General features: G+C 39.1%; 6 protein-coding genes and 1 non-coding gene across 7 annotated transcripts in view; 4 read left to right on the forward strand and 3 right to left on the reverse strand.

Moving 5' to 3' along the window:
* Positions 1-16,252: 16,252 nt before the first annotated feature.
* Positions 16,253-16,361, reverse strand: LOC112087637. The gene has a single exon (XR_002900184.1). It is a non-coding gene; the product is annotated as a small nucleolar RNA R71 (small nucleolar RNA).
* An 11,439-nt stretch (positions 16,362-27,800) lies between these two features.
* On the forward strand, positions 27,801-29,069 carry LOC112087504. Its single transcript, XM_024157417.1, has one exon. The coding sequence runs from the start codon at positions 27,801-27,803 to the stop codon at positions 29,067-29,069; it is 1,269 nt and encodes a 422-aa protein (XP_024013185.1).
* A 3,693-nt stretch (positions 29,070-32,762) lies between these two features.
* On the forward strand, positions 32,763-36,249 carry LOC18020561 (COP9 signalosome complex subunit 4). Its single transcript, XM_006403255.2, has 14 exons — positions 32,763-33,020; positions 33,140-33,291; positions 33,560-33,663; positions 33,783-33,843; positions 34,263-34,355; positions 34,438-34,538; positions 34,728-34,836; positions 34,921-34,965; positions 35,185-35,253; positions 35,346-35,437; positions 35,538-35,580; positions 35,664-35,723; positions 35,841-35,900; positions 35,991-36,249. The coding sequence occupies exons 1-14, from the start codon at positions 32,891-32,893 to the stop codon at positions 36,063-36,065; spliced, it is 1,194 nt and encodes a 397-aa protein (XP_006403318.1). The 5' UTR covers positions 32,763-32,890; the 3' UTR covers positions 36,066-36,249.
* A 276-nt stretch (positions 36,250-36,525) lies between these two features.
* Positions 36,526-38,041, reverse strand: LOC18020562 (outer envelope pore protein 24B, chloroplastic). The gene is made up of 3 exons (XM_006403257.2): positions 37,782-38,041; positions 37,073-37,432; positions 36,526-36,695 (listed from the first exon to the last, which is right to left on the reverse strand). The coding sequence occupies exons 1-3, from the start codon at positions 37,977-37,979 to the stop codon at positions 36,615-36,617; spliced, it is 639 nt and encodes a 212-aa protein (XP_006403320.1). The 5' UTR covers positions 37,980-38,041; the 3' UTR covers positions 36,526-36,614.
* A 547-nt stretch (positions 38,042-38,588) lies between these two features.
* Positions 38,589-39,366, forward strand: LOC18020563 (agamous-like MADS-box protein AGL61). Its single transcript, XM_006403258.2, has one exon. It carries the CDS (start codon positions 38,731-38,733, stop codon positions 39,364-39,366), a length of 636 nt encoding a protein of 211 aa, XP_006403321.1. The 5' UTR covers positions 38,589-38,730.
* Positions 39,367-40,383: 1,017 nt separating this feature from the next.
* Positions 40,384-47,559, reverse strand: LOC18020564. The gene is made up of 10 exons (XM_006403259.2): positions 47,396-47,559; positions 46,617-46,705; positions 45,645-46,529; positions 45,434-45,554; positions 45,253-45,348; positions 44,281-45,051; positions 41,697-44,169; positions 41,335-41,519; positions 41,193-41,252; positions 40,384-41,019 (listed from the first exon to the last, which is right to left on the reverse strand). Exons 1-10 carry the CDS (start codon positions 47,475-47,477, stop codon positions 40,658-40,660), a joined length of 5,124 nt encoding a protein of 1,707 aa, XP_006403322.1. The 5' UTR covers positions 47,478-47,559; the 3' UTR covers positions 40,384-40,657.
* Positions 47,560-68,633: 21,074 nt separating this feature from the next.
* LOC18020565 (probable E3 ubiquitin-protein ligase RHG1A) overlaps positions 68,634-70,980 on the forward strand; it is a 4,147-nt gene continuing 1,800 nt past the window's right edge. The window contains exons 1-2 of the mRNA XM_006403260.2: positions 68,634-68,746; positions 69,936-70,980. The exon at positions 69,936-70,980 is cut by the window's right edge and continues 584 nt beyond it. Of these exons, the coding sequence (XP_006403323.1) occupies positions 70,023-70,980 (958 nt within the window). The 5' untranslated portion in view covers positions 68,634-68,746; positions 69,936-70,022. The remainder of the gene's footprint in view (positions 68,747-69,935) is intronic.

Raw genomic sequence — 70,980 nt, forward strand, 5'->3', positions numbered from 1 at the left:
AGTTCGAAAAGTTTAAGCTAAGATCTTATCAAATTTACTCTCTAGCAATGTTTTGAATCGTTCATACCCCTGAGAAAACTTCCCTGAACCCCAGCGTTTTCTTTCCTATAGATTTACACAGATTTTTATTCAAGTTTTAGTATAGTATTTTCATTCTCCCAATCGATTTTTATTAAAGCAATTAGGTTTAGCCGTTTTTCCGTTTTTACTCGTTTTCGTTAAGTTTAGTTATTAGGTCATTCTAAACACACCACCAAAACTCTCACAAAACTCGCCTTGTTCTAGACTTCCTTACTTTATATTTCTTTCGAAGGCTTTTGCAGGAAATATCGTCCTTCCCTGTGGATTCGATCCCTAAGTAGTACAATCAATCAGCTGTGCACTTGCGGCTATTGATTTCATTTAGGGTAAAACTTGACAACCCTCACGCAGCAGACATATCAGTGCTTTCCCCAGCAACGGCGCCAAAAACTTGATGTGGTTTCGCAGTGAGGGTGCTAAGTTTTACCTTTATAAAATTAATAAGTCACAAGTGCACAGCAGATCGATTGTAGTACTTAGGGATCATATCCACATGGAATAAGAATCTTTTCCTGAAAAAGCATTTGAAAGAAATATGAAGTAAGGAAGTCTAGAACTGGTCAAAATTTAAAGGGGTTTTGGGATATCACTAAAACATAAATCCTAAACTAAACGAAAAAAGGAAAATTACTAAAGAAAATCGGCTGGAAAAACTAAAGAAAACCTAATCTAAAACAAAATCGGCTGAGAATGAAAAATAACCTAATAACAAAAAAATTGAATGAAAATTGATGTAAGAAAATAAAAACGAGATGCTAAGTTTTCAAGAAAATTATCTCTGAGGTATAAACGATTCAAAACATTGATAAAAAATAATTTAAAAGATTCTAGCTAAAACTTTTAGAACTTGAGTCACAAAGGTATGATTGCATCACTCTCGTGATCATAACCAAGTATCTCTCACAACCCTAACCAGTAGGTTTCCACTCTGGCCCTGGAAAGGAAAAAATTGCAACCTTGCATAAGACTCATCAACATTCACAGCTCAACCATAGGTAGGTTTCTACTCCTATGGCAGAATTGCTCTTCTCAAACTAGATCTGGCCTTTAGTAAAAGCTTTCGCAACACTAGGAACTTAAATCAGATTATAGTTCATGACGCTACTATCATGCGTTAAAAATAAGTTTAGAAGAAACAGTTCTAGGATTCGGCTTTAATAGCTAATGGAATCCTCATCGAACATATATAGTCCCCATCAAAAAATCCCTTAAACTCCACAATAGAACTACTCAGACATGATTAAAGAAAGCAAAAACATTGTATTGAAAATCTGAATTGGAATTGATATTGAAAAGAAATAAAAAAGGGTTCAAGAGATAGATCTCTATCTCCTTAAACCTTAAACAACTCTAAAGAATGAAAAGTACAAAAAACTTAATAGGTATTCATAAACATAAAAGAGCATATGATTTAGGGTTCCTAAAACATGTATTTATACTGCTCAAGTCATTTCTAGACGCCACTTAGAGTTTTTATAAATGAGGGAATCGATTTGGGCTTTGAAATGGGCTTAGCCGAACAGACCATTCTCCGTGGTCAGAGAATACGTGACAGGTGTAAAATGGATGCTGGCTGCGGTCAGGAATGCTTGTCGGCTCATTGACAGGACATCTTGCTATTTGTGTAACTTTTGATTGAACTATTGCATTTTCTTGGTGTCAAGTGTGCTGGAAATCTGATTGTTCCATCTTTAAGGTCTCCAAATTTGAGTTGGATCAGATGGTGAGAATGTCTTCATTTGAGGGTGAACTTCTGACGGTTTGACTCCGAGCTGAAAATCTGGTCTTCTATCCATTTTGCAAAGCTTTTTCCTAAGTTTCCTGAAAAGAGTCTTGATACTACAAATACTAGAAAAACATAATAAAAACACTTAAAAGAAATAACAAGCATTGAAAAAATATTGAAAAACGATCCATAAACATGGTCAAAATACGGTGTTATCATCATTCATTTTGGATTTCATTTTATCATTCAAAACAACTCAGAGGATTTGAGCATGGATTATCAGGATGCTAAAGATGTTTAGGTGTTGGACTCTGGGTGTACGTTCCATAGGACGTAAAGTAGAGACTGGTTTGTTGATTTGAAAGACAATGGAGGTACTACGATTCTGTTGGGTTATGATCACACGGTGAAATCACAGGGACAAGGATCTATCAGAGTTAATACTAATGGTGGAACTGTCAAGGTGGTGCTGCAGAACATTAGATATGTTCCAAATCTGAGAAGGAATTTGATCTCCACAGGTACTTTAGACAAGCTTGGCTTTAAGTATGAAGGCCAGATACGAACAACAAGACTGCTCTCCGAGGAAAGCTCTCAAACGGTCTCTATATGTTCGATGGGAAAACAGTCTTTCTGAGAACTGCAATGTTGAGAAACAGTTGGATAAGACCTCTCTCTGGCATAGCAGAATGGGTCATATCAGTGTTAACAACCTGAAGATATGGGACTGATAGACAAGGAAGAGATAAAAGGATCTTCAGTTCTGCGAACACTGTGTTATGGGAAAGTCAAAGAAGCTGAGATTCAATGTGGCTATATACATGGAGACTTGTGGGGTTCTCCAAATGTGACTCCATCGTTGTCAAGAAAACAATATTTTCTATCATGATGATAAAACTCGCAAGTTTTGGTTGATGTTCCAGACCAAAGATGAGACGTTTAACAAGTTTTGTGAATAGAAGGATTTAGTCGAGAATCAAATGAACAAGAAGGTGAAGGTATTGAGAACAGATAACGGTCTACAGTTCTGCAACTTGAAGTTTGATTAGTATCGCAGATCTCAAGGGATAGAAAGACATCGCACATGTACTTATACCCCACAACAAAATGGTGTTGCTGAAAGAATGAACTGAACCATTATGGAGAAGGTGAGATGTTTGCTTAATGAATCAGGACTTGGTGAAGGGTTTTGGGATGAAGCAGCATCTACAGATACTTATTTGATTCATCGGTCTCCATGTTCCGCGATAGATCAGAATGTACCAGAGGAGTTATGGCTCAACAGGAAACTAGGCTACAAGCATCTCATGAGATTCGGCTCAGTAGCTTATGTTCACCATGACCAAGGAAAATTGAAACCAAGAGCTTTAAAGGGAATCTTCTTGAGCTATCCACAAGGAAGTAAAGACTACAAAATCTGGTTATTGGATGCAGAGAAAAGTATTAATAGCCGTAATGTTATGTTTCATGAGGATCAGGTGTTCAAAGATTTGAGAAACCGAGAAGGTCTGGAATCAGGAAGAGTTCAAGAAGCTGGAGAATCAAGTAGAGGTGCAGTGGTTAAGCTTCCTAATGAGTTAAGCCCAGAGAAATCTCAAGATTCTGAAAATAATGGGAATAATTCTCAAGATGGATTTTTGTCAGAAAGCTCAAGTGAATCTGATACAGAGGTTGTAGAGTATCAAGATATGCATCAAGAAGATGAAGACAGAGACTTAGCTAGTTATCAACTAGCTAGAGATAGAACAAGAAGAGTTACTATTCCACCTGCAAAATATTCAGATTTCAGCTTTGTTTCATTTGCACAATTGGCCGCAGAAGACATAGATACAGAGGAGCCTCAATGTTATCATGATGCAAAAAGATCATCAGATTGGGTTGAATGGGATCGTGGAATGCACGATGAGATGAGTTCATTGAAGAAAAATGGTACATTTGATGTGGTGGATCGGCCTGCAGACAAAAAAGTTATCAGTTGCAGATGGTTATAAGTGAAAAAACCGGGTGTTCCATGAGTTGAACCAGAACGTTATAAGGCAAGACTCATGGCTAAGGGGTTCTCACACAGAGAGGGTATTGATTATGAAGAAGTTTTTGCTCCAATGGTTAATTATGTATCTATCAGAATCATAATTTCAACGGTCGTGAATCAAGACTTGGAGCTTGAACAGATGGATGTGAAAACAGCTTTTCTTGCATGGAGACTTAGACAAAGAACTATATATGGAGCAGCTCGAAGGTTTTGAAACAAGCAAAGGAAAGAATCATGTCTGGTTCTTAAAGAAATTTCTCTACGGTCTTAAGCAATCACCAAGACAGTGGAACAGAAAATTGGATAAGTTCATAGCTGGTCAAGATTTCAAGCAAAGCGAGCATGATTCATGTGTTTATGTGAAGAAGATTGATCAAGGTAATATATAATTACTGTTATATGTTGATGACATTTTATTGGCTTCAGTAAGACACAAGACAGAATGTGTTGACACAGAGAAGATTCCATAATCAAATGTTGTGGGGAGTTTGATGTATGCAATGGTTGGTACAAGACCAGATATCACATTTGTTGTGGGTTTAGTAAGCAGATTCATGAGTAAACCAGGGATTATGTATTTGGAAGCAGCTAAATGATTATTAAGATACATCAAGGGATCATTGGATCTGAGGCTAGTCTATACAGACGATAAACGTTTCAGAGTTCAAGGCTTTTGTGATTTGGATTAACTGCAGACATTGACAGAAGACTATCAACGAGTGGTTATGTGTTCTTTGTAGAAGGAAATACCATCAGTTGTAGGTCAGTTTTGCAACCAGTGGTGGCATTAACTACTACAGAGGCTGAGTACATTGCACTTCATGAAGCTGCAAAATAAGCTATTTGGATCAAAGGTTTGCTGCAGGATATGGGATTTAAGCGTAAGAAGGAAGTGATTTGGTGTGATTCACAGTAAGTGATTTGCTTGTCTAAGAACAACATGTATCATGAGAGAACAAAGCATGTGGCCGTGAAGTAAAACTACATCAGAGAAGTGTCTGAATCAAGAGAGGTTGAGGTTCTGAAGATTCACACTTCAAAGAATCCTACGGATAGTCTAACAAAGTCTATCCCGGTTGTTATGTTCAGATCAGCATTAGACCTTCTAAAGTTGATCGGCTGAAAGATGATATTCATTTATTGCCAGAGGTTAAACTCAAAGTAAGGACAGTTCACTACTGAGAGGGAGGAGGAAGAAACTTGAATCAAGGTGGAGATTATTTAGGAAAGCTTTAGGATTCAAATTTCTGGTATGATATAGGTCTGATGTTGAACAGGAGGTGATTGAAGCTGATTCTGTGGTTTGCAGAGGTTTATCAAGAAATGAAGATAAGGAGGTCAAAGACTCTAACCAAAATGGAGTGTATACAAGCAAGCTCTCTGCTACTTCTTCTTTCTTGGCCGAAAGTGTATTCTTTTTGTTCATCTTGAACTTGTACATGTGCTCATTGTTTTAAGCTGTAATATCTTTCTGAGATAGTGGATTATCAGAGTTGATATGGCCCTAGACGTAGGTCTAATCACACCGATTAGATTGAACCGGGTTAACAACTTGTGCCATTTATTTGCTTTGTTTCTTTTATTTCCGTGACAAACGAGAGTTTATCAACCAATTAAATCCTATAACTCTATATAAATCCAACTTCCTACGTCTCTTATTAAATGCATGCTCTCCCACTTCGTTCAAGGTAAATTTTCTCCTCTTTTTTTTTAACCTTTTAGTTTTCTGGTTCAATGAAATGCTTCATTGCTTAGCACATGAGGTTCCGATATCTAATTTTGCTTGACATCCACACATTTCTCTCTTGAAATTGTTAAAGTCTCCTTTACTTTTTCAAAAGTTCTTTTCAATGGATCATTCAGATGTTAATATAAAACTAATAGTCTCCTCCGGGGATTTTGGCACTCTTCACCAGATTTATGAGGTCTGAAACAATGTTTATTTTTCTCTCCCTCGAGATGGAGAGACGCCAACTTTGAACAGGATATTGTGCGGCCTATATGCCGTACTTTGAGAGCTGTGGGCTATATTTCTCAATCTCGTAATATCTCTTATGGCTGCTGGCGGAGCTCGGAATTGCGTTTTTTTATATGAACCCTGATTTCATCCGCCATGCAATTACTCTCACAGTTCGAGCTCACAAAGTCAGGGTTCCCTATGGGTTAGAGGAACTCCACAAAATGTGCTCCATCAAGTATAATTGCTCATTTCCAAGGATCGTTTACCTATCTCAGCATAGTCACCAAAGCGTTTCGAAGGGATTCCCGTAAAGGATAATCGTTGGAAAGAAAACAAAATTTCTCTTTGAGATAGATTGTGTGTCCGTTGGAAACTTCAAGTTCGAAAAGATACCGAAGATCTCTACTCCCAGCATAAGTTAGATAGTGATTCTTGGGGATCGCACTAGCTTATCTAAATTTTTAGTTAATTGATTTTTTCGGAAATTCTAATCCGATTCTTATTTTCCATCATTGTTCAGTTACTCCTTAGCAGGATTATTGAAGATGATAACCTTCAACAACTTGTGGAGAAGTTATGCCAGGGGAGGATCCAGTTGTTCTCGTTTACGAGACCAAAAATTAAGGCGGCCCTTTAGACTACTCATCCACTCAGGTTGGCTGTGATCGCTTTTGAATTTTAATTATTAAGGACTGTGTTTGATATTATGCTTTAACTTTCCAGCATATCAACAAGCCCGAGACATTCCTGATGCTAGTTCGTCTGCTAGTTTTTCACTCCAATTAATTTCACTAAAAAGAAAAACATGCAAGAAAATCTTCAGATTGGAGATTCGAGAAAGCAAAAAAGGGCCAAGGTTCTAGTCGGGAGCTCTGGATCCATTCGTGCTGATGACCTTAAGCAAGCTCTAGATGAAGCGATGGAGTATCCTCTTGACACTGTCGTGATAGGGACTCCCACTATTGGGGTAGCAACTCGGTCTGCTCCCAATATTGAGGAACTTGGAGTGATCCGTCCTGTCTGAGTTGTGAATTTAAGATCGGTATCTTGTGATTCGGGCAAAATGGCTGACCTCTGCTTTGGTGGATAAACAGGCAACCGTTTTCTGCTTCTTTGACGATCAAGCAACAGGATGAGACCCAAGCTAGATAATGTAAGAATCTGTGAAGATGTAGTCATCACGGTCTCCAGACCAATCAGCATAAGAGAAGGCGTAAAGGGCTATTTGATTGTCACGGTGAAAGATACCTCTATCCGAATACCAGCTAGATAGCGGAGAACTATTTTCACAGCCATCCATTAAACGTCGCTTGGACAACTTATGAGTTGAGACAACGTTTTGACTTCAAATGCTATGTCCGGTCCAGTGAAGTGTAAGTATTGCAAACTTCCAACAACTTGATGATCATTCGCCATCATCGGTGATGAAACTGGTTTCGTAGAGGACATATTGGTTTGATGTAGGAGATCGTTGATATATTTCTGCTGATTGAGCAACAGACCAGACTTCGTACAGAGAGTTTCTATACCCAGAAAGTAGCTGAGTTCATCAAGCTCTTTTAAGGACGTTTGCTTAACAAATCAATGAACTCCTGAACTCATTTCTTGTGACAATAATGTCATCAACATCGAAAAGTGTATAGATGAGAGTAGAGCCCGAGTGAAACACAAAGAAGGAGGCATCCGCCAGTGGGTTTACAAAACCCGAGTGAATGAGAAAATTTTGAAGCTCTAAATACCAAGCACATAGAGCCTGTTTCAGGCCGTAGAGTGCTCATCTTAGTATGCAGACATGATTCGGCCTATCTTTCTCCACAAAATTCACAGGCTATTTCATATACACATCCTCTGTCAAATGCCCTTGCAATAAGGTTGTGTTCACATCGAGTTGTTCTATATGCCAATCGCGTGTAACACCAACACCAAGAGTGATAAGGATTGTTTCTTGTTTGGCCAGTGGACTGAAAGTCTCCTGAAAATCAATACCAGGATGCTGGTGAAACCTCTTTGCGACAAAATGATATTTAAACTTTTCAACAGATCCATCGGGTTGACATTTAGTGTGAAAATTTATTTGTTGCCAATTAAATTATACTCAGGAGATGGTGGAACAAGATTCTATGTGTGTAGCTGGATCTGAGAATTAAACTCGTCATGCATCAAATTTCTCCACCGATCATCTTTCAGAGCCTGCGTTACCGTTGTCGGTTTATCATCAGAGTGTGGCTGAGTAATAGCCACCATCAATATTTTTTTAAGAGGCTTGCGAATGTTGTTTTTCCCACGTGTTTGTATCAGGTGATCATTTATGATGGGAGCAGCTACAAGTGGTGCAGGATTTGAAGCAAGAGTCGGAGCAACATCTGTTGGAAAATAAGATGTTTCCATCGGCTGAACCTGCAAAGTCTTAGAATCCGCAAGCAAAGTAGGTGAAGTAGAAAGATTTGCATCTGTGAATAAAAGATCTGAACCTGGGGGCGCAATTAATGACGGAGAGGTGAGTGGCACCATTAAGATTAGGGTGACTGGCGGTCACCACAATAGAAAGAAGGGAGTGATTTTTGGGGGTGGAGATGAAAGAGATTTGAATGGCAATTGGGTTCCAACAAAACGGACATGACGAGACACAAATACTCTTGATGAAGTTGGCTCAAGGGAGAGAAAGACATTTTGACTGAGTGAACAACCGAAGAAGATGCAAGGTTGAGAGCGTGACTCAAGCTTGTGATGTGTATATGGCTTGAGCTAAGGGAAATAGAGGCAGCCAAAGACTCACAGCTTTAAATAGTTTGGTGCAATTTGAAATAACTTTGCATACGGCAAAGAAATAGACAGCATTGGGGTTGGTAGACACTTGATAAAATAAACTGCAGCCGCCAGTCCATACGTCCAATAACTCATTGGAATGGAGGCATGAGAAAGAAGAGCAAGGCCTGTCTCCACGATGTGCCAGTGTCGACGCTCAGCGAACCCATTGTGTTCAGGTGTGTGAGGCAAAAAAGTGAGGTGTGAGATACCTTTTGTTGCAAGGAAGTTCGCCAGCACCACATATTCACCTCCATTGTCAGAATAAAATGTGATCAACTTGTTTTCTACAGGTGTCTTCCATCGAATAAATGTTTCCTGAACATCTGGTTTTCTGAAAAAAGGGTATAGTCAAACATAATGTGTGAAGTGATCAACAAAAAATAACATAGTATTTATACCCATCAATTGAGATTATGGTGAAGTCCAAACATCTGAATAGACAAGTTCAAGAGATTTTGTTGAAACAAGAGATGAGGAGGTAGCAAAAATAATTTTGTGGCTTTTATTAATGAAACAATCGGTGCAATTTTGAGAATCAAAAATCAATGAAGGGGAAATAACAGATTTTAAAATGGAAATTTCTGGGTGCCCTAATCGTGTATGCCAGATGAATAGTGGATATTTTACATGCAGAATAAGCAAAAGACTTGGATAAATCTCGATGCGGCCACTCATATCCTCCGTCTTTAGTTCCCCATGTTACCATTGGCGCCCGCGTGTTGAGATCCTTCACCTGAAACAATTCGAGGAAAATTTTCAGAGAAACACAGTTGTCAGTGCATAGTTGTTTTACTGAGACCAAATTCCTCGCAATGCTTAGAACATGAAGAACATTATTCAAAGCAAAGGAACGCGTGGGTGAGGGAATAAGAGAGTAACCAGTGTTTGTCATCTCATTTCCCATTCCATTTTTGATTTGCACATCTTCACCACCTGTGTAAAGAGAATGGAACGAGAAATTTGCCAGATCAGAGGTGAGATAATGTGAGGCACCCGAGTCCATCAGCCAAGATGGGGTGTCAGTTTGTTGCATCGTGGCGTTGTACGCTTGAGGAGATGCCTGAGAGAAACTCCTGTTTGGAGATGGTGGTTGTTGAGCGATAACCCGAAACAGAAGACATCTTTTCACGCATGCCCTTGACTGCCACAAGCTTGACATTTTTCAAGACAAGGACGAGAGACTTGCTGGTCATTACCTTGATTATGAGAGAAAGATTGATTGTCGGACTTGCATTTGTTGTTATTGTGGTGCCAGTTCTGTGGTTCTGTGGAATATGATTTGCCGTGATGGGGAAATGTTGAGGAGGCAGAGTGAGTGCAGTGAGAGTGAGTTCCTGATTGATGAGTTTCTCATGCAGTTCGGAGAACAAGATCGGGGATTCACGGCTATTCACTGCTCAATGAGAGACTTATAATCATCACCAAGACCTGCAAGGATGATGTCAATTAGGTCTTCATGATCCATCAGAATGCCGAGCAAAACCAGAGCATCGGCCTTTTTCTTGATTTGTTGCATATAGAAATCAATGGTGTTGGTTCCTTTGACACATTTTCGTAGCTGCGTGGTGATTATTTGATATGTCCTCGTGTTGGGTTAGCATAAGATGGGAGAGAGTAGTCCACGCTTCAAGCAAAGTTTTTGTCGTGGTGATGAAAAGGAGACTATCTTGACAGTGCTAGACAGTGTACTCAGGATTTGGTTTTTCTTTGCCGGAATTGGTGTTTATCTTCGGCGGCATGGTATTGGTGGAGTAAATGTATTTGATCCACGGAGGAGAGATCTGATCTGGGCACTCCAAGTGATGAAATTGGTTGATGATAGTTTGTCATGTTAACCATGCTAACTGAGACAAGAGAGCTTTGTGACGCACCAGAAATGATGACATCAGTATTTGACATGGTGATGATGTAGGACTTTTTCAAGGATCTAAACCAATTATCAAAGTCCATTCATGTCATTGTAGAACTTTAGGTATCAATCCAATTGGGATGGTTAAGCCACTAGAAATGCATAGAACTTATTAAGTTAAGCTAGCAAGATGAGGGGTTATGCAATGATCTTCTAACAACCTAAGCAAATGAAAACAAAACCATTAAGAAAACATGCAACTAAGAAAATCCGAAGACTAAAGAAATGCAAATAAGTGGATCCTTGGGTGAGAATCATTTACTTTGGCTGATTCTAGATTTGATAAATGGTGTTAAAACAATGAGACACTTGAAACCTTTAGTCTAGACTTCTAAATTAGACTAATCCTTTCTCAAGGCATTAATATCTATGATAACTATCTAATCAAAACTAATTTTCATTAAGTGAAAAGGCAATAGTCAAACATGATAACCAATATCTAAAATGACCAAACAGCCTCTTTGTGCATCAGGTTAATGAGCTAAGAAAGACTAAATCTTACACAGAAAGGATATATCAAGCATCACACAATCTTTACTCCCTTTTAGCTTAGAACTCTTATACAAGATTAATCACTCTTATGGCACTAATCACATTCCAAATCATCATTCAAACCTAACTCTTATTAGTGTAATAATGATCAGTAGCATAAAGATTCAGTTCTAACATGCTATTTTACTCCTTAAACATCAATTCTCATAGGCTAAGATGAGAAAAAATTCTTCATTTGGTTCTTTGGGGCATTTCAACAAACACCTTATGGGTGGAAAATGCCCTAAGGACTTTGAATAACTGTCTCTAGTCTAATCAAGCATTAAACATACCACATGAAGAAAGGAAAAAGAACTAGGTCTTAAACAACATAGATCAACCCAGAAATCTTCTAATATATCACACCCATGAATCCAAAAAGAGATAACTTACTAAACATGCTCAACCCAAAAATCTAAGAAGATAAGAGTGAAAGACATGTTTAATGATGATAAAAGAAGATATATTAAAGATAAAAAAAAGATACTAGATGCATTCAAAACTTTTTAAAGAAAACTATGTACAATGATCTTGTCTTCCCAAAGGAGAAAGTGATTCTAAGAGAAAACAAGATATCTAGGGTTTTTCCCCAAAAATTATTTATAAAAGGAGGTCTGGACCGGGTCAGCCCAAAAAAACCTAGGTACTGACCCTGCCTTAATGGGTCAGAGAGTGTTTACACCGAGCTACATTTGGCCGATGTATATATTGGTGTGAAAATATGCTCTTAAGATGGAGTTTACACCGAGCTTCATTTCGCCGATGTGCATCTTGGTGTAAGACCGTCAGCTTCTACCTCGAGGAACACATCCTCAAGATGCTACTCAGTGTGGAGAATTTCTTTGAAGGTCAATTTGCATGGTGTACATCTCCGTGTAGGCGCGCAAGGAACTGCATGGAGGATCACACCGAGATAAACTTGCTCGGTGTGAAATCGGTATATGAGTTAGCTCACACCAACCAGAAATACCTCGAGGTAAATCTCGGTCTGATGCCTGAAGTGAGAAATCCCCAAAATTTAGCTCACTCCGGCCAGCATTCTTCCGGGGTTTATCTCAGTGTGGAAATTGACTGATCTGCACTCTAAGCTACATAACTTCTTGCTCCGTGATTCGGTACTTGATTTTCCAACTCCAATCATATGCACTCTAAGCGGCATCAATTGGATAACTCAATCATATCCAATTTTGATGAAGGATCCAACTCCAACCGAGGTTAGCAAGGCTTCCGGTACACCGGTTCTTTGAGGCGTATCTGATTGGTCCAGAACGGCTCCGAGACATGTTTATTTCCCACTTGCGGTATCTCCCATCTCACTGCTCCAAATCGGGTGACTTCAAGTCTTATGTAAACATGAATCAATCCTATTGATTCTTGATGAAGACACCAGAGACTGAATCGTCGTGGAACCACTTCTGGTACGGTGATCTTTGAAGGGTATTGCCAACTTCAAGAGAATCTTCCAAGATCATGCATCAAGGTGAGGGTATTTCCTTGGTCTTAGCTCCAAAAGGTTCCCAAATAACTCCAAAATACCCGAAAACACTCCAAATATGCAAGACTCGTTGGAGCTTAATGCATTTCTAACAAAAGCTAAAACAAAGACTAAAACCTAAGAAAACTACATAATATGCATGCATGAGACTCTATTCTTGGACTAAAATGCATCCTAAATATGCAATGGTATGAATATATCAGGTGAGGAAAAGGGGATCAAGGTAAAAGAAGGAAAAGAGAATTTTTTATGGAGGTCCTTTGGAAATGAGAGCTCTAATACCATATAGAGGAAGATGATTGTATTTCCTTGATAAATATGATACATCGTACAACAATTTATATAAGCTAAAGAAGAGGATCTCTAATAGCTGTACAAAATATTAACAAGAGATATTCTAACTATAATTGATATGGTGAGATATTATAATATCTCTGACACTAAGTTCCATTTCTCCTTTTGACAAACAGAACTAAGAAATAGAAGAAAATAAATTTGAGGGTAATTTTTGTGATTCGTTTTGATAAAACTGAATTGTGACAAAAGAATGCAAGGAACAGATAGACTAGAGAAAACAAGTATATGAAGGAATCAAAATATCAAACTGAGTTATGATTAGGTTAAATGACTTAGAAAAAATATTTATTGGTGGTTTGCTCCGTAATCTGGTTTAGCCTGGTATAGACCGAGATTGGCCCAATTAAATCCGAATAACGATAGTCTATTCCGAAATTTGCCCGGCTTGATCTGACGGTCCATCGGAGATGAGGCCCAATAACGAGAGTTGGTGGGATAAGAAAGAGAAAACCCTAGGATACATAATCATTAATGTACTATAAATAGGGGGTCCTGTTATTGTTCAAGGCGCTGGACACTTCCCCGAGGAATAGAGAGCTAGAAAAATCTTGTATGTTTTCAGTTCATCGAAAGACCTTCGAACTCGAGCACTTGTAACCAGAACTCAATATATTAATAAAAAAAACTCATTCCAAGCTTGAATTACCGAATTGACCCCTTAAATTGAAAACCACAATCAACAATTGGCGCCCACCGTAGAGCCGATTCGGTAATTGACCTTCAAGCAATGATGACAGACGAAGCACAACCGACCTCTACCCAAGTCGGGAGCCACGTCATCTTATGTGATAACGACCCGAGCCAGGTCCCACTGCAGGTCGGCGAACCTCTAGGCAACAGCAAACATAGCTGGCCCGACCTCAAGTCAATACCTCGAGAGACAATGCGGGACCAAGTTTGGTAGGAGCTCCGACCGGCACCAAGGTGCGTCATGCAATGGTAGCTGCCTTCAATCCAACCGCGCTCAATAACGCCTTCGCCGCTCAGATGCAGGAACTAGTCAGAAGCAACGATGCCAAGTTTGCAACCCTCACTGCACAGATCACCAGCTTGTGATAACACTGTATTTTGACCACTTTTATGGATCATAATTGTATCTTATGCAGGTGTTTTAACTCTGTTTTCAAAGGTTTTTAAAGTGTTTTCAACGTTTTAGAGTTTCAAAATACTTTACATGAAACTTGGGCAAAAGATATGCAATTTGGAACAAATGAGCAATTTTGGATAAATGCAGACCGTCAGAAGTATGACAAGCGATGAAGACCTTCTCACCGTCTGATCACCCCCAAAATTTGAGACAACATAGAGGATCCAACCAGATTTCTAATGCACTTGGTTTGCAGACAATCCAACGGTTAGATCTTCAGATACTCCCGATGCAAGAATGACAGAAAATGCAGTTCCGGAAGAGAGCAGGTGCCGAGACAGCGGCCAACACCCATTTTCCCGCGGGTAGAGCCACCGCGACCGCGGACTTTGGTCGTTCACTTTCCCGACGACTTAATTAAAGCTCAGATCAATTCCCTTTGTTATTTTTGAAGCCCTAAGTGTCCAGAACCACCCCAGAAGCTATAAATACCCCCTTTAGGTCATTCCTAAAGGTGTAGAGAAGACATAAGATAAAAATAGAGAGATAATTCGTGGGGGTGCTTCACAAACCCTAGAGAAGCCGCCGCTTGAAGGAGGAGCCGCCGCCGAGGAGAGCATCATCGCGCCTCCGTCGTCGCTTCCGTTCTTCGTTCTTCTTCCTTCTTTTCTTTAATTTCCTGCAACTTTCAATACTCTGTGATGATTGTTTACAATATGTTTGAGTAGTTACCCAGTTGGGTTTAAAGGGATTATTTTAAAGGGAATTTCATGTGTCTTTGCTTATGAATTGATAGATTTAGGATTTATAATCTTCTAGATGTTCTTCGTTTGCCTTTAATCTTACTGTGTGATTCTTTGCTGGCCACTTAGAAGCCGATCTGATATGATATGTTGCGAAAGCTTTCATTGATTGTCTGAACTAGGGTGAAACGAGCAATTCTTCTATAGGAGTGGAAACCTACCTGTAGTTGAATTGTGAATATTGATGAGTCTTGTTCTGTTATTGCATCTTCTCCCTTCCAGAATCAGAGTGGAAACCTACTGATTAGGGTTGCGAGATATAGTTGTTTAGTGCTGCGAAAATAGGCTATTCATACTTCCGTGCCTCGAGTTCTAGAACATACGTAGTTAATTACCTTTATCACTTGTTTAAAATCGACCTAGCATAGACTATGAACCCCTGCGAAAACCCCTTGAGCCCCAACGTTTGTCTTTAATCGTTTACAACCTTCAATTTAGTTCGCTTTTCATTTGCGTATTACTTGTTTACATTCGCTTTTGTTTAATCGATTTTACTTGCTTTGATTTGCCTTCATTTTCAATCGTTATTTACTTGTTTCCATTTGCCTTAGTTAATCGCTTTTTATTTGCTTTAGTTGCTTTCGTTTTTATTTGTTTTACTTGCTTAGCTTTCTAGTTTAGATTTAGTGACAACCAAAACCAAAACCCTTTTAGTTCTAATATGATTTAAGCGTTGCAGTGAATTCGTACTGAAACAACTAAGTCTCTGTGGATCGATACCCTAAGTACTACAGCGCACATCTGTGCACTTGCAGACATTTAGGGGTTATAAATTTAAAACCTGAAGCTTAGTAAAACGAAAAAACAACCAACCCCGTTTACAACTCGCATCAAGTTTTTGGCGCCGTTGCCGGGGACTTAAAATTTGTTTCGTTGCGAATCCCGGCTTAAATCCATTAGAACACTTGTTTATTTTTACTTTTTCTTTTGAATTTTTCAGGTTTCTGTGAGATGAAAGACCGGGAACATGTTCCCGGAACTCTTGGTGATCCACCAAATCGTGTGGATGGTGATCTAAGCGATGATGACCTGTCTGATGATGAGTTTGAAGAGCCGATATATGATGACAATGAGCTAATCGGATCGGTCAAACACAAAGATGATGATGAACTGATTGGAAGTTTCGATTCACTCGAAAAGTTCATGGGAGATCGAAGAGCTATTCAACCAGCCTTACCTGAGGATGGCAAAACCGAAATTAAGGTACCCCATATCCATTTAGTTCAACAAAATCAATTCTCTGGTTATTCATTCCAAAATCCGATAGACCATTTCGAGACGTTCGAAGAATTATGTGCAACCATTACAGCAAATGGGGATTACCACAAGTGTAGTCTTTTCCCATTCTCTCTTAGAGATAAGGCCAGCAAATGGCTAAAATCTTTGCCACCTGCTTCACTAAAAACGTGGGCAGCGTGTAGAACTGTTTTCCTAAATCGTTTTTATACTAGAAATCTTTCAAATCTCTTAAGAAAAGAAGATAAGGACTTTTCAACAAAAAGAAGATGAAGATCTTTTAGATACTTGGGAAAGATTTAAGGAGTACCAATGAGATTGTCCACACCATGGATATGCCGAGGAATACCTGCTAGGTATCTTCTATCGCGGTATAACTCCAGAGTTGCGACACTCTTTTGACATAGCAAGTAATGGAGATTTCACAACTAGATCTGTAGAAGATGCTCACGTTTTCATTACAAATTTAGGAAACAGCATCCGAAATAAAGTAACCTTTGGTAATTCTGCACTTCCTGAGAAGAAAGAAGAAATTTCGGAAGTTAAAAAGTGTCTCCGTCACATAATGAGTCATCTTGGATTGCAACAACCAAATAGGGTACATAATACGTGTAACTTTGATGGTTGGGACAACCCAATGGATTCAGATGGTTAACACTGCAGAAGTCTATCAAATTCAAGATTTTCCATTCATTTCTAATCACCGCGGTCGTGGTTGTTCTGACCGCGGCCAAGCAACCTTTCACCGTGGTCGTGGCTGTTCTGACCGCGGCCAAGACTTGATTCACCGCGGTTGTGAGCCACCTGACCGCGGGAAAACGTCTTTCAAGCCTGGTTGGACACCACCTTCTGAACCAATCTCGGCTATTCAATCTAATCCTGTTTCCTATCCTAGTTTTCCCTCTTCTGAAGCTGAAAACCTAAACAAAAATATTCTAGAGCTTGAAAAATCTATGTCTCAAGAGATTAGTGATCTTAGATCTGAACTAAAAGAGATGCAGAAGGATTCTGATACCCTCCTTAACATAATGGTCAAAACTAATTCTAAAAAGTTAGAAAATTCTGAAGAGGAGCTAAGTGAAAAATCTTTCGAAAGCTCAAGTGAAGCAGATCCCTCCGATCATGTGAAAGCTATCACACTTAGGAGTGGATTAGCTTACAAAGAGCCAGAATTTCCTAAAGATCCCGAAGTTGAGGAAAAGGGTAAGGAAAAGGAGAAAGAAAAAGAAAGAATCACGAATGAAGATGTTGAAAAGGAAGTGGTAGGAGAAAAGGATGGAGAAGAAGTAAGAAAAGATTCATCCCGAGAAATTCTTGGAGAAGACCCAATTCCACCTCCACCAACTAGTGTCTACAAACCTAAACCTTCATATCCTAGAGCCTTAAGAGCCCCTAAGAAAGAGAAAAAAAAAAGCTAAGCTGAAAGAGCTAATCGATCAGTTAAATGTGAGATTACCTTTTGTAGAAGCTTGTGCTGTGATTCCTGCTTTAAGAAAATACATGAAGGGTATTCTAACAAATTCTTTAACTCTTGAAGAAGGTGTTATGATGATAACCCATGAATGTAGTTCTATCCTGCAAAGCCGAATCCCTGAAAAGAAAAACGATCCTGGAAGCTTTGTACTTTCATGCACCATCAATGATGTAGCTTTTGAGCGTGCTCTCTGCGATTTAGGATCTAGCATAAACATGATGCCTCTTTCAGTAGCAAAACGTTTAGGACATCACACTTTCAAGCCCACTAAAATTTCTTTAGTATTAGCTGATCGTTCTGTTAGACAACCAGTAGGTATCTTAGTAGATGTTCCCGTCAAAATCGAAAAATGTTCCATACCAACCGATTTCGTAGTTCTAGAACTAGAAAAAGAACCTAAGGATCCACTTATTCTTAGACGACCATTCCTATCTACAGCCGGAGCCATAATCAATGTTCCTGAAGGAAAAATCGACCTTCATCTAGCCGGCCTAGTTATGCAGTTTGACATGAACAAAAGTTTCGATAAACCAACTTTGGATGGCAAAATTTGTTGGGTTGATGAGTTAGACGGAATTATTGAGGAAGTCTATGAAGATCTGCTTCTAGACGACCCTTTAAGTGTCACGCTTTCACCCGCAAAAGATGAACGCAATTTCCTTGAAGAAATTTCAAGTGAGTGCACACGTATGCTTGATAAATCCGAAACTTATAGGAAACCTCTACACTATCTAGATCTTAAGGACCAAACAAACATTCCTACACCTCCAAAAGACACTGCTGCAGCAATTAACGATCCTTGGAGCGAGCTTAAAGCCCCTAAAGTCGAGCTTAAACCTCTTCCCGTCGGACTTAAGTACGCTTTCCTTGGACCAAATTCTACTTATCCTGTCAAAATAAACTCTGGTTTGACGGAAGAAGAAACCACAATGCTGTTGACTGAGCTGAGAAAGCATAGAAAAGCCTTAGGATATTCACTTGATGACATACCTGGAATCTCTCCAGATCTTTGTATGCACAAGATAAATCTAGAGGATAATGCTAAAAACTCAATCGAAAGTCAAAGGAGACTAAACCCTAATCTCATGGATGTTGTCAAGAAGGAGATTATGAAGCTTTTAGAACCTGGAATAATCTTTCCTATCTCAGATAGCACTTGTGTTAGCCCAGTTCATGTTGTTCCAAAGAAAGAAGGAGTCACTGTCATTAAAAATGATAAGGATGAATTGATCGCTACAAGAACAGTAACTGGACATTGTATGTGCATCGATTACCGGAAACTGAATGCAGCAACTAGGAAAGATCATTTTTCACTTCCCTTCATAGATCAAATGCTAGAAAGATTAGCTAATCATCCCTACTATTGCTTCCTTGATGGATACTCCGGAATTTTCCAAATTCCTATTCGCCCGGAGGATCAAGAAAAAACGACATTCACTTGTCCATATGGCACGTTTGCTTACCGACGTATGCCTTTTGGACTGTGTAATGCACCTGCTACCTTCCAGCGGTGCATGATGTCGATCTTCACAGACTTTATTGAAGATTTCATGGAAGTATTCATGGACGACTTCTCTGTCTATGGATCTTCTTTTGAAAAATGCCTAGGCAATCTTGGTAAAGTTCTGCAAAGATGTGAAGATGAGCACTTAGTATTAAATTGGGAAAAATGTCACTTCATGGTACAAGACGGAATCGTGCTTGGGCACAGAATTTCCAGAAAAGGTATTGAAGTTGACAAAGCTAAAATCGAGGTCATGACCAGCCTACAACCACCCACAAACATAAAAGGAATTCGTAGTTTCTTAAGACACGCAGGATTCTATAGGCGCTTCATAAAAGATTTTTCTCAAATAGCTAGACCTCTTACGCGTTTGCTTTGCAAGGAAACGAACTTCGAGTTCGATGATGAGTGCTTAGCCGCGTTTCATAAGATCAAAGAAGCTCTTGTCTCCGCTCCAGTCGTGCAAGCACCTGATTGGGAACTCCCGTTTGAAATCATGTGCGATGCAAGTGACTATGCAGTCGGAGCAGTGCTTGGCCAACGAAAAGATAAGAAACTGCACGTAATCTACTACGCAAGCAGAACTCTAGACGAAGCTCAATGCAATTATGCTACAACAGAGAAAGAACTTCTAGCTGTTGTATTTGCATTTGAGAAATTCCGTTCTTATCTCGTAGGATCTAAGGTTATAGTTCATACTGATCATGCCGCAATCAAGTATTTAATGTCTAAGAAAGACGCTAAACCTCGGTTGATAAGATGGATCCTCTTACTGCAAGAATTCAATATCAAAATTCGAGATCGGAAAGGAGCAGATAATGGAGTTGCAGACCATCTTTCACGAATTCGAGTTGAAGAAAGATTGCCTCTAAATGACAGTTTTCCTGAAGAAAACATCTATGCTATAGATACAACCCCCACCAATGCTAATTCCGCACCACCACGTCCTCTAATGCGACGAGCAGATGCTTTCAACACCCCATGGTTTAGGCACATAGCAAATTACTTAGCAGCTGATGTAGAACCACCACAATTCTTTGGTTATAGGAAGAAAAAGTTCCTGAAAGACGTTGGACATTATTTTTGGGATGAACCCTATCTCTATAAGAGATGTGCTGATGGGTTATTCCGAAGATGCGTGGCTGAAGAAGAGATGGAAGGAATTTTATTCGGATGCCATAGCTCGTCTTACGCAGGACACTTTGCGACTTTTAAAACTGCTTCAAAGATCTTACAAGCAGGTTTTTGGTGGCCTACTTTGTTCAAAGATACTCAAGCTTATATATCGCGATGCGATAAATGCCAAAGGATGGGCAATATAAGCAAAAGGAATGAGATGCCTCAAAATTTTATTCTCAAAGTCGAAATTTTTGATGTCTGGGGAATAGATTTTATGGGACCCTTTCCTACTTCTTTTGGAAACCAATACATCTTAGTAGCAGTAGACTACGTCTCTAAGTGGGTTGAAGCAGTCGCAAGTCCCACCAATGATGCAAAAGTTGTCATGAAGCTGTTTAAATCTGTTATATTCCCGCGTTTTGGAGTTCCTAGAATTGTGATAAGCGACGGAGGATCGCATTTCATCAACAGAGTTTTCGAGAATCTTCTTAGAAAGAATGGAGTTACACATAAAGTTGCTTCTCCATACCATCCCCAAACCAGCGGTCAAGTAGAAATCTCAAACAGAGAAATCAAGTTGATTTTGCAGAAAACTACTGCAGTTCATCGCAAGGATTGGTCTACAAAGCTTGACGACGCATTATGGGCATATCGAACAGCATTCAAGACACCGTTAGGAACAACACCATTCAACCTAGTTTACGGAAAAGCATGTCACCTTCCAGTAGAACTCGAGTATAAGGCGCAATGGGCTATCAAGGAGATGAACATGAATCTGAAAACAGCTGGAGAAAGAAGACTACTTCAACTTCATGAGTTAGAAGAAATCCGACACAATGCCTACGAAAACTCGAAGATCTACAAGGAGAAGACTAAAGCATATCATGATAAGAAGATTATTCATAGAACTTTTGCTCCTAACGATAAGGTACTTCTTTTCAATTCTCGTCATAAGCTTTTTCCAGGAAAATTACGTTCAAGATGGTCAGGACCCTTCACGATAAAGGAAGTCAAGCCATACGGAGCCATTGTCCTATGGGACAGAACCGGAAACTCATTTACAGTGAATGGACAGCGTGTAAAGCCATATCTGGCTGAAGAAAGAGAAGACGAGAGAGAAGTGATGTTTTTAATGGATCCATCATCGGCCAATGATGAGACCAAGGAGTGTCACGACCCCGGTTAAGTCTAATCGAGCAACAATGTCAAGCTAATGACTTGAAACAAGCGCTTAGTGGGAGGCAACCCACTTGGTATTTTATCTATTTCCCTTCGACCTTTATTTTCTATTTCCATTGCTTTGTTTCTGTTTCATTTAAATTCAGGTTTTCAATAAGGAAGAACAAATACAAAGGGCGAGCAGCACTCTCCAGCACGATAAGTTCACTTAAACATTTCAACTTTTCTATTTTCTTTACCATTCTTTTCAAGATTTATCACACTAAGGACAGTGTGAAATAAGTCTGGGGGAGGATGTTCATCCGTTACTAATGAAATTTGATTTGTTTTGAGTTTGTTTTGGACAATATTTTTCAAAAAGTTTTTCATAAAATTTTTCAAAAAATCGTTTTTAAAATGTTTTTCAAAAAGTTTTCAAACCAGGAACACAATAAACAATACTATGATGAATTAGACCAGTGTGCTTCTACGCTATTTCCTCGTTTTTTGCTCTTTTGTGATTTAGGCCTAGACTAGGCGGTAGCTAAGTACTTGCATTACGAAATCCCACCAGAGGACTTCTATTCATGGAGATTCTTTCTGGCAGGATATACTAGCTCATTTAATCTGGACTTAATTTTGACTTAATTTTCTCATTAAAGCGTTAGATCAGGGAAACGAATCATACATTCAGGACTCCTTTACCCTTTTACCACTCTTTGTTGATCCTGAATGGCTAGTTTATCTTTAGCTAGTTCCCCACCGAACCTAACCTCTTTCAAACCACATGCATTCTTGTTTTTCATTGTTCTATATGCAGATATGTGCAAAAACATCGGAGAGAAAGAGGATCAACGTGGTTTTCAGTCACTGAAGACGGAGACCTGTGATTTCATTGGAATGATTCAACAAAAGGAGATAATTCAGTTTGCCTCTGAAAAACTTCAAAATCTGAAGGGAGAGGAAATTTAAAACCTTAGAGAGTCTAGGAGGATCGAATTTTATACTTGAGGCAAGCCTGAGTTCGATTATATAGAGTTTTGGAGATTATCTTTATGATTCTCGGAAAAGATCTAAGTCTGGGGGAACAGCTGTTTACAACAAAGGAGGAAGATTATGCAACAAAATTTGGCAAAGGAGAAGTGACTGAAAATCTGCGGTCATCAACAGGTCCTTCTCTCTCTTGCGGTTTTGCATAATATCTAGCATCCTCCATATTCTTCAGGTAACCCTAAACACCTAAGCTCCACAACTTAAATAGCCTTTAATGCTAAACGCCGTCTACCCTGAATAATGTCTTTGATGAGAACTCACAATATATTTAATGAATGTAGAGAGCTAGTTGACTGGAAGTTAGATCTAAGTGTGTAGATTTTCGCATGACGGATTAACGGACTAGTTTGCTTGTATTTTGGTGAGAATTTTCTAGACTAGATCCAAATAGATGTTTCACGATAAGTTATGGTTTAGAAGGACGGTCACTGAGATATTGTTTAGTTCCTGCGATTTTCAAAAATTTCTTTCCTGACTTAAGTTTGTTTGAGGACAAACAAAAAGGTAAGTAGAGGGGAGTTGATAACACCGTATTTTGACCACTTTTATGGATCATAATTGTATCTTATGCAGGTTTTTTAACTCTGTTTTCAAAGGTTTTTAAAGTGTTTTCAATGTTTTAGAGTTTCAAAATACTTTACAGGAAACTTGGGCAAAAGATATGCAATTTGGAACAAATGAGCAATTTTGGATAAATGCAGACCGTCAGAAGTATGACAAGCGATGAAGACTTTCTCACCGTCTGATCACCCCCAAAATTTGAGACAACATAGAGGATCCAACCAGCTTTCTAATGCACTTGGTTTGGAGACAATCCAACGGTTAGATCTTCAGATACTCCCGATGCAAGAATGACAGAAAATGCAGTTCCGGAAGAGAGCAGGTGCCGGTACCGCGGCCAACACCCATTTTCCCGCGGGTAGAGCCACCGCGACCGCGAACTTTGGTCGTTCACTTTTCCGACGACTTAATTAAAGCCCAGATCAATTCCCTTCGTTATTTTTGAAGCCCTAAGTGTCCAGAACCACCCCAGAAGCTATAAATGCCCCCTTTAGGTCATTCCTAAAGGTGTAGAGAAGACATAAGGTAAAAATAGAGAGAGAATTCGTGGGGGTGCTTCACAAACCCTAGAGAAGCCGCCGCTTGAAGGAGGAGCCGCCGCCGAGGAGAGCATCATCGCGCCTCCGTCGTCGCTTCCGTTCTTCGTTCTTCTTCCTTCTTTTCTTTAATTTTCTGCAACTTTCAATACTCTATGATGATTGTTTACAATATGTTTGAGTAGTTACCCAGTTGGGTTTAAAGGGATTATTCAAAGGGAATTTCATGTGTCTTTGCTTATGAATCGATAGATTTAGGATTTATAATCTTCTAGATGTTCTTTGTTTGCCTTTAATCTTACTGCGTGATTCTTTGCTGGCCACTTAGAAGCCGATCTGATATGATATGTTGCGAAAGCTTTCATTGATTGTCTGAACTAGGGTGAAACGAGCAATTCTTCTATAGGAGTGGAAACCTACCTGTAGTCTTGTTCTGCTATTGCATCTTCTCCCTTCCAGAATCAGAGTGGAAACCTACTGATTAGGGTTGCGAGAGATAATTGTTTAGTGCTGCGAAAGTAGGCTATTCATACTTTTGTGCCTCGAGTTCTAGAACATACGTAGTTGATAACCTTTATCACTTGTTTAAAATCGACCTAGCATAGACTATGAACCCCTGCGAAAACCCCTTGAGCCCCAACGTTTGTCTTTAATCGTTTACAACCTTCAATTTAGTTTGCTTTTCATTCGCTTATTACCTGTTTACATTCGCTTTTGTTTAATCGATTTTACTTGCTTTGATTTGCCTTCATTTTCAATCGCTATTTACTTGTTTCCATTTGCCTTAGTTAATCGCTTTTTATTTGCTTTAGTTGCTTTCGTTTTTATTTGCTTTTACTTGCTTAGCTTTCTAGTTTAGATTTAGTGACAACCAAAAACCCAAAACCAAAACCAAAACCCTTTTAGTTCTAATCTGATTTAAGCGTTGCAGTGAATTCGTACTGAAACAACTAAGTCTCTGTGGATCGATACCCTAAGTACTACAGCGCACATCTGTGCACTTGCAGACATTTAGGGGTTATAAATTTAAAACCTGAAGCTTAGTAAAACGAAAAAACAACCAACCCCGTTTACAACTCGCATCAGCTTGCAGCAGGAGATTCCGCTCAGAAGACGGAATCTTATCAGCGATTTCCAAGGAGAGGGGAATCAACAAAACACTACGGCACGATCGGTGGTCCAGCAGTTCGAAAGCCCAGCCCCCTAATCGAACACCCCAGTCAGAACGCGTGACCTAGAATTTGAGCGGATGCAAGCTCAACTGTGTGACATTAGCTCGAAGTTCCATCAGGCAACCAGTTCGGCCCAAGAAATCGACCGAGTAATCCAAGAACTGCAGAAAACGCCATTCACCTCCTGAATTACCGAATTGACCCCTTAATTTGAAAACCACAATCAACAATTGGCGCCGTCCAAGAGGGAGTAGGATCTTGAGCTTCGTCTCATCCCAACCCGATGATGTCGACAGGAGCATCGTCGTCATCATCACCAGAAAAATTCATCAAAGGGCTGTCTGACACGTCGAGCCTCATCCCCTTTTTCTTCGGCAAAGTTTTCTTCTGAGCTTTCTTCGGTTTGTTGGGTCCAACCCAAGCTTCAGTCTCTCCAGAAGTGGCACTGAGAATTTAGCAAGACCACAAGAAAAATAGACGAGGTGAATCGAGGTCGGAAAAACACTTACTCTTCACCAAAGCCCTCTTTATCTTTCGATCGATCCGCGCTTGAGAAGCGTGAGGCCAACGCCGTTCTCCGGCCTCGCTAAGTTTCTTTCCGAGATCTTCTTTGGGTGAGCGTTGTATGAAGCCTGGAACGTGGTGATCTGCAAAACAAGGATAAAGGTCAGCCTTCACAAAAACAAGTATAGAAGATTAACTAGGGAATATCTACCAGTCCGGAACGTGGTCCCCGGGTTTACGGCAGAATGAGAATCAACACGGAGGAAAAAATAACTCCTATCCCAATCCGAGAATTTGTTCGCCTTGTTGCCAGTCACCAAATCGAACACCAGATTGGCACACGTCGATAGATACCAATACTTAGGCTGAACAACCTTCATGATGAAAAGTTCTTCAAACTGGGCAACGTTGATCCTAGTTCGACAATAGTAGCCGGCTTCAACTGGGATATCACACAACCGTGACAGTTTCAATAGGCAAAAAGCAGGCGACACAATGGAAAAGTAAGACCGACCTTGCGGAAATAAGCTTCATAGACACATATATAGCCCTCCGGAGCATCCCATGGGCATTTGTCTGGTTTGGGGACCTGAACATTGATGTGAGAAGGAGCCCTGCAAATCAATATCGCGCCTCGAATCGTCTCGAGATCCGACAGTGTAGGACCCAGATCGGTACATACAATCGGCCGACCCACAATCGGCATCATATCATCATCATCCGGGTCATGGCCATCACCGTGGGCAAACTCTTCCAAGAGAGCATCCTCATCAGTTTTCACATCGAAGTCCGGCCCGGCCTCCGGGTCAATAGGGATTGACCCTTAGGATCGCGGAGGTCCTGATCCATTAGTTCGGGCTCCCGAATTGGTGATCTGCGACTAGTCGACCCGACCTCAACTACTCAAGAAATCTTCCGAACTAAAGAGGCGTTCGAAGAATTCTCCGCAGTAGCCAAACTCGACGACTCAGCTGAGATAGTAGGACGGCGATCTTCAGTCAGACGATGTACCGGGAGTTGAAAGAAGATTTAAAAGACATGGTCGGAGCGCTGTCAGGAGCTTAACTGTTGACAGGAGAGTACGGCGGATGGTCACCGGATAACCTAGAAAGAGAAAGAAAGAATCTAGAGAGAACGGAGAGCGAATACCTTTAGTAACGAGAGCAGAAATGAGTAAATGGCAAGAACTGCCTCCTATTTATAGAAGGAGATGCAATCATTACGGCTTTTTGGTTTTTACGCCCCTTGTCGGTTCCAGAGAATTTGATTTCCCGCAAAAACCGATGCGACTCTTCGACTTCCGACTTATGAAAACCCAGAAATAGCCCTCCGAGCATGGAAGACGAAAAGACACTTGGATAAGAGAAGATTAACTTCGGCCGACCTCAATCTCCACTAGACTAATTTAATCAATCCGTCAAAATTCAGCCGAGCTCATTTGCCAAACAGGGGGGGGGGACATATTGTTGGTGGTATGCTCCGCAATCCAGTATAAACCGAGATTGGTCATATTAAACTCGGTTAACAATGGTCTATTCTGGAATGGGCCCGGCCTGATCTGACGGTCCATCGGCGATGAGGCCCAATAACGAGAGTCGGTGGGATAAGAAGGTAAAAACCCTAAGATACATAATAATTAATGTACTATAAATATGGGGTCCTGTTACTGTTCAAGGGGCTGGACACTTCCCCGAGGAATAGAGAGCTAGAAAAATCTTGTACGCTTTTAGTTCGTCGAGAGACCTCCGAACTCGAATACTTGTAACCTGAACTCAATATACTAATAAAAAAACTCATTACGAACTCGAATTACCGAATTGAACCTTTAAGTTGAAAACCACAATCAACAGTATTTAGTGATCCATGTTGAATACAAGTTTAGATCAGGCTAATGATCGATACTTTATAATATGGTCAAGGGAATGATCTAATAATAAGGTCACAGTTAAAACATCCGGTCGGAAGATACAGAAGTAATAGAGGATTAGAGTTTAGCTAGCTAAATAAATGAAATATCTTAGCTTTGTGAGCCAGACAATACCTAACTAATAAATGAAATGTCTTACTCTCCGTGTAAGTGGGACCAGCGTTTATGGTCAGCCGCGTGTTAGATGATCATGTGTGCAATGAAAATTTAAGTAACCGCATAAGCACTTATATACTATATCAAAATACAATATCATGATCATATAGTTAGGACGAACGGTTTTGGAAAGAGAATCTTGCCCATATCTTAGAAAGAGCAGCGGTTAATGGCAAAACAGACAATTTTCATGCCAAAGATATATTGTCGTTAGGAGAACATCATATTTATACCCGAACTAAGCCCAAATAAACTTTGCTACCATGCGTAAACTCCTTCTAAGTCAAAGTTTAATATGATTAGTATGACAGTTATGCATATGAATGGATTGATGTATACGAAAGGCACTTGATCGAGTATAATGTATCTTGAACAGAAGTTGAGACCGAATGCTTTCGGTTAAGGCTCACTATTAGGGATATATTGAATAGATTTGTAAATATTCCTTTTCTCATAAGTTTCCTTATTCTGTATGGTAGACTAGGGTTCTCTCACGCTTGTATATATAGCATCCAATGTATCTAATAAAGGGCAAGCCGTTCTGTTCCAATCTTTACATGGTATCAGAGCAGAACAAAGAAATCAAAGTCTAAAAAAGTTTGCAGGTTTCAATGGCGAAAGACAAAGAGGTGTCGACCTCCGTGGTGGAGAAGGGGAAAGAGTACTCCATCACTTCGCCGCTGTACTTGCATCCATCTGAAGGACCGGGAACTCTGATTACTACGGTTCAATTGAAAGGAGACAACTACGAGGACTGGGCTAAGCATGTGCGGAATGCCTTGCGAACAAAGAGGAAGATTGGGTTCGTAGATGGAACCTTTCAGAAGCCCACAGACACAACGGATCTGGAACAATGGGTGGTCGTTAATTCCATGATCGTAGCATGGATCATGAATATGATAGAACCAACTGTGAGAATGAATATCTCACTGGTGGATAAGGCGAGTATCTTGTGGGAAGATTTGAAGCTACACTTTTCAGTAGGAAACGGACCTCGAATCCATGAATTGAAGGCAGATTTGGCTAACTGCAAACAACAAGGAGACAGCGTCATGGCGTACTATGGAAGACTTAAGAAGATGTGGGATGAGTTGGCGGTTTATGAACCACTCTTGTCGTGTTCGTGTGGAGAGCTTGCGACTAAATTGGAAGAGGCTCGGGATAACGAACACACCCACCAGTTTCTGATGGGATTAGACGATGTGATTTTTGGAGGAATTCGATCGACTCTGACCAATATGGAGCCGTTGCTCAAATTGTCTCAGGTGTATCAGCGCGTGGTGCGTGACGAAAGACAACAAAACATCACTCGCAGCAAAGAAGACCGAGGTGAAGTAGTCGGTTTTTCTGCTCAGACCGGGAACAAGAGTACATGTACTCATTGCGGGAAATATGGGCATGACGTGTCTGATTGTTATCAGATCAAAGGCTATCCCGAACATTGGGGAGAACGAGGAAGAACAAGTGGATACAGAGGGGGTCGCGGTCGTTACGGCCGAGGCGGAGGCGCTTTAGGAAGTAACTCTGGCAGGGGAAGAGGACAAAGTTCTGCGCGATCCAACGTTGTGCAAGTCGAAGCACACTCGGCACAAGTTCAGCAAGTTGCGAATTCAGCAACAACAACGCGTCGCGATGGTGGTTATGACAGAGCGTCTCTGCCGCAGTTGAACGACGATCAGTGGACAGCTCTGATCGGTTTTCTGAACCAGCAGAAGACAGCAGAGACGGGTACCAAACTCTCCGGTAAGACTGAACTTATAATTGATTCCGGTGCCTCTCACCATATGACATCGAACATGGCATTTCTGAGCGACGTAACAGATATTGCACCATGCTCGAATCGTCTGCCTGATGGCGATCGTGCCTTGGCTCAGAAATAGGGCCGTATGTGTCTTGGCGGTCACATATGGTTGAACGATGTCTTGTTCTCTCCCGAACTGACTTGTACTCTTGTTTCTGTGGCAAAATTGCTTAAGACTACAAAAGGATCAATGACATTCATTGAGGATTTGTGTGTTTTGCAGGACCGTACCTCGAAGATGATGATTGGTGCGGGTGAAGAGTGCGAGGGGGTGTACAAGTTCAGAGGAATCTTCGGTGGACAGGCTAATAAAGTGACGAGCAGTGTTCAATGAGGGTTGTGGCATAGACGCTTAGGACACCCTTCTAGTCGAGTTTTATCTTATTTGCCTAGTAGTTTGGATATTGGTAAACCCGTTGAAACAGACGGTAGTTGTGATATTTGTTATCGAGCTAAACAAACTCGGGATTCTTTTTCTGAAAGCAGTAATAAAGCAGTTGGTGTTTTTGATTTAATCCATTGTGATGTCTGGGGAGCTTATCGAACTCCATCCACTTCTGGTGCTGTTTATTTTCTTACCATCGTAGATGACCATTCACGAGCGGTCTGGATCTATTTGTTGCTTGTAAAACGTGAAGTGGCTGTCTGTTTAAAGAAATTCTTTGCTATGGTCACTCGCCAATTCGATAAGAAAGTAAGGGTGGTCCGATCTGACAACGGCACAGAGTATATGTGTTTGCGAAGTTACTTTGAGGAACAGGGAATCTTGCATCAGACCTCGTGTGTTGCTACACCACAGCAAAACGCTTGAGTGGAAAGAAAGCATCGCCACATTCTTAATGTAGCTCGGTCGTTGATGTTTCAGGCTTCACTTCCGGTTAAGTTCTAGGGAGAATGTATACTTGCGGCCGGCCACTTGATCAATCGGACGCCTACACCACTTTTACAAGGCAAGACTCCGTATGAAATTTTGTATGGGAAAGAACCATCTTTCCAGAGTTTGCGAGTATTCGGATGTTTGGGGTATGCACACAAATCGTCTAGAGACAAAGATAAGCTTGGTGAAAGGAGTCGAAAGTGTGTTTTTCTGGGGTATCCTTATGGCAAAAAGGGATGGACGATGTACGATCTAGAAACGCAACAGTCCTTTGTGTCGCGTGATGTGAGTTTCAGGAGACAGAGTTCCCTTTTGCTACTCGGTCTACTGAAACTCGCGCTCCAGTTTTGTCTCAACCTGATGCGACTCTATTTCATGATGATGATTTCTTGGAAACTGAAGAAAGGGGGAGTTCGCCAGATCATACGGAGAACTCACCATCGAGAGGGATCTCCGACGTCAGGGGGAGCAATGACGCAGATGTCGCAGTTTTGCCTGCAACGGATGATCAACCGTTGAACACAGTCGCTGAATCGAGTGAAACAGAGCTTGGTCGTGGCAAACGACAGAAAATTAAGAGTACACGCCTTCAGAACTTTGAAGTTTACGCCACGACCTGCACTTCAACACCCTCGCTCGCTCCCGCATCAGCCACATCTTCACGCAAAGGTACGGTCACCTATCCCATTGCTAATTATGTAACGTGTGATCGTTTCTCTGCAAATCACACAACGTTTCTGGCTGCCATCACTGCTGGATTCGAACCGGAGACATATAATGAAGCGATGCAGCTCCAAGTTTGGCGGGATGCGGTGGATTTTGAAGTCAAGGCACTCGAAAAACAACATACATGGGACGTCCAAGAGCTTCCACCAGGAAAGACGGCTATTGGATGTCGGTTTGTGTTCAAAATCAAATACAACTCGGATGGTACAATTGAGCGTCATAAAGCTCGTTTGGTGGTGATGGGAAATCGCCAGAAAGAAGGCAAAGATTATAAGGAAACATTCGCACCAGTTGTAAAGTTAACCACAGTTCGCATGTTCCTTAAGGTAGCAGCGGTTAAGAATTGGATTGTGCATCAAATGGATGTGCACAACGCTTTTCTTCACGGCGACTTAGAAGAGGAGGTGTATATGAAGTTGCCCCCTGGGTTTAAAGCAGATGGTCCGAACAAAGTCTGCAAATTACGCAAATCGCTCTACGGCCTAAAGCAAGCCCCACGATGCTGGTTTTCGAAATTGACGAAAGCACTACTCGGTTATGGCTTTGTTCAATCTTATGCAGATTATTCCTTGTTCACCTTACACCGTGGAGAACTTCGGCTTTATGTCATCATATATGATGATGATTTGCTTATTGGTGGGAATGACGAAGAAGCGGTTATTAAATTCAAGGGATATCTAAATCAATGCTTCCACATGAAAGATTTAGGATCTCTCAAGTATTTTTTGGGTATTGAGGTATCGAGGTCTTCAAAGGGAATTTATCTGTCACAGAGGAAATATGCAATGGACATCATCAATGAAACTGGTTTGCTGGGTGGAAGACCGGTTTATACACCAATCGAACAGAATCACAAATTGGAAGAAGACAAAGGTGATTATTTTGATGCGCCGGAACGATATAGAAGATTGGTGGGACGACTTGTGTATTTGTCTATTACACGACCAGAACTCATGTACGTAGTACACGTTCTCGCTCAGTTTCTCCATCAGCCTCGGATCAAGCATTGGTTTGCGGCTCTGCGGGTGGTTCGTTACCTCAAGAGTTGCCCTGGACAAGGCATTTTACTCACTGCTAATGGGGATCTGCAACTCTCTGGTTACTGCGATTTCGATTGGTCTTCTTGCCCCATCTCTCGTCGTTCTCTTACTGGTTACTCGGTGTTACTCGGTGGTTCTCCAATTGCTTGGAAAACCAAGAAACAGGGTGTCGTGTCTAAATCTTCCGCGGAGGCAGAGTATAGAGCGATTTCCTTCACGGTTTCTGAACTCAAATGGCTCTCTAGCCTTCTCTCAGATTTTGGCATCACGTCAGAGGAGCCCATCAAGCTGTATTGTGACAATAAATTTGTACTTAACATCGCTGCAAACCCTGTGTTTCACGAACACCAAGCACATCGAACGTGATTGTCACTATATTCGCGACGAGATCCAGAATGGTTTGATCCAAACTGCATATATTCCTTCCAAATCTCAACTCGCGGACATCTTTACCAAGGCCCTCGGTTTGCAAGCGTTCGAGTTTCTGCGTGGCAAGTTGGACATTTGTGACCTTCATGCTCCAACTTGAGGGGGAGTATTAGGGATATATTGAATAGATTTGTAAATATTCCTTTTTTCATAAGTTTCCTTATTCTGTATGGTAGACTAGGGTTCTCTCACGCTTGTATATATAGCATCCAATGTATCTAATAAAGGGCAAACCGTTCTGTTCCAATCTTTACATTCACGGTTCTGATTGATAACATGCAAAATGATAGAATTTCTATTAAGTATTTTGCCAATCAATAAAAATTTATAAAATAAAAATAAATTAAAAAAAAAAATCTGAGTTTTAAAAAATTAAAAAAAATTACTAAGCACAAAAGTGAATTTAGAGTAGATTATTTTTATTTCACAACTTAGTTATATTTCCACTATTCCTCATTGTTACTAGTCAGAGTTATATTCTTTAATCTATTATGGTAAACTATTCTTTTTTGACTAAAAAAATTATTTTCTGTTAACTACAAGTTTGAAAAATTTATCACTGAAAATTTTTTTTTTGTTAAAATCATTTTTCCTGCACAATTAAATACACCGTCACCATTTATATTCATAGTTTAGGTTCGGTTCTAATTAATTATTAATTTTTAATATAAAGTCTCTCGCCGTTAACCGGAAGGGAATTACACCTGATATCTCTCTTTCTCTTCCTCGTTTTTTTTAATATAAAGCAGAAAAGAAAAGAAGAAAAGAAGAAGGAAAGGTTTCTTAGGGTTTCGATCGAAGCGGGAGAGGAAAATCCAGAGAGAAGCCATGGATGAAGCCTTGACGAACGCTTCTGCAATCGGTGACCAGCGTCAGAAGATCGAACAGTACAAACTCATCCTCTCGTCTGTTCTTTCCTCCAACGATCTTCTCCAAGCCAAACAGTTCATCGATCACAGTAAGTTTTCTCATCATCTTAACTCTTTCTCTTCGAAGTCGGAGTATGTCAGAGATTTTTCTGGTTCGATTTCTCGGCCTCGAATGATTTTTGTTCGGTGAACAATTTGTTTTTCCCAGTTTTATCCGATGATGTCCCGTTGGTGGTTTCGAGGCAGCTATTGCAATCTTTCGCACAAGAGCTAGAGAGATTGGAACCGGAGACGCAGAAGGACATCGCGCGTTATGCACTCGTTAAGATTCAGCCGAGAGTTGTTTCATTCGAGGAACAGGTTTGTTTTCACTCTTTTGACAAAATCGTGAATCTACAATACCTTATTGTTTTGTAGCTGTGATTCCTAAAGCCTAAGTAGTCTAATCTGCTTAGTCTTGAGTCGAAAAGTATTTAGAGACTGTGCTATTGTATCTCTTTGATGTTTGCTTTCTAAACTAGAAGTTATTATGAAATTTGTGGGTGTTTACTTACTGAGACAATGTACATTGTGTTGCTTTTACAATCTCTTTATCCTATGAGATGAAACTGTTTCGTTGTATCTGCAGGCGCTTGTTATCAGGGAAAAGCTTGCGGCCTTGTATGAATCAGAGCAGCAATGGTCTTTAGCTGCACAGATGTTGAGTGGCATTGATCTGGACTCTGGAATGAGGTGTGACAGAGAGCGGAAAATTCTTTTTTTTTTCCCTTTGTGTTCTTTTCAGTTGCTTATCTTGGATTTGTTGTGTTCTTTTCAGTTGCTTATCTTGGATTTGTTGTGTTCTCTATTAGGGGTGTTGACGACAACTTCAAGCTCTCAAAGTGTATCCAAATTGCTCGTTTGTACCTCGAGGTTTGGCTTTCCTTTCCATGTACATATGCAAAAAGGATTGTTTTGTGTCCTTTTCATTAATTTGGAAGCATGTAGATCGCATATCTCTATTTATGAGATGGATTTTCCACATGGTAGTAATGGATTATAGCTAATTGGTCTAGCTTCCCTATGTGTTAGAACACCTATACAAGTTACAGAAGTTAGGTCTTCAGATCTTAGAGGAAACCAGTTGTTGTTTCAAACTTCTAATAGTTGAAACTTAACTAGTCTCTTGACCGAATCTGTATGTCATGAAACTATTTAATATCGACTGTGTTAAAAGCATTGTTCTGGTTCACGATACCACTTGAATAGTAAATTGAGGCTACCAGGTTATATAATTATATCAGTTTCTTTTTTTCATTCTCTGATGCGTATTCTGTTTTGAATATCTGCAGGATGATGATGCTGTAAATGCAGAGACGTTTATAAATAAAGCTTCTTTCCTAGTGAGCAATAGTCAGAATGAAGTTTTGGATTTGCAGTACAAGGTTACCGCCGTAAACTTGGAATTTATGTTCTGGATGATTAAGGAACCTTCGATTTTGGGTAATAATATATTCTCCTTTTCAGGTCTGCTATGCTAGAATTTTGGACATGAAAAGAAAGTTCTTAGAGGCTGCACTTCGGTATTACGGCATTTCTCAGATTGAAAAACGACAAATAGGGGATGAGTAAGTGATGATTTCTCTGCATGCTATAACATTTTCAAATCTCTCATGTTCTGGTTTCATCCATCTGTGGACATCCCTTGTTAAAAGCTATTTCCTACTCTATAACCCCTCACAGTCTCCCTGTTCTCTCTCCGAAAAGTTTGTGATGTTATGTTGTTATTCTGAAACGTGTTCATCCTAATATTTCAGAGAGATTGATGAGAATGCATTAGAGCAGGCCCTATCTGCTGCTGTCACATGTACCATATTAGCTGGAGCCGGTCCTCAACGTTCTCGTGTCCTTGCCACTTTATATAAAGTAATGATTGTGGATTATTAATGGAAGGCCGTTTATTGCTTGCTTCCTTGTCTTTTTCATTTACCAATATCTCTTTATTAACAGGATGAGCGTTGCTCCAAGCTGAAGATTTATCCCATCTTGCAGAAGGTTCTATCCGTTTTTACCTACCATTCTTTCCTCTAGTAGACAATCATATATTTACATGAATTTGTACATAGATCGTAAGTTGCATTAGATTACTCTTGTTTAAGCCTGCATGATGTTTATTAGGTTCCGCTTATAAACAAATCAAAACAGTTTCACATAGCCTATAGAAACTTGGTCAAAATAACATGCCAACTCTAATATTCTTATGTAAATTTCTAGGTGTATCTGGAAAGGATTTTAAGGAAACCAGAGATTGATGCTTTTGCAGAAGAACTAAGGCCACATCAGGTATGGACTGTTAATTAAGTTGTAGATGTTGTATTTGCATATCAATCTGACTTTTAGGCTCACAAAGATTTTACCTTTTTGTTTTGCAACAGAAAGCATCTTTGCCTGACAAATCTACTGTTCTTGATCGTGCCATGATTGAGCATAACCTTCTAAGTGCAAGCAAACTTTACACAAACATAAGGTTTGAGATCTAGATTTAGTATCCTGTACCGTTACTTCATGTTTATGAGACTCGTATGATTTTTCTAAACATAAATTTTCCAATTTTTTTTGTATCTTAGGTTTGATGAATTGGGAACTCTGCTGGGGATTGATCCAAGAAAGGTAATATTCAAAAATCAATATGTGAATCCTCTTTATCCTTTTGCTTGTCCTGTGATTAAATGCATAAGCTCTTTTTCCTGAAGGCGGAGAAGATAGCATCTAATATGATCGGCCAAGACAGAATGAGAGGCTCCATTGATCAGGTAATAAGCAATGACAAATACTTTTGTTGGTTAGTTTTTATGTGAAGATAATTATTGTAAGTTTTTATTATTAAGAAGGTTCTTAGATGTGTTTTGATATGTTATGTTACTGTTCAGGAAGAGGCTGTGATACATTTTGAAGATGACATTGAAGAACTACAACAATGGGATCAACAGGTTCTCTCTCTCTCTTTCTCTCTCCTCTCTCTAGCACCTATATATGTTGTTTTTGTGGAATATGACTAAAAAAGTGGAAGCTGTGTGCAGATATCGGGATTATGCCAATCTCTCAACGATATTCTGGACGGAATGGCGAAGAAAGGTTTGGCTGTTCCTGTCTGATAGATTGATTCCAAGCCGTGAGATTCGAACTCGTGATGATAAATTAGCCGATGAGAGTCTCTCAAGCCTAAGTTTTTGCCAAATTGGTTTTGCAAATTTATGTCTATGCCTTTAGTTATACAACTGATACAAATGAAGGGAAAAAAGATTGGTCTCTAAATGACGATTTAAAAAAAAAAAAAAAGCATTCGCATTTTAATTACCTCAAAAGAGGTTCATGGTCTTTTTTTATCTTAGAGCAAATTATTTTATGCATATTTACCTTTCTAGTAAGCTAATTTCAGGTAACTTGGCATAAAGAGAACGATTATAATAGTACTTAACATATAACATTGGTCAGATTTTGTATGTTTCAGATTTGTTTTTTGATATAGATGTCTGTTTTTTTTAACTTTATTTCATTGAACGATCACAACTTTTCCAAACCTTGGACAAATGAGTCGTGAAGAAAATAGACGAATAGTCAAATTGCATGTAATATAGACGCATAGTCAAATCGGTTGCAACACTTAAACGATTGAAATCGAGACTTTGTTAAAAAAGTGAAAATTAAATTTCAAGGTTCCAAGTTGACTCCGCAGTTAATTTCGGCGTTTTTACTTCCTCTGCAAGATTCACAGACACACATACCTGTTAAAACAAGAAGAAAAGCCGATCAACCATCAAAAAATTCAGTGTCTCTATCCATTAACCTTTAAGAACTAGTTACTCGTTGCTCAAGAGAACGCAAATCCAAATTTCCAATATATGATTTGCCAATAAACAAAACAATCTAAAACCCCCCATGAATCATGCTTATGTCGATAAGCTATGAAACAGTTTCCTCTACCAAATCAAATGTACAAACTTTCAATTTAAGTCACTAATGTCAAATGAGCTGCAAAAACAACTTAAAAGATTTAACCTTCCTAAGATTTTGCCATAAGATATATACCAATATGGACTCTCGGTGCGGGTTTTGTAAACTATACAAATAAAGCAGACTGTAAAAATGCATTGGTTTTTACCTTGATAGATCCAGTAGATTTCGAGTTCCTTGACCATTCCATACCAAGCAACTTACTAGATGTCTGATAAGTTGCCTTGACAACATCGCCGCCATAAACTCTCCTAGAAACCGCGAAATCCCAAGTGTTTTTCGCCAAATCGTAGCACGGCTCGAACGTAGCTATACCTCCATGGTTATAAGTATACTTAAGCTTACAGTTGTTCGTGCCAACCATGTAATTAGCAGAGAGTTTGTTTGCAGAGTCAATCAAAAGGCTCCCATCGAGGATCGTCCTGTTATCTCCTCTGCTATGAATGTAAGTCAGATTCAATGGTTTCTCACCAATCCTTACTGAGTTCATGAACTGAAACCTAAAATCCTGTAATAAACCCACAAAAAAAGTACCAACTTTATCAATTCATGCAAAATACATCAGATTCTCAAACATGTTTCTCTCCTTCAATACTTATGGAATCTTAAAAGAGTCAAACTTTCTCGATAAGAACCAAACTTTCTCCAATATCAATTCCTGCAAATACAAATTCTCAAAATGTTTCTCTCCTTCAATACTTGTGTAATCTTAAAAGAGTCAAACTTTCTCTGAAGAACCAAACTTTCAGAAATTAAACTCATCGGAGCTAAAGATGTAAAAGAACCAAACTTTCTCTAATCAAAATCTGATTCAATTTAGGGTTTAATCTGAGAAAGCAAAAGAGCGAGTGGGTTACTTTCTTAGGGACGTTATAGTCGAAGATGAAGAAACCAGGCTTCTCGACGGAGAGAGAGAGGCCGTTTAAGGTAGGGCCAGAGACGAGAGTAGCATCGGTCATGGTGGCGCGTAGCTTAAGGTCGCCGGCGTTGAAGGCAAGGGAACCAACTCCGGTGGATTTCTCGGCATCGTACTTGCCTTTGAGAGAAGCCTTCATCGTTTCGCCGTTTGACACAATGTAGAGAGAGAGAGTTTGGTGAGAGAGAGATGGTTAAGAGAGAGGCGAAAGAGGAGACGATAATTGGCACGTGCGTGTGTGTTATACCCTTCTCCGCTGCGTGAGTTCTTCTTCGTTCGCACGTGCCGCACGTGCGCTCCTTTTTCTCTTTTGGTGTGTCCCTTCTCTGCAGAGCCGTGTACCTGTATATAAATTTTTTTTTTTGGAACAAAGGTACATGTATATCATGTATATGTGTTTTCTTTTGAACAAGTGTACATGTATATTTTTTTTTAACAAGTGTACATGTAAATGTTCATCATAAAGAGTATAAGAAAATGTAGTAACAATATTAGACAATACTTTAATTTGCAACCTCTTTTACATGAGACGTTTTGATTTGCACCCAATTGTGTAACATAAAAAAATCAATGATTATGAAAATCGTGCATTTATAGACAAGATAAATGATACAAAGAAAAAAGAAAAAAATCATTGCAATACCAAACTAAGATTTTATAACTTACGCAAATCTCACATTTTATTATTTATCCACAACATTAAAACCAAACTGAGTAATTACAAAGTTTAAGTTACAGAAATAAAAATAAATTACCACCTATACAAGTGGATCTCTCATAATAATGTCACACCACACTCAAACATGTATATATACATAAACAAACAAACAATCTCTCCACCAAATAGTCCAAGAAAGAAAAACAACTAAAAACACTCTAGAGAAACTATAATGTCGAAAAAGAAAGAAAGCATCGGACGACAGAGAATCCCGATGGTTAAGATTAAGAAAGAAAGCCACAGGCAAGTCACGTTCTCAAAACGTAGAGCCGGTCTTTTCAAGAAAGCTAGTGAGCTTTGCACGTTATGCGGTGCAGAAATCGCGATCATCGTGTTTTCTCCCGCTAAAAAGCCTTTCTCATTCGGACATCCGAGTGTGGAATCTGTATTGGACCGTTACATGTCCAGAAATAATATGTCCTTAGCTCACACGCAGCAACGTAACCCTGCGGCGAGCTGCGAGCTGAATATGAGGTTAACGCAAATCTTGAGCGAGTTAGAGGAAGAGAAGAAGAAGGGTCAAGCTATGGAAGAAATGAGAAGAGAGAATGCCAGGCGGTCGATGAACAATTGGTGGGAAGGTCCAGTGGAGGAGATGAATATGGTTCAATTACAGGAAATGAAACATGCGTTGGAGGAGTTGAGGAAGACAGTTGTGCTGGAGGCAAATACGGTGCCGTTTAATGAGGTGAAAGAGGATGTGTTTGGTTTCTTGGATATTAAAGTGAGGACGGCTCCTTCTTACATGAACATGTCTTCTGGTCTTTCTAATAATTATAATTTCGCCTATGGAAATGGTTGTTTTTGATTCAGGCATTTTTTTTTATGTTTTGGGAAGCAGTAGAGAAAAATGAATTAAGGAGCTAGTATCTTGCTAGCTGAGTTTTTTTTTGTTTTCCAGATAATTTTTGTTTCTTCGGCAACATTGATTATAGATGTTGCTATAACGGATAGAATAGATAGCTTAAAACTAAGACTTTAAAAGTAACGGATCAAATTTCAACCTCAACAAAAGGGTTTAAGGTCTGATACGACCAAATTCAGAACAAAAAAAAAATGATCTAGTTTGTTCTTGTATATGGATGCTAATCAAGATGCATATTAATTCAGATTTAGCATTAAGATTAAAGTGGGTTTTTTTTTGGTCGAACTGGTTTTTGTATCTAAATGTTGCATTTAGAATTTTAAATATATATTTTTCTTTGTGTGTTATATAAAATAAATCTGAAAATGTGATGTTTTTTCCTCTAAATTTGGATTTGGTATTTAAATGTTGCATTTTGAAGTTTCAGGAAATTTTGTTTTGCAAGTGTGTTGTAAAAAAAACTGAAATTTGGTTTGACCACGAAAATGATCGTGGCTAAACGATGATCGTTATAAGGCTTATTATTGGCCATGAATTGCTATTTTGCCACAGATTGGCAACTTTGGTTTCCGTGGTCATTTGACATGGCTGAGTCAAGATTCTTTGGAATCACACAGGACAAAAGTTTTTTGGACTCATAAATATAACATTTTAATTTTTATGTTAAGCTTTCTTTTAAAAAAATAATTTATTGTACATAATCTCCTATAATTACCCCATATACATTATTCTCCTATAATAGCTCTTGTATCAATTTGTATGTGATTTTGGCTGGTTCCTCTTCTTGCCTGATGCGCCTCCTCTTTCATGCGGCAGCATCTTCAATCGAATTAGTTCTCGTTTGGCTTCATACCTTTCGAGATTTCCAAATAAGACTTCACAACGTTAGGCAATTTATTTGGTCAAAAAGGATACACCTTCAACTATCTTTCAAGATTAAGCAAATACACATGCACACAAAGTTGGCTAAGAGTAGTAAATTGAGATTTTAAAGGGAACAAAAAGCTGTCTAATACATAAAACAACAAACAGAATCCAACGTTTCTTTTTTTGGGTTGCGACTAAAAAAACCTCTTCATCTCGCTGAAAGTAGTCTAAACAAAACTTCCTAGAGAGATAAACAAAAACAAGTTCCATCCCATAGATTAAGGAGAAAAGATTTGTCCTAAAAAAAACGAAATGTACAGTGAAACCTGAAGCCCAAAAGTGTATAGACATATCTTTAACCCTCCTCTTAATCCTCAATGGACTGAATCTCGCCCATCATTATCCTGTTACTAACCACGTTAAACCCAAGAACCGATGCGCTTAAGCTTACTTTCTTCCCTTTCTTCCCCTTTTTCTTTCCTCCAACTTTCGAGAACCCATCATTCGCAGGCGCAGTGTAATAGTCTTCTCCTGTGTTGTTTCGGGTCACGGCTCCAGACCCCTTTGATTGGAATGCAATCTCGACTACTTCTGATGGTAACAGGTCTTTGTAGTTGAGAAACTTGTCGATGAACTTGTGGTCTGGATCAAACGTCCCAAGGTTTTCTATCAAAAGGGTTTCGGCTTCTGATCGAGATAGCTTCAGACAAAATTCCAATACACTTGTATCTGACAAAAGGGATACACATCAAAAACAGAGTAAGCGTTTGGCCAAAATAAGAGAGAGAGAGAGACAATGTTCTTGCTCATATATGTTCTTCAAACCGTCCCAACTAGGTTACAAGACGATTCAAACACAGCACGGTTATGATAAACTAAAGTGTAATATTGAACTTTTTTACCTTCTGTACCAAGAAGTCTGAGACATTCGCCTCTGCACCAATCTCTGAAGCCATTCGCCTCTGGGAAACCACAAAACACATGAGAAAAAACACAAGCAATGACTTAGGACAGACAGAAATTGTCAGTAGAAAGCAAGCAAACCTGTGAGTTTTGTCGCTGCCTCCTTCTTCCCTTTATGGGACGCCTGAGTGACAACAGGTGAAGACAAAACCGGTTCTGCAGATCCGGTAGAAACTGATTTCTGTCGTGAACTTCCCGCGTTAACTTTCCCAGGAGTGTTTTTCGTTCCCCAACTGCTTTGACTTGTAAGATGAGGGAAATCTCCCCTGCTCGAAAATTACTCTCAGTTAGCCAGTTCCGTGAACGAATATAACATGATAGTAACATGCAAACTCATTTAGCATGTCCAGATTATAAGGGAAAGCTGCTCCTTGAATATACGTAGTGACAAAACATCAGATATAATAACTTGGAAACTCAAGGAACAAGTGCTAGAATCATACTGTTTTGATTCCTGGGTTGATTGCTCAACTGGACCCCAGAAAAGGTCATCATCTCCTTTGGATTTCGACTGAGAAATAGCCTGCGAAGGAGAAGATGCGGAGCGTGACCAGGAAGGTTGAGAAACAGCCGGTGGCGGATTAGATTTCTGGGTGGTTGGTACTGGACTAGGGGGCGGATGAGACGGGGTCGTCATCTTCTCCTGCTCCTTCACGATGTCCCTAAGTGAGCTAGGTTTAGTGGATTTCTTGGGAACAGTGGACCATGCAGCAGCTGGAGGAGGATTGTTCACAGTCTCTCCTTTCCAGAGAACAAAATCTCCCAAAGAAGGCCCAGAAGGAATAGCAGGCAAAACTTCCTTCTCCTGCTGTTGCACAGCACGATAACTTTTTCCTTTCTCAACGGAATTCGTCGAGAGTGATGAATCAACAGTAGGAGCAGGTGCAGTGGTTTTTGCTCCAGAATTCTTTGCTCTCGCAGACTTCTTGCGGCTCTTTTTTGATTCCTTGGCCTCAATAAAGTTATCATCATCTAAAGATTCTGCATTAGTGGGTGTTACTTGCATATATGTGTCGTTAGAAATGGTTTCCATTACTGCCCTCTCTTTGTCACTGGATTTGGCCACAACATCAGCAGCCACCACCGTGTCATACGAGTGGCTTTTCTTACCCTTAAGAAGAACATTTTCAGGCTTTACAACACCGGTTTGAGTATTAACTGCCTCTCCATGAGTCTCTCTTAGGATGTTAGGATCTGAATTGGCAACAATCCCAGCCCAAGGAGAGGCCAAACCCACTGAACTCACAGTAGTAGATACCTTTGGAGCTAAAGCTTCTGCTTGTGCTACCCTCTGTTCTTCCATTTGAATTTCTAGCAATGACTTTGGTTTAAAGCCAGGGGCAGGCTTCCAAGCTCGTCCCGGTTGCGTTCGTGTGTTTTGCACCGTAGACTCATTCACACCAGATTCTCCCCTGACTGAATCAGCTTCAGAACCCATTAAGGAGGTGTTCGAAGGTGTGGCGGTGGAGCTCTTAATGAGGTTAGGATCGTTGTCTATAAAAGTGTCAGCTGACTTTTTATTTTTACCCTTTATCTCAGAATCATCAGCAGTTCCTGTTTCAGGTTGCTTTGCCTTGACCAGGTCAGCAGACTGCTTGTTAGCCCGTTGCTTCTTGGACTTCTTTTCAGAAGTCTTCCGTCCTCCAGGCAATTCATTGTTTTTAACTTCAGTCGCAGGAATCTCTACAGGTAACTCATTAATGGGCTCTCCGTGTCCTGCATACACGTCCTTAGCCTGCTCTTCCAGCAACTTACTTTCAGATGTTGCGGGAGCTGCTATAGTAGGAGTGAGGCTTTCATTGTCTGGGTAGCTCGCAGGTTCTTCCACATTAAGTGTAGTATGATAACCAGGAGAAAGGATGGGCTTTTCTGAGTACAAGCTGTTCATGTAATCTGCAGAAATTGTTCTTTCATATTCTGATTTTAAATCTTTTTTATGGGTATCATTGATTTGATCCGTAAGAACTGTTCCCTCGCTCATCCTAGGGTCAACATTACCAAACAGCTGGTGTTGCAGGTGCAAAGGATGGGTTCCGAAGGTAGTGACATTCTGATTACTGGCATGAGGGTGCAAATCAGTTAAGTTGGCACCTCGCTCCTCATGGGAAACAGGAACCTGCATCTGCTGATTGACCTGCGTCATATCTTGTGATGCTTGCAGCCTAAGAGCATCAAAAGATTGCTGCAACTGCCCATAAGATGGCTCTCCAAACCTTTGCTGAGAACGCTGCTGATCAGCAAGAACTTGGGAAAACAGCTGCTGTTGCTGTCGTAACAACTGCTGCTGCTCTTCTTGTTTCTGTTGGTGTTTAAGCAAGAGCATTTTCTCAAGCAATAGACGCTGCTGCTGCGCAGAGAGGGGTGTCTGAGCATTTAACTGCAACAAGAGCTGTTGCTGCTGCAACAGATTGAGCGCTTGCTGTTCTTGAGAAAGTCCAGAGACGAGCATCATATCAGGGGGTAACATGCCAGCTGGATTATTTTCAATTGGTTGACCAAGTAAACCTGCCAAAGGTGAGTTCTGCTCTGGGAGCCTTTGCTGTTGGACACCAAAAGGAGTTTGAGTTTGGAAAGTTTTAGCATGGTGCACATCACCTTCCTTTTGACTGGAATGCGACCAAGCAGGGAGAGGACCACTAACGGCAGGAGAAGACCTATCCGTTGCACCTTGGAGGATGGACAACAAATCAGCACTTGGAGAACGGACAGGTTGTTGGGCATTTTCTGACACATTTTCTGATCCTGGCATCAGGTTTGCAGATTCCCGACCAGGCCAATATGAATATGGACTAGGCAGAGATCCTGATCGTTGCCGTTCAAGTTCCAGTTTCTTGGCCAAGAGATACATATCAGCCCCACCATCAGTAACTGGTAGAGACAACCCAGCAGAACTATTTACTGCATATCCTTGAACACCTGCAGACACAACATAGAAATAGAGAAAGTGAATAAAGTTACTTGTCCTGAGCGGCTAATAGGAAAACAAAATATATTATCAAAACATCAAAAGGCGAGCGCTAAGACTACCTTGAGATGAATTGTTCAAACTCCCAGACATCAACGATTCAATAAATCGATTCTCCGCTACAGTCCCTGCAACGTGCTTATACCTCATATCATTTTGCAACATATCAGCCTCACCCATCCCAGAATGAACCTTCCCCACACCAGGGAAGGTTGGTGTACCGGCCGCATCAATAAATTCGTTTGGTTTGGCACCGGTAAAACCAGGTGGAGGTCCCGACTTAGCCCGCAAATGCGGCATTACATCACCGAGTAACGAAAAAGGAGAATCGTTTGGTGCATTCGCAAGACGAACTAGCAAATCTATGCCAAAATATCCAGCCTCAAACCACCCAATGATATCAGTTCCAGAAAAGGGACCTTGAACTAGACCCTGAGGATCTTTATAATAGAGTGAAAGTTCTTCAGGCGAAGATGGCATAAGCTTTCTAACTTCCCGCTCCCTGTCGAACACCGCAGATGGCTGCCTTCTTAGTGCAGGATCTTCACTGATTTGCCATCTTGGATCCCCTTGGGACTGTTGCAAGCTCATCACATTGCCGCCTGAATGGTTTATTGAATCTTTGGGCTGTGACCAGACATTATCAGAAGATTTCAGCCTCATATCCGCTGAAGGGTCATTCCAATCATGTGAGATCCTACTCGACCTTTCTCCCACCGAAGGCTGACGCCATGGAGATTGAACATGATTATTTCCCTGCTGACCGAGTTCTTTCAGTTCTCTAACAGGCACCTCATTGCCTTTCCTAAAAGGAGCATAACCTTCAAGAGAAGCTGCAAAACATGACAGACAAGCCAATATTGTGAGAGGCTAATAGGGACAGAGTAAGAACTCGCATATTCATTAGAACAAATCTTAGAATTTTCACATTTGACAACACACTGCTCCAAGAATTTGAAAGTAGACGAGTTAAATTCAGTAACTTTTGAAACGGACACATCACTAATATCACGCCACAATATGTCAACACATACCTTCAGGCCTAAACTTATCATCTGGATAGATCCTTGTTTCTCCGCCTTCATCTTTAGATTCCTCAGCAGCGTAATTCATATCTTCCCTGCTTCCAGCTGCAACAAGGCATTCACAAATTTCACCATTTATATCATATACACAAAACACTAGAAGCCTGGATGTCTTTCACGGAAATTTTACCAGGCCTGATTCGCCTAGGTTGCGAAAACTCGGCTGGATTCCGTCCACTAGGGCCATCCTTGGATATCTGAGGGGCACCACTGCTCACTATTTTTCCTTTCTCAATTCCATCCAGAACAGTCTATATGAGGAACAACATGGGTATAATGATTAGAAAAATGGAGATACTATAGGAAGATGAAAAACACTAACTATATTAAAGAATTCTGACCACTTCTTCGGAACTTGGAGCGCAGATAGCCAGAGGATCCGACGGCTGCTCACACGTAAGGGAAGGCACCTCGATGAACCCATCTGGAAACTTTTCAAAACACTCTGTACCTGCCATCCTGTACACATCCAACAATTTCATTCTGCTATATCTCACATGGGAAGGCTCTCCAGGACCACTTTCCCCTTTTTCGGAGGCAGATCCAGGGGGGTGAGACTGGTTTGATGCGCTAGTAAAAAGGCCTCCACCAGGACTCATCCTTCCACGTCCAGCTGAAAAGATAGCAGTGTTGTCTCCACGCCCCCTGCTGTGAGAGAAAGGTGTAACCTGCTTGTTTGGAGTTGATTGGCTGTGAAGAGCTTCTCCTCTCCCTCGACCTTGAGAGGGTCTCCAGGGCCGGTAATGGTCTCCATCACCAGATGGAAGAGACGGACCCTTCTCACGAATGATTTCGCCATCTTTACCCGCTTCATCCCACTTATTACGGGTAATCTCACCTTCCTTATCATCAGGTCCCCAGCGAGAGTTCCACTTGCTCTCACGCCGCTGCTCTGTCCCAGCATCCTTGTTTCCTGAATCAACCCACCGGTCATTCGGAGCACGGCGTGGGTCCCCAAAGTGTCTCGGGGCAACATTATCCCACCGGTCAATCTTCTTATTATCACCAAAGTCTTTGTCGCCATTCCGCCAGCGATCTTTTCGAACTGTGGACAAGGTATCCCTTTCCTCATCACGCCAACGATCACGGCGGCCACTTTCTGCATCAAGTAAGGAAGGCCTGAAAACATCTTTTTTCTTCAGATTATCAGGTGTCTCCTCCCCATTTCCTGTCGATCTCACAGGATCCGAGTGGTTTCCATACGGATTATGCAGTGCCTGAGCTTCCTATAAAACCAGGTCACATGTTCAGCAAATATAAAACTGAAAGAAAGCAAAAAAATATACTGCAAGCACAAAGCAATATAAACACACCACAGTTCCCATTCCAGTCTTGTTCTCCCCTGGCTTGGAGAGAAGCCACTGAGGTGAAAGAGGAATAGCATTGTCAGAACCCTGGATATCTGCACAAATTAAGCCCAAAAAGTGTCACTCTAATCCTCTTTTATAGACACAGACACAGTAGAGGAACATCCTGTATTCAGGTTGTATCCATATAACAAGAGCTTTTATATGCCAACCAAATATCACAACATAAAAAACATAGATATACACAAGAATTTTTGTCCTGTATTCTGCACTAGTAATATGCCAAAAAACCGAAACCATGAACTACAAAATGTCTCACATAAATATTGAAACAATCCACAGCTTATGGATCTACAGAAGTAGTAAACACAAATCAAAACTTAGCACCGGTGGTCTGATATAAGAGATAATAAGCACAGAAGGTCATGGTACCATTAACAATCAGCTCTACAACAAAACGAGGTCAGTTCCCAAATTAAACCCCATGTTTGCTCTTAAGCCTATTTGGAATATCCATTTACAATCAAATGTGCAGATAGAACCAAGAGCGATCGAGAGATACGAAAAACCCTAATTAAAGGGGGACTCAAAAGAGTATAGACTCTGTAAAGCTAATATCAATCGAACGATTAAGCATCGAAGAAAGGAGCTGCAATCTCTCCGAAACAATTAGGGAGAATAAAGTACATAAACACAGGAGACTGAAATGGGAGACTCGAACACAATCCCAAAAATCATCGGGGAGCAAAGGAAAAAGAAGAAGAAGAGATAAATGGCGGAATAACCTTTGAAGATCTGGTGCGGTGGATTGATGGAGAGGTGCTTGTTGCGGTGGTCTGCGGCGGAATCAGCGGAGGAGTTAGCCATGGATGATTTCGTTCGGAGTTGCAGAGTTACAAAGAGAGAGAGAGAGAGAGAGACGAAGAGAGCGAGAGCGATTACGGTGAAGAGGAACGTAGGTTTAAAAGACTCCTCAACAAAGAGGAACGACTAAAAGACGGCGTACGTTTAGCTAGCAATTTCATATCCCGCGTACTTTAGCATCCTCCATTAAATCTATAGAAAAAAAGTAAATTTATTCTTTTTTTTTCTTTAGGTTAGACAGTTTCTCATAATTATCCACATCGTGTCTGGACTCACGCGCGTGTTTCGGATTTGGCGTCGAGTTTAGCTGTGACGTGGCGTGTACGCGCCGTGCAGTGAACGGGAAGAAGAAATGATGTTTATTTGTATTTGTCCTCTCGCTCACAACTTTTTACCGAGCTCTTGAGTTGCGAAGACTAGAGTGGCTGCGAACGAACAAACACAAAACCGAGAATTAAAGAAGCTGAACCGGATTTGGATTGGGTTTTGACTTTTACACTGGTTGGGATACATTACATGTGTGCTCGGTGTATATTTTTTGTGGTTATTAATGCCACGGTGTTACGACTTCTAACTTTAGTTTTAACTAGACTAGGAGAGAACCCGCGCGTATGCGCGGATCTTATTTTTAATTTCTATATTTTAAATATTTTTTATTAAATTTTATGTTTGCTATTAATATATTTTTGTCTAAAATATTTATATTTTCTTCGATTTCTTTTTGATGATACATTATATGTAATCTTTTTTACACCAGTTGTATTAAATAGTCTCATTTTTTCTTCGATCTTTATATTTTTTTTATTCTAATAAATCTTACTAATATAATACTTGTTAATTTCTTAATTTATCATTTGATTTTTTTTTTGGTTATATATATTTTATTGATTCCATCTTTTTTACTATTTAAAAAAAAACCATAGATAACATTTTTATGTGGATATCTTTCTTTTTACTATTATTTTTAATAACTTTTATCTTTTTAATCATTTATTAAATATGATTTGTGTTTTATAAGTTTATTAGTTGAATTTTTATATAATATTATTTGAAACTTTTAACTTATTTAGTCTCATAATTTTTTTTTCACTTGCATTAAAAATACATTAATTTTTTAGTCTATAAATAAATTTTAAAACATTTTTAAAAAATAGAGTTGTGCATTTAAAAAGTCTTGTATTATATAATATATATAAGTTTTTATATGTTTAAATTAAATTTGAATTTCATTCTAATATAAATATATATTAATATTTATTAATGTGCTTTAATGTGTTTTAATGTAATTTAAAATGTTTTAATATTTTTAATATGTTTTAATGTGTTTTAATTTGTTTGCTTTAAATATAATTAATTAATTATTTTATTAATGTTTTAAGATGACATGTGGCGCTCTCTCCAGCGCTGATGTGTCACTCAACTGGAGAGAGTTGGCCAAGTTTTATATATAAGATGAGTACCCGTCCGATGCGCGGCTTTATTTTTCAAATTATTTCATACATTTTACTGTTTTGTGGTTTTATTTTCTTTTTCATTTTGTATATATCATTGTTTTTATTCCCATTGTTTATATCTTTAGATAGACTAATAATACTTTTTTGTTTTGTTCTTTGTTATGTAACTGAAAGTTAAGATATACGTACATTGAGTTTTTTTTGTTCAGACTGTAAATGAATCATTAGATATAGAAGAATTATTGTCATCTACTGTGTTTTGTTTGTCTTTTTCTTCTTCTTTGAGGGTTTTAGTTAAGGTCGAAATAGCCAAATCAAATAATACTGCATATATATGCACATATAATTTTCAGCAACTCAGTCACCCTGCAAGGATCAAGTGACTACCCCTTCTTTATTTTGTTATCTTCTCAGTGATAAGAAAGTTATTAAGACAACATCACAACTGGTCAAAACTAATACGTTTGAAGAAGTCTTTCCTTTATACATTTCGAAGAGGTCTTTCCTTTACACGTTTATTACAAATTTTTGTAAAATAAGAAAACGTGATTTTTTTTCTACATTTACCAACACAAAGAAAAGAGACAAAATCACTAAAACGCAAGAAGGTGATAATTTGAGGATGTAACATTTTACCAGGGGAAGGATTTGTACATAGAGAGGTGTCTGAATTACCATACTACTAACACTTTTTCCAATGACTATGTGATTACACTAAACATAACTTCTTCCATGAGTGGATTTTTCTGATATGGAAGCTTCTTCGATCTAACGCTAATGCTGCCTCAATGTAAACAACCATTAGTTTCTAGTCAAAGACACCCAAATACTCAGGCAAATCTATATTAAAGACAGCAAATCCAAGATAATTAGTGAATTACTACCACTTCATAGCTTTTCTCTTTCCATACATAACTAAGAGCTTTTTAATGATGATGGTAATTCAAATTATTCCAATTGTTTATAACTCTAAATATTCCATACTACATCAAAACTCAAGCTATTAATGCATAGTAAAACGAGCAGAAATTGAGAGGATATACCAGTGTCTAGAGCCATAAGATTTGAGTGAAGACATGTCTCTAATAATAAACATAAGATTTATGAAACAATCATAGTGATGGTGAGATCTACTAAAGCACATTCAACAGCAAAATCCCTTGAAACAGAATTAGAGACGTAGCTGAATTCAAGGTTTTAGGAAGAAAACAATAGAAATCAAATGAGAAATGGACCATATATGTTAGAAGGAGATTGTTAGTGAGCATAGAGGACGTCTCAAACCGTGAGACCCAAACTTAGGCAAATGTGAGTTTTTTCGTTTGCCTTTTTAGTGGATACCTGATTTTTTCAACCTTTACTGTTTCCTCCTAATCCAGTACTAAAATTGATGTCTTCGTCCTACTCCAACACCGCCGAGCCACTGCTAGAAGCTGCCACCACAGTCATTGTTTTCCTCACAGCAAAGCTCCTTGTTTGGAACTGAAATAGATGAGCTTACTTAATAATCATTCAACTGAAATCAGATTCAAAGAAGGAAAGACTGGAATTTTTCAGGAAAGTAGGAAAAGCGACAATGGGGGAATGGCTTGAACACTCGCACATAGCCCTCTTTCTTTCTTTGCCTATCTAATCAGGTGGACTTGTCAAATTTTACAAACCTAAGATTTTGATGAAGAGAGAGATGAGAGAAGACCTGTATTATTTGTTAACCTCCCTACACGGCTACACGATTGAGAAGAACAAGAAGTCTCCATCTATATGGTGAATTCCTTCTCCTTCGATTCCAATCCCTTCATCAGTCGATCTAGGGTAGGTCAGATTTTTTTGGGAAAAGAAAAATCAGAAACATAGAAAATAAATAGACAATCTACAACTAACAGACCTTATCCATCACTCAAATCTGCAGGCTTTTAAGGTTTAGAAGATTGATCCATTTTATATACAGTTACAAATTACGAAGCCAAACATTGTAATGATTAGTGCTTTTGAATGATTCTACCTAGAACTGTCTACAATTGAGAAACTGCCATTAAGGTTCAGACAATCGAAAGCTGAATTTTGAAGACGCAAGAAATTTTAAATCGAAATACAATTCAGGGAATGGGAGAAAGACCTGACGCCTTCGATCTAAGGAGACATACGCTTGATGTTAATAATTATCATCAAATACCGATCCATCTCTTAGCTTGGTCAACTGCTTTGACTATAAAATTAGCGAGAATCAAAAAAATCTAACAGAGAAAAGTAAAGTGTGGTGTTAATAATTACCAACTGGAAATCATTTCGGTGTTCCTCCTCCATCGATCACTGATTGTCGAGATGTTCACCAGGCGGCAACGGCTATATTCTTGGTGTGGAGCGTGAAAGGATGGTGGGGTTTTGGAGGATGAACACTTTACACAAACAAACAATCAGATGCGAGGATCTATAGATCGATCGACCCAATATGAAAATTAAAAAACGATGAACAAAGTAAAATAAATGGAAAAGAGAAGGAAGGAAAGATATGGAGTTCGGGAATCACCTGAAGAAGAAACCACGCGAAGGAAGAGGACAACGCCCAAGTGCAGAAAGATTTTTATATTCCTAAGCAACTAAAACGACGGGAGACGATGAGTTTCATTTGTTTCCAAATTGTAACGTCACAGAGAATAAGAAACGACGAGAATGTTGCTCTTTTTTTTAAAAGGTGGACACGTGTCACTCTCACAGATGCTGACGTGTCGAAAATCTGGAGAGAGTTCTTCCTCTTTTATATATAAGATGTTGAATCAAAAGTGATAGAACTCAAGATAAATTGATAATGTTTCATGGATGACCATTTTTTCCAACTTTCTAGGTTTCTTCTTCAATTTTGCCCCATAATTTTCATACTTTGAGATCTATATTTTTGATGTAGATTATTTTAATTTCTTAAAGCACCTTAAAATGTCAACCATACATGTCAACACAAAAAAATTTATGTTTTAAAGAAATTTTACTTTTAAGAAATAGAAAATAATCATATTGAATTGGATACCAAAACATTTAACAAGAAATTCAAAGATTGGTGCAAGCTTTTCTGAAAATTAGGAAATTAACAAATTTGGTAGGATTTATTATAATGTAGTTTTGTATGAACTGTTTTTCTATTTTATTTAAATGCTTAAGATAATGTTTGAAATGTATCAAAATCTTATCGATTATTCAACATGTGTCACATTTATGTTAAATAATAATTGACACGTATCAAATTCTAGTAAAAAGTTGAAAAAATACAAATTTTTTTATATAGAGATGAACAATTAAATACAATAAGGATTTGATAATATGTTTTCTTGATTTTTTACTTTTATTTCCGATTTTTTTTTCTTTTTAATTATTAATTAAATATTAAAGAGCTATCCTCTTCAAATTTAGTTTTTATAGATTTTCTGATTTTTATTTTCTTCTCGGTGATATTTTAATCAAATCAATTAGTAGAAATGGAAAAAAAAAATTGAACAAAGCAAAAACAAACCGAATTCAAACTAATCCCAGACCAAAACAAAGTCTATAACCAACCATTGATTGAGTTTTTTTTCAACTTATAAACAAACTAATATGTTTATTGAAAATAATTTAATTGATAATATTATAATTTAATATTAAAATATTTGAGATATTTGTTTGAATTAACATTTTAAATTACTTCTCTTGTTAACATTTTACTTCTCAAATTAAAATTACCTTATTGTCATTTCCTTATTCTTAGAATTACAAGTTTCTCCCTTCTAGATGTTTTCCCAAGTACCTATATTTATCAAAATATGAGCTTTCTCTTTTGGAAAACAAAAGAGATAGGTGTGACAGATCCGCAAAAAGATGTATATCCTTGGATCCTATGGTTTATTTGGAATGCAAGAAACAAGAAAATTTTCAAAGGAAAAGAAATTTCTCCGGAAGACACTTTGATCCACACAAAAGTGGAAACTGAAAGTTGGAGAATTACAAACCAACCTGAAAACGACGATGACGGGGACGGTGTGGCATTGCCCCCCCCCCTCCAACCCCGATATTGTTACCTGAGGAACCGCAGATCCCGATATGCCGTACTGATGCCTCTTGGACCAATCACAAACATGTTAGTGGTCTTGGGTGGAGTTTTGAGGATGGCAGAAAAAATGAAATTTTGGAATTCAGGAATGTCGTAGAAGTCTTTCGGCTCTTCACGCCGAGATGGAGTGCCTCCTATGGGCTATGTCAAGCTTGAGAGAAAGACAATTTTTTTCAGTGCACTTCCGGACAGATTGTTCGGACCTTGTGAGCATGTCTGAATCTCCAGCAGATTGGCCGTCTTTCATGACAGAGCTGGAATCTCTCCGCATCCTTCACGAAAACTTCTCAGAGTTCACTCTATCTCATATTCCGAGAAGTCGAAATGTCGGGGCGGATAGTCTTGCAAAAGGAGCTCGAGCTAGAGTATTTTTTTTCCAAATCGATCATACCGAGCCGGTCAAAGATGGTCTACAGACCAACTCTATGATGGGCCAAATGTGATTGTAATAGTTGGGTAGAGGGAAAAAAAGAATTACAAGTTTTTAATAATATTTCTCTCTCCTCTCACTTAATAGGCTTTCTTCATGTTGTCTCTCTCCTCGGATTCTCCTCTGATCATTGTGGTCGGCAAGTTATACTTGTTTACAAACTTATGGCTAATTGTAGTTGGGTCATTTGCATAGTTTAACACTTAAAGTAGAACATTTTGTTAATCTAGCACTTATTACACTGTTCATGACCATTTTATCCTTGTAAAACACGGTGTGTACGATAGTATACCACACACAGAGTAGTACATAGTAGGGTAAAATGGTCATTTCAACGCCAAAAATGCTAGATTTACAAAAAAATTTTGGAAAGTGTTAGATTTGCAAGGTTACTTTAACTGCTATTGGCACAATTATGTTATTGTAGTTTACATGATACGCTTTTGGATCAGAAATGTGAGGAGCTTATGGATGGGAACAAGTAATTTGTGATGGATATCACAAATTAAGGGGATCAAGTTTCTTCACCATTGTTGTGATCCATCCATAATCAACATAGATATTAAGCCTAGTAAATTCAGAGATTTTGGTCTCACTAAGTTAAATTCAGGGATTTAGTTAGTAGCAATGAGATTAGGATTCACTTTGAAGAAGAAAGGAAGATGTTGGAAAATTTCAGGTAATCCATCAAACTAACATTCCCTCTCAATTCATCATTCCTTGCCATAGATTTAAAATCTCCAGTTGAAAATATATAATTGCCGCTTCTCCTCCTCCGTTAACCATCTCTCATCACCTAAAGTCTTTTTTTTTTTTGATGAAATGTGAAATTTATTGATCCAGAAAATTTTTACATAGAGTTCCATCAAAGAACACAGAACGAGAGTGCAGAGATATAGCCCGAGGAATGAATAAAAATTCGATATGCACTGCCTTAGTTCGTTTTCATTTCAAACCATCGTTGCAAGAGCTGATGCAGCCTCGGGTTGGTAGCATAGCTTAACGAAGTGATTCGGTTCCGCATAACTCTATCAATTTGCCGTACGAGCTGCGTCACTGAGTTGTAGCCAGACTGGTGAATGCGAGAATTCCTCTCCCTCCATATAGAATAAAATGTCACCTGAAAGACAAGCCGGATTAGAAGCTTGTCATGTCTGGTTCCTCTGTATTCAACCAGTGACCCAATAATTTCAGTCCAGTCTGGGTTAAGGTGGTTTCCTAGGAGTCTCCCCGCAACATCAGACCAGACTGTGAACAAATATGGGCACGCAAAGTAAAGGTGATCTTGTGTTTCATCTCTTTCACCACAAAGTAAACACGGTTGCTCTGCTCCCCAGCGTCGCATGCGGTCTCCGGTTGAGAGCCGCTTATGCATTGCTAATCAGGTGATAAATCTGCAGCGGGAAATACCATGATTGAATAGAGTAGCCTCCACCATCGGATGACAGGGTGATGCAGATGGATCTGGTTCCAGGTGTGGAATGATGATAAGCTATCTTTATAATCATCCTGTGCGTGCTTCCAAAGATAACGATCAGGTCCTCTATTACCTCGAGGAAGTGGATGATTTCGGATTTGAGTAATCAGAGGATCCCACTGACAAATCCCTGTACGGCGGATACGCCACCCATTATGCCCTATCGCATCTTTAACCGAAGCCGAGACCGGTATCCCAGAATACGAGGACCAGCTGAGCTTGTAACATCAATCAGTCGACCCATAGGTAACCACATGTCATACCAGAAAGATACTGTAGCTCCATCCCGAACAATACACTGAACGAATGGAGATGCCATATCTCGCAACTTGAGGAGTTTCCTCCAAATCCAAGATCCCAGAGAGCTATCCAGGGCTATCCAGAAGGTCTTGTTTTTGAGAAGGTTGTGCTGCGTTCAAACTACCCAGAGAGAAGACGATTCACTAAGTAAGCGCCAAACCAGTCTGAGTACAAAAACCTTGGAGACATCGCGAAGACGACACACGCCAAGACCACCCTCTGCCTTCGGTTTGCAAAGATCAAACCAGGCAATCTTTGCCCCAGCAGAATTATTTGGGTTGCCAGACCATAGGAAAGCTCCACAGAGTTTTTCAATTTCATCTAAGCAGTTAATCGGAAGAGTGAATACAGAACACCAAAAGTTGGCAGTTCTCGTAATGACAGAGGCGATAAGCTGGAGCCTTCCTGCATATGAAAGATGTTTGCTCGTCCACGATAGCATTCTCGTGCAGATACGATCCACCAAGGGGGCGTAATCCTGTTTTGTCATCACTTTAGTGGTTAAAGGGAGACCCAGATACCGAATTGGTAGGGATTGGATCGAAATACCCAAATCTGCTGCCGAGTTAATCACTATGGGCTGTGGCCTGCCACCCATAAACAGAGATGATTTCGTTGCATTTATATACAGACCTGAGATGCGGGAAAATTCATCGAACACCTTGAAAGTTTCTCTCAGGGAGGACGAAGTTCCATCAGTAAAGACCAATATGTCATCCACAAATGTGAGATGCGAGACTCAAACATGATTACATCGAGGATGGAAACCAATTCTTCCACTTTCCACCGCCTGATTCAAGAGCCGAGATAAGGCATTTTGAACAATGAAAAATAAATACAGAGATAGGGAGCAGCCCTGTCGAATACCTCTGGAGCTATGGAAAAAACCATCAACTTCAACATTGACAAGAACAGAGAAATGAGCAGTAGAGATACACTGCTGGACCCAATGAATAAATAGCTCTGGAAAGCCTAGCGCCCGAATAATCCCAGTGATGAAGCTCCGTTGAACAGTGTCAAATGCCTTTGAAATATCAATTTTAATGGTGTTACGGGGGGCATGGAATCCTTGTGATAGTCTTTCACAAGTTCGGTAGCAAGGAGGACATTTTCCAGGAGCAATCTTCCCTTAATGAAACCACTTTGGTTCGGCTCAATGAAATCCGGAAGGGTTGCCTTTAACCGATTAGCAAGGATCTTAGAGATGATTTTGTACACCATATTATAGCACGCAATCGGTCAATAGTCTTTCATGGTAACACAAGTTCCATATAGCCGTTTTGGGATGAGGGCCACCAGAGTTGAGAATCAATTTGGACATGAAACCAAACATGAAAAAGACTGAACCGCAATGATTAAATCTGGACCAATGATACTCCATGCTGCTATAAAGAATTCCTTTGTGAAGCCATCCAGACCTGATGCCTTATCAGAAGGCAAAAAAAAACAGGGTCTTACGAATTTCCTCACCTGAAATGGTCAATGTTAGATCAATACATTGTTTCTGAGGGCAGCAAGTAATCCAGAGGCATCTCTTCGAAATCGTTATCCTCCGCCTGAAGGAAGGATCTAAAGTGCTCTGCTGCTTTTGCTTTAATAGCGCAAGGGTTCGTGATCTCCTCCCCTGAGTCTCGTATCAATTTGTGAATCGCATTTTTGATGCTCTAGATTGAGTAGCTCGAAGGGAAATGGACGTGTTTTGATCGTCACAGCTTACCCACTGAATTCGAGACTTTTGCTTAAAAACTGTTCCTCAAGACCCGCAAGAGTATTCCATCTCTCCCAGGCTGACGAGACTGCTATAGCATTTCCCTCTGTTGGATCGTTCATAGCTCTGTTTTGAGCTTCACAGAGTAGCGTGTAAGATTCCGCCATACACTTGGGGAGGTCTCCAAATCTTGTTTTGTTCAGAACCCGGAGGATATATTTCAGACTTTTGAGCTTTTGGTGAAACATAGATAAAGCCATTCGAGAATGATAAAGCGGAGGGAACGACGACCATTTATTCTGAACCATAGTCTGAAAATCTGGGTGTGAAGCCATAAAGTTGAAAAACCTGAAAGCTTTTCGAGTAACACTTTGTAATTGAACCATACACCGGGAGTGATCAGAAATATCTCCTGCTTCAAAAGCAGCATATGAGTGGGGAAAGCCAAAAGCCAATCCGAGTTGATGAGCGCCCGGTCAAGCCTTTTTGGTATTAGATTTGAATCTTGACTGTTTGTCCATGTGAATATAGAACCCGTATAAGCAAGATCCAAAAGACCCACATTGAGAGACAATATTTTGAAAATCTCTCATCCCAGTCGATCTGACATCATAATCCAAATAATGCGAGTGCTCGCATGCAGTGAGAATCTCATTAAAGTCACCTAAAATGATCCATGACATAGAAACTTGCATTAACGAAGCCGCAACATTAATTAAATCCGTCCAAAGAGCTCATCTTTCCGCCTCAAAGTTTGACGCATCGACGAAGGTGCATAAAATTTTTAAGCTTGTAGCAATAACCGTAACAGTGCACGTTATGTGCTGAGCACTTTTAAATATTGGACAGATATCCACAACATCATACCAACCATTCCATATTCTATCAAGCCGATGATAATCGTAATTTGAGATAGTTGACCAGCCAAGCATTATACAATCCATAATGTCCTTTGACAGCTCCTCCTTAACTCGAGTTTCCACAAAACAACCAATAGCAGGTTTCACTGTTTGAATCCAATGTCGGGCTACTTTGTGTTTGCGAGGCTTATTGAACCCTCGCGTGTTCCATGCAAAGAATGACTTCATAACTTCCGGGAGGATTTTTTATTGATTTGTGGACCTACTTAGCTTCCTACACTTTCATACCCGCTCTCGATGGGGCCCGAGATCTGCTTCGATGCTGGCCTTGCCGCATTTGAACTTTACGTTTCTTTTTAGGTTCATTTATTCGGCCAGTGATTATCTTCTCTGTCACTTCATCATCAGAATCTGAGGTATCAACCTCTCCATCTTCACGTGTGTTACCACTTGCATCGAGGTCCCCAGTTTCTGCTATTTTGCTTTCCTCAATAAAATGCTCTAATGGGCCTTCTAGTTCGGAGTTGGCTGGCCGCGGTCGGGAAGTGCGTGGCCGCGAGGAATGGATGCTTGGCCACGTTCGGGTAGCCTCTGACCGTGGTGAAATGGCTGTTGGCCACGAGTGGAAATGTTTGCCGGCTGGTTTATGAGACATCTTGCTCTTCGTGTATCTTTTGATTGAACCGTTGGATTGCCAAGCTGTAAAGTGTGCTGGAAAGCTGATAGTTCCATCTTTTAGATCTCCAAAATTGAGCTGGATCAGACGGTGAGAAGGCATTCAATCGGGGGTTAACTTTTGATGGTTTGACTCTGAGCTGAAAATCTGGTCTTCTATCCATTTTGTTAAGTTTTTCTCTAAGTTTCTTGAAAAGAGTTTTGGAACTACAAATATAAGAAAAACGTAATAAAAGTACTTGAAAACAATAAAAAACATAGAAAAAAAATTTCAAAACAATCCATAAAAATGGTCAAAATACAGTGTTATCACAATGGTATAGTCGCACCACCTCTAGTTTTGGTACGCTGCTGTAATTACCACTGGTTCTACGCTTAAACTGCACGTCCTCTGTTTCCAGCGAAAAAGATTATGCTTGTTCGGGGTTTAAGAAAGATGAACATATACCTCAAAGGCAAACTCGTCCATAAGTCTAAACAGTCAAGTTATAGTTTTGCAAGATGTAAAACTAAGCGTCATAAAACTAAGACTTGGACAAATAACTGACATCTCCTCCAAAAGACACAAATTAATACATTTTCTCCATTTTTTTTTTGTTTTGTTTATTTTTTTTTTTAATTTTTTTTCCAATACAACTAACTATAAATACACTTTAAAGATTTTTTCAAATCGTTTCATTTCCTTTTCTTATTCTTCTTAATTGACTTATTTTTTTTTCCATATAACTTCCTCTTCCTTTCTTAATTTTGTATGTTTGTGATCGATTTATCTTTAGACCAAACTAAAACCGAACTTCAACTGAACTGAACACAGACCGAAGCGAACATACTTTGTTTGAATATAGTTAGAGTTTTATCAACATCATATTAACCAAATGGAACCGAACCCGGACTTAAATAAACTGAAATGCCCGCCCTTACAATTTTTTTTGTTTTTAAAGATTTGTGGTTTTTAAAAGATATTAGTAATTCAAATCTATTATATAAAAGTTAGGTTGTGTCTCACAATCTTGACACATCAGCATCTATTATTTTGACACATCAGATTTACAAAACTTATAATTTATTTTATTGATTTTTAATTTGTTTAGAAAACACAAAAATCCTAAATCATTAAATACAATACAAAAAACTCTTAGGAACAATAAACTTCTTATCTTTTTTATTTTTTTTTGGGTTAAAATTCTTCTGCTTTGATTTTAGTGAGAGAGAATAAACCATTATTTATTCTTATTCTATTGATTATTGATGAAGATAGTCCAACAAAAAATCAAATGTAATTTGAGAAAACAAAAAAAGATCAACTGCATAATCTCTGAAAAGCTTAATGAATATCAGGAAGTCAACAACATAAAGTTATGGAACTAAAGGTGAATGATCATCTCTTTGTTTATAGCCTGCATTTGGATTACAAAACTTTTAGTTTGTATGTTGCCTTTAGATTTTAAATCTTGACAAATCCTTGTTCTGTTGTAATCAAACTTATTTGTATGCTCAAAAGTCCAAATAATATCCCTTTAAAAGGAGTCAAGAAAATGAATACAACATTTTTAGAGAAAAAAAATATTTTTAGTTGTAATGACTAAATGATGACTAAGGAATTTTTGTTTTGTAAAAAGTCGTATTTCTCTGATGCAACAAATTATTCGGAAGTACTTGTAAAATTTACCAATACGTTTCTCTTATGCATAAAACTTCACAACTTTAGACGTAAAAGCTAAAATTTGTAACCAAATGAAGGGAATGATAAATCTTATTAACTTTAAAAATTTGAAATAATACAACTAAAATAAAATCATGGAAGTAAGTAACTATTTTGGAAAGAAATTTAAATAAAATAAAAATCCCATAACTGTAGAGTTTGAATTTTAAATTATTTTTTCGTATTCTATAATCTTTTCAGACGAATTTCATAATTTTAGGATTTGGATTTTTAATTTGTTTTCAATTTTTATATGTTTCTTTGCCTAAAGTTGTAGATTTGGGCTTATATGCCAATTTTCTGTACCAAAGTTTTCTACTTCTACATAAAGCATCCCAAAAAGTAAAACAGATGTTAAGAGGATGAAATTGTGTGACCAAAGCCTCGGTAATCTTTTCAAGCATGCAAGTGTTCTTAAGATTTAGCATATTGAACTATGGAACCATAAGACGTCACTTTGAGAAAATTTGGGCTGATAGTTTTTAAATTGTCTTTAGTTAACGAATATTAAAGTTAGCGATTAAATTCAAGTGAAAGATTTAGCACAGAAGACTATCTCCAACGTGAGATCTATAGTGATTTCATACTAAAAACTTGGTGAAGAAAAGTGGTCATGGGTTTAATACAATTTGGAATATCACGGTTAGAAATCCATTATATTCATTTTTGATTTCAGAAGAGTTTATGAAATACTTTACCAATTAAAATAGGAAAATCCGAATAAATTTATCTATTTATTTATAGGATATGCCTCTTGAGTTTATAACCATAAGTTGATATTTTATACTTAGTATTTGTTGGATTATCAACTCTAGATTTTGTTTAGTATAATATGTGTTTGATTAGCTTCTTTAAAGACAAAATAATAGCTAAAAATAAACTGATAAAAAATTTACTTTTAAAAGAACTAAATAACAACTTTTTTTTTACATGTATATGATAACCTCAAAAAAAAAATTCTGACTTGAGTTTATTTAAAACTACAAAAAAGCTTAAAAATATTTTAAAAAACATTAAAAAGATTCCGTGCATTTGCACGGGTAATCATCTAGTATATGATAATAGTTCTTGTACATAGATTGTTGACCAAAAAATAGGTAAATAAACTCCTTTGACATGTTTCAAAATGTAATTAGAAAGTAAAATTCACACATGTTGTATTCTGATCAAATGAATGATATGTCATAATGTTATTTACAAATAAAAACGCACTGAATTTTTATATAATATATAATAAACCTATGAAGTAAAATAGTACATTTATATATTTTTAAAAAAGTAAAATAAAATCTAGGCTAATATGTGGAATGAGGTTAACATCCAGACTAATGCTTTGAGCTTGAATTCAGTAAGCAATGGGCGTTTATCTGAACGTTGGCATCACCCAATACACAGAATTGTTAAATGCAATGTGAATGCCAACTGGAGAAACTCATGTCCTCTTAGTGGTGGCAGACTCGGTCCAGGGCATAGTCAAAGTAAATATAAAGTCCAAATTGGAAACAACTCCAACGGCTATTTTGCAACAAGACAAAGAGAACAAAAGAGGAGAAGGTACAAGTCAGAGCATTAGAGACAAAGGCACGCCTCTGCAATGTCGTATGGAAAAGCAAGCTGATCATCTCAAGTTATCTAATGCATTCTCAGCCCTTGATCAACTGAAAGAAGACTGATGAAGACATCTGTCTCTAGACAATTTAGGGTTTTACATTTGTGTATAAATACTCTTATCCTTGCATTGTAAAACCTTAAGTGAAAAAGAAATCAAAGATAAAGCTTTTCATTTCCCTTTCCAGAAGCTTTGCTTCATCCTACATGGTATCAGAGCCATGGATCAATCCTTGGGATCTCTCGCCATTCCTGCTCTTAGCTACACCAACTCGGTTATTGTTACTCTTACACCAAAGAATTATGTTCTCTGAAAATCCCAATTTGAGTCTTTTCTTGATGGCCAAAGATTTACTCGGTTTTGTTACTGGTTCTACACCAAAGCCAGATCCAATCATTCTGGTTCCTGGTATCAACAACACTCAGACAGAGCGACCGAATCCAGAGTTTCCAGTGTGACGAAAAGTCGATCAGGTGGTTCGTTCGTGGCTGTTAGGTTCTGTTTCTGAGAATCTCTTGCGTCTCGTCACTCATTGCTCCTCTGCACAAGAAGTTTGGCTGTTCTTTGCTTCTCACTTCAGCCGTGTCTCAAGTTCTCGTCTTTTTGACCTCCAAAGATGTCTTCAGACTCTTAACAAAGGTACGAGATCTATGTCAGAATACATTGAAGAGGTCCAACTTCTTTGTGACCAACTTGAGGCTGTTGGAAGTCCTTCCACGGAGAAGATTAAGATTCTAGCTACTCTCCACGGTCTCGGTCAAGACTATGAACCCATCAATACGTTTCTTGAAGGCTCTATGGATACTCAACCCAATCTCACTATGGATGATGTTTTACCTCGTTTGATGGGCTTTGATGATCGTCTTCAAAGCTACAATGTTGCCCCTGATGTCACACCTCACCTCGCCTTCAATACCACACGTACTAACAGAGGTCATGGTCAAGGATATCACCGGTTTGGTGGCTCCCGAGGTCAAGGCCGATCCTTTTCTACAAGAGAAAGAGGTTTTCCCCAAAATTTCTCCTCATACCAAGGCTCTACTTCTTCCTCTAATGGTGATGATAGACCGGTGTGTCAGATCTGCGGAAAGCCGGGTCATCAGGCTTTGCGGTGCTCGCATCGCTTCAACAACAGTTACCAAGATGAGGAATATTCTGCTGCTGCTCTTGCTGCCATGCGTATAACAGATGTTACTGATTCTGCAGGCTCAGAGTGGTACCCCGACACAGGAGCCACTGCTCATGTCACTAACACAACTCAGAACTTGTCTCATGATCAGCCATATCGAGGTAATGATGCTGTTTTTGTTGGTGATGGTAACTTTCTACCGACTACTCATGTTGGCTCTGCAGATCTCCCTTCTACCTCAGGTAATCTCCCTCTCCGAGATGTCTTGGTTTGTCCAACTATTGCCAAATCTCTACTATCAGTTTCCAAACTTACATCAGATTATCCTTGCTCTTTTAAATTTGATTCTGATGGTGTTCGTGTTAAGGACAAAACCACAAAGCAGCTGTTGACTCTCGGAAGAGCTCGTGAAGGGCTGTATCTACTTGAGAATCCTCGTTTTCAGGCCTTCTACTCTACTCGTCAGATCTCTACTAGTGATGAGGTGTGGCACAGAAGACTTGGGCATCCTAATCACCAGATTCTCAAGTTTCTTCATCAAAATCATCGCATTGTCATCAATAAGAGTACTCAGAAGATGTGTGAATCATGTCATCTAGGGAAAAGTAGTTGTTTACCTTTTGGTGCATCTAGCTTTGTTGCTTCAAGACCTCTAGAGAGAGTTCATTGTGATCTCTGGGGTCCCTCTCCTGTTATCTCAAATCAAGGATTCAGATTCTATGTAATCTTTATTGATAACTACTCACGCTATTGTTAGTTCTACCCTTTGAAAGCCAAGTCAGTCTTTTACTCTACGTTTATTGTCTTTCAAAGGCTTGTTGACTACCAAAATAAACATCTTCCAATGCAATGGTGGGGGAGAGTTTATCAGTACAAAGTTTCTTAATCATCTTCAAAACTCAGGCATTCAGCAATATATCTCATGTCCATACACACCGCAGCAGAATGGACTTGCAGAACGCAAGCATAGACACATCACTGAGCTTGGTTTAACAATGATGTTCCAGAGTAGATTACCTCAGATGTTCTGGGTAGAGGCCTTTTTCACGGCTTCCTTTCTCATTAATCTTCTTCCTTCATCTGTGATCGGTGAGAAACGAAGTGCATATGAACTTCTATACAGCAAGACTCCAGAATACTCTGCTCTGCGAACCTTTGGCTGCTCCTGTTTTCCAACCTTAAGAGCTTATGCGGCCAACAAGTTTGATCCTAGGTCGTTACACTGCGTGTTTCTTGGGTATAACGACAAGTATAAAGGATACAAGTGTTATTATCCACCCACTGGTAAAGTTTATATCACTCGACAAGTGCTGTTCGATGAATCATCATTCCCTTTTTCAGATAAGTATCTCTCTTTTCAAACAAAGGCTTCAACTGCATCCCTCTCAGCTTGGCAACAGAGTTTTGCTTTGCCCTCAGTTCCTTCAGATACTTCACAGCTTCCGACAGGTGATTCTCCTACAGCTACACATACCTTTCATCCTCTGTCTTCAGTCCAGCCTTCTCAGGAGTCTGATCAGTGCAGTGATGCACCCATCAAATTGAGCTCTCCAGAGGGGAGTAGATGTACTGAGCGTACGGTGGGCTTACATCCCATTCCTATTGGCGACAGCGTCTTGCTCCCTTCTAAAGACAACTCTAATAGCACCAGTGTGGCTCCAAGTTCTGCAGTTTCTTCACCAGTTCATCAACCACAACATCCTATGGTTACTCGTCTAAAGTCAATGATTCAAAAACCAAACCCAAGATATGTCTTACTTACTCATCGTGTTGCTTACCCTGAACCTAAGACTGTCACGGAGGCTCTTAAGGATCAAGGGTGGACTAATGCTATGCATGAAGAATATGGAAACTGTCAGGCTACAAAAACGTGGTCTCTTGTTCCATATGTTCCCGGAATGCCTGTACTGGGAAGCAGGTGGGTATTCTGCACCAAACTACACACTGATGGCAGCCTTGACAAGCTGAAAGCTCGTCTCGTAGCTCAAGGATTTGGTCAGCAAGAGGGAATCAATTATCTTGAAACATACAGCCCGGTTGTCCGTTCTGCAACTGTAGGGACTGTTCTTCATATTGCCATAATAATGCAATGGGAAATCAAACAAATGGATGTTAAAAATGCATTCTTGCATGGAGATTTATCAGAGACTGTATATATGAGTCAACCGGCAGGGTTTGTTGATTCAACAAAACCAGATCATGTGTGTTTATTGCATAAATCTCTCTATGGCTTAAAGCAGTCTCCTAGAGCCTGGTTTGATCGATTCAGTACCTTCCTCTTGGAGTTTGGATTCAAATGCAGTATCAAGGATCCATCTCTATTCATTTACACACATGATAAAGACGTCATTATGCTCTTGTTATATGTGGATGATATGGCGATTACAGGAAATAGTTCAGCTGATATGGCAAGAGTGCTTGAGGAACTCAGTAAACAATTTCAAATGAAGGATATAGACAAGTTGCACTATTTCCTTGGTATTCAAGCTCAGTTTCACGAGAAAGGCCTGTTTCTTTCCCAGCAAAAATATGCAGAGGACCTTCTTATTGTGGCTGCTATGGCTGACTGCTCCCCAATGCCAACTCCAATGCCTCTTCAGCTCAACCGAGTGCCAGATCAGGACAAACCGTTTCATGATCCAACATATTTCAGAAGTTTGGCTGGTAAGCTTCAATACCTCACCTTTAACAGACCTGATCTACGATTTGCTGTCAATTATGTATGTCAAAAGATGCATGCTCCATCTGTTTCTGACTTCACAAACTTGAAGAGGATCTTACGTTACCTCAAAGGAACACTTACCATGGGAATTTCATTCACAAAAGACACTGATTGCACTTTAAGTGCATACAGCGACAGTGATTGGGCAGGATGTCCTGTTACTCGCCGATCCACTGGTGGCTTCTGTACTTTCTTTGGTCAGAATATCATTTCTTAGTCCTCAAAGAAACAGCCCACTGTGTCTTGCAGGTCCACTGAAGCTGAATACCGCGCCTTATCTGAAACAGCTTCTGAACTCTCTTGGACAGTTCCTGGCTGAGAGAACTCGGTTTTTCTCTTCCTGTCACACCAGAGCTTTGCTGTGACAATCTTTCCTCCGTTTATCTCACTGCCAACCCTGCTTATCACAAGCGATCAAAGCATTTCGAGTTGGATTACCATTATGTGTGTGAACGTGTTGCATTAGGTTCTTTGTTGGTGAAGCATATTCCAGGTTACCTCCAGCTCGCGGACATCTTCACCAAGTCTCTACCTTACCAGGCATTCTGTGATTTACGGTTCAAACTCGGTGTAGATGTTCCACCAACACCAACACCGATTTTGAGAGGGGATATTAGAGGTTATTCTGCTCACTCTGTTTTTGACAACATATCAAAGCAAAACGACAGTGCAGAGAGTAAAAAAAAAAAGATAAAGTGGACCAAACTCTGGAAGAGCCCAAGCGTGTCTTTGTAAATATAAAGCCCAAATTGGAAATAACTCCAACGGCTATTTTGCAACAAGACAAAGAGAAAAAAAGAGGAGAAGGTACAAGTCAGAGCATTAAAGACAAAGGCACGCCTCTGCAATGTCGTAGGGAAAAGCAAGCTGATCACCTCAAGTTATCTAATGCATTCTCAGCCCTTGATCAACTGAAAGAAGACTGATGAAACATCTGTCTCTATACAATTTAGGGTTTTAGATTTGTGTATAAATACTCTTATACTTGCATTGTAAAACCTTAAGTGAAAAAGAAATCAAAGATAAAGCTATTCATTTCCCTTTCCAGAAGCTTTGCTTCATCCTACACGACTAAGGCACAAAAAAAATTATGGGCTATCTTTAGTAAAAAAAAAATATATAATATTATTTTTCAGTTTGATTAACCAATAAACAAGGCATATTTTTGATTTTCGATCGCCTCAAAAAGACATGAACCAGCGCTGAGTGATGGTGCTTGGATTGCTCAAGATAACAAGAAATCAGTTATTTTTCGTGCAAGGGAAGCATTCACTCAATCTCCTAATCAAATCATACCAGAGCTTCGAGTGATCATTTGGACACTTCGAGTGCTCGAGATCTTCACCTATCGGATATAAGTATTGCCTCAGATTTGGCATCGGTGGTTGAAGTGATCTTGAAACCTTCTTCTTGGTCTATATCAACAAATTTTGGGCCAGTTTCCATTGATGCAAATTTGAGTTAGAAAAAGTGAGCTCTAAAAGACGATATTTCAAAAAACGTCATAAGAGATGGTCGTTTTTAGTCGTAATTAGCCATCGGCTTGGCTTCACAACCATATACATCGAGAAGCATCCTTGAGCATCTAGTTATACTTTATTTAGGGGTTTCATGCGATTCTATGTTTTGTCTGCCCTCTCTCTCTTTTGTTATGTACTCGAACTAGTTTTCTAAATAATAGTTCATTTGAGCGGACAAAAAAAAACGTGTATCAAACATGTTTTAGTCTTACATAAATTGAAAGAACTATCAAATTACGTTTAATTTCCATAATGTAAAATAAGATGAGCATGCTAACTGCTATGTACGCTCTCAGTTAATTGGTTTGTTGGGTTTCTATAAAACTCAAACCAAAACATAAAAAAATAATTTGATTATTCATAAGATAAATAAAAATATGCATGAATAGAATGAAATTTCCACTAACAAGAAAAAAAATTCCACTTGAATCTACGTTTCAAAAGTTCAAATTATGTAGGAGGAGGGGATGAACCTTATCATTAACCTTTACACTAAAAAAATCACGAAATGATAAAGAAATTGATTGCATCGTCAATTCACTTGTTTGTTTTAATTATATTCAGCATATGAATGTAATAATCTACTTTCCTAGTTTTCGTAATGACTTTGTATATTTCGAATGAAATGAATGAGATTAGAGGGCAAAAAAGGAGAGGAATAAATTGATTGCAAAACAATGAAAACATATTGACCAGAATTTAAAAGAATTTAGGTAAGAAGTTATCGATAACTGATATCTACACTCTCTACAATTTTTTTTTTGAATTTTCTAATTGAATAAATATGATAAGAACATTCATAAGTTGAAAATCTTGTGAGTAGCATATTTAGGTAAAATAGTTATTTTGATGAACACGTATCTTTTTGGTGTTTTGTTTTTTGTTTATTTGTTTAATTGAGAATCTAAATGAAAGGAAATGGAAGACATACAGAATCAGAAAGTAGACCAAAGTTACATGGCAACTAAGTAACAAAAAGAAAGAAATGAACGAAAAAAAAGAAACAAACCAAATCTTTTGGTTTGGTTTGGTTTGGTTTGGTTTGGCTAGGTTAAGTTGAATTTCAAAATCAAAACAAAAACAAAAGCAAAACGAGGGACGTGTGAAGAAGCAAAGGCTAAAAAACTTTTTTGGTTGGACGTGGGACATAACCATTTGTTAAACGTCCCAAAACCAAAAAACAATATTAACTTGCCAACTTGCTTTTTCATTCTTCTTCTTCTTCGACATTTAGACATAACGTGTATTAAATTACACATTTAATTTATATATTTTAAAAATCTATAAACTTTTGTTGTTATTCGTTGATTTAGGCTAAGCTATTCAATTCTTGTTTCTTTGGAAACTGTTCTTATGACTGACCCTTTTTTAACCCCCTTCATGACCATTTGCTTTCTTTCTTTATTTTCCTCCTTTTTATCATCAAAAATCTAAATTTTTTATTTTTATTTTTGTTTGGTCATATGGTAAATTACACATTGCCGTCTCTTCCTAATAATCCTCTTTTCTGTTCCCATTTGTGTTTTTGTTTTTGTTTTGTGCTTAAGAAAGAGCTTCCTTTCTGCCTCATTCTTCTCTTCGTCTTCCTCTTCTCGCTGCAACAAAGCGGTAGGTCTTCTTCTCTTTCTCAATCGATTTAACCCTTTTTAAAAAAATTTGAAAATCGTTTCGTAGAATAATTTATCGACCTTTTTTTTTGTTTTTATACTTTGATTTTAGGTTCTTTAGATCGATTTTATGTATTTTGTGGATTCTGGGTTTTATTGTTTTTTCCAAGCTCGATCGAAATCGGTTGGTGGGTTTCATTCATTGTAACTTTTTTTTTTTTTTTCAATTTAGTCGCTTTATTTTTGAAATTTTTTTCTGGCTTTGATCATTTGAAATCCAGTTGAATCGATTGTTTCAAAGGTGGTTCCTTTAGATGGGTTTTGAGCTTTGGTCTCATCGCATTTGAATGGATCTCTCTACTTCTATGAACTTGTTTTTTTTTGTTTTCTTTGTTTGTCTGAAGAGAAAAGCTGGCTTCTTTACGTTTATTGAGATATAAATCTTTCTGATTTTTGTCTTTGAGGTTGTTGATTATTTATCTGACGATGCTTTACCTTCAAGCTGTGGATTTCTTTTACCTTTGCTTTACCTTGCTGTTTGATATGTTTGCTTGATATTGGGGCTTTGTGATACTTAATTTCTTGGTCGGTGATTTTGTGAAACTCTAGAGGTTGTTTAGTTGATATGTCAGAGACGCCATATCGTTGATCAGGCAGTGTTTATTTGAGCTGTGCATTTTGATATTCTCTTCATTTTCTGATGCCATTGTGGTGGTAGTTGAGTAAACTCTTTTCAACTATATTGTTTAGTTTTGGTTCAAGTGGCGAAGTGGCGTGGTTGTTGCGTGGTTCTAGCTTCTATTTGGTAATGGATAATTCAGCTTGTACAAAAGCAAAATTGAAGTTTTTTTCATGCTTTTAATGGTTGTGTCATATGTATTGTCTTGTTAAGAACTCGTATGTCATCAGTTTCCTGCTAAAGCATTTGTGTTTTAGTTAGGCATTGCATCTATGAATCAGTCTTTATCTGTATATACCTGAAGTTGCATCTGTCTGCGTAGTACTAGTTGCAGCGTTCTTGCTTTGAGTTCCCCTTGTGCTCTTATAGGTGAAGCTCGGCTATATGATTGTATACGCAATCTCAGGAAGCCATTTCTTATTACAATTCGAGGAGTTATGTCTTGATTGAGAGTGTTTGTGTTATCCTCGTCTTTGTTACTGAAAGATTTGCTGTCTTTGTTCTTGTGCAGTCTCCCTATTAGGCACATTGTTGAGAACAGGAATAGTCTCGTTAGTTCTCTTCTCCCTAGTGTAACTGTTGTTAAAGCTTAGCCGAGATGCAGGGAGAGAGGGCCAGTCTCGGCTATTTATCAGAGGCCTTGAACTTTGAGCACGGTTCAACCTCAAGTAATGGTGTGATAGATCATTGGGAGAATGTTCACAGTCTTGGTGATAATGACTTGCAGGATTACATGATTGCACATTCTGAATCAAGTACGTCACATGCAACCTCAATTTCTCGCGAGCAACATGATCTACACAGGTTTAGCCTCGGCGAGGCTAGCTCTAGTAGCACGAAGAATGAAGCTTCCAGTCACAGCGAGCTGCGAAGAAATGAAATAATTGATTTAGACCCTGAACCATCTGGCCCGAATCAACCTGTTCAGAATGTTAATCTGAATGCAGAATATATAGATCTTCACGAGGATATTAATCAAGTTAGGGAACGGTCTGGTTTCTTTGAAGGTAATGGACCAGGGACCAGGGTTTCACAACCAAGCAGACTTTTCGAAGAAAGTAGTGTTAGAACAGGTTCTTCTGCAGAGGGTCGTCGTGCATCCTGCAAGAGAAAAGTTCTTGAAGGTAGTATTGGTCAATCTTCTTCAGGAGGTTATCGTGATTACCACCATGGAGAAAGCAGTTCATGGACCCCAGCTTCTACAGTCTATAGGCCAGGAAATGGTTTAAACATATCTGGCTCACTTGACCATGGTCCAAGAGGACTAGTCTCTGGTACTGTTCCAAATTTTCCTGTTTCTGCAGTTGCAGAGAGCTCCAGTACTAGAAATCCCTCAGATCAGCAAGAAACTGTAAACCCAGCTGCCTTTTCTGCGGGAACTGTTATCAGGCGACCCGTCCCTCCATCGCAGTCTAACTTATCAAGACTTCTACCAGCAGATCAACATATGTTGGACTTGAGTCAGGGACAATCTTTAGGCAATGTCTTCTCTCGTAACTCAAATGCTCATGCTATGAGCATACCACCTGTTTCAAGGAATATGCTACCACCATTTC

The sequence above is a fragment of the Eutrema salsugineum genome, unplaced genomic scaffold, assembly GCF_000478725.1.
Source record: "Eutrema salsugineum unplaced genomic scaffold, Eutsalg1_0 scaffold_17, whole genome shotgun sequence".
Classification (NCBI taxonomy): Eukaryota; Viridiplantae; Streptophyta; class Magnoliopsida; order Brassicales; family Brassicaceae; genus Eutrema; species Eutrema salsugineum.

What these genes read in the sequence shown, in the direction of transcription:
- LOC112087504 (XM_024157417.1), top strand. Translation starts at nt 27,801, where the DNA reads ATGGCGAAAGACAAAGAGGTGTCGACCTCCGTGGTGGAGAAGGGGAAA.
- LOC18020561 (XM_006403255.2), top strand. Translation starts at nt 32,891, where the DNA reads ATGGATGAAGCCTTGACGAACGCTTCTGCAATCGGTGACCAGCGTCAG. An exon ending in CAAACAGTTCATCGATCACA is followed by an intron (nt 33,021 to 33,139) that starts GTAAGTTTTCTC and finishes TGTTTTTCCCAG; the next exon opens with TTTTATCCGATGATGTCCCG. An exon ending in TGAGAGGCTCCATTGATCAG is followed by an intron (nt 35,724 to 35,840) that starts GTAATAAGCAAT and finishes GTTACTGTTCAG; the next exon opens with GAAGAGGCTGTGATACATTT.
- LOC18020562 (XM_006403257.2), bottom strand. Translation starts at nt 37,979, where the DNA reads ATGAAGGCTTCTCTCAAAGGCAAGTACGATGCCGAGAAATCCACCGGA. An exon ending in ACTATAACGTCCCTAAGAAA is followed by an intron (nt 37,433 to 37,781) that starts GTAACCCACTCG and finishes GGTTTATTACAG; the next exon opens with GATTTTAGGTTTCAGTTCAT. An exon ending in AATCTACTGGATCTATCAAG is followed by an intron (nt 36,696 to 37,072) that starts GTAAAAACCAAT and finishes TTGTTTTAACAG; the next exon opens with GTATGTGTGTCTGTGAATCT.
- LOC18020563 (XM_006403258.2), top strand. Translation starts at nt 38,731, where the DNA reads ATGTCGAAAAAGAAAGAAAGCATCGGACGACAGAGAATCCCGATGGTT.
- LOC18020564 (XM_006403259.2), bottom strand. Translation starts at nt 47,477, where the DNA reads ATGGCTAACTCCTCCGCTGATTCCGCCGCAGACCACCGCAACAAGCAC. An exon ending in TTTGAACAATTCATCTCAAG is followed by an intron (nt 44,170 to 44,280) that starts GTAGTCTTAGCG and finishes TTGTGTCTGCAG; the next exon opens with GTGTTCAAGGATATGCAGTA. An exon ending in TCAACCCAGGAATCAAAACA is followed by an intron (nt 41,520 to 41,696) that starts GTATGATTCTAG and finishes ATTTTCGAGCAG; the next exon opens with GGGAGATTTCCCTCATCTTA.